The 72089-nt window shown below is 44.3% G+C and overlaps 1 protein-coding gene across 7 annotated transcripts; it reads right to left on the bottom strand.

The window, feature by feature from the left end:
* Positions 1-17250: 17250 nt before the first annotated feature.
* ARID3A (AT-rich interaction domain 3A) lies at positions 17251-58528 on the bottom strand. 7 transcript variants are annotated; one of them, XM_073546978.1, is made up of 10 exons: positions 55647-56544; positions 54858-54961; positions 52527-53131; positions 51250-51493; positions 30618-30690; positions 29440-29623; positions 28911-29161; positions 28523-28783; positions 26763-26855; positions 17251-22928 (listed from the first exon to the last, which is right to left on the bottom strand). In XM_073546978.1, exons 3-10 carry the CDS (start codon positions 52874-52876, stop codon positions 22777-22779), a joined length of 1608 nt encoding a protein of 535 aa, XP_073403079.1. In that variant the 5' UTR covers positions 52877-53131; positions 54858-54961; positions 55647-56544; the 3' UTR covers positions 17251-22776. The 7 variants fall into 7 exon arrangements, with proteins under 7 accessions (XP_073403079.1, XP_073403086.1, XP_073403091.1 ...); XM_073546985.1 differs by lacking the exon at positions 55647-56544 and adding an exon at positions 55605-55621; XM_073546990.1 differs by lacking the exon at positions 55647-56544 and adding an exon at positions 55178-55599.
* Positions 58529-72089: the final 13561 nt, after the last annotated feature.

The following is a 72089-nucleotide window of genomic DNA, read 5'->3' as shown; positions in this document are numbered from 1 at the left end:
GATGCCTTCAGAGTGAATCTACAATTTTCATAGTCATGAAAATAAAGAAAACTCTTTGAATGAGGTGTGTCCAAACTTTTGGTCTGGTACTGTATATGGTAACAAGTGTCCTTCATTCAGTATTGACAAAGGGCAAGGAATGGAGAGGAGATCAAGTAGCATTACTTGATTTAATCTATTTGCATAGTTTCTCCTCCTTTGTTTTCGAAGTCAAAGTATCTAGCCTACATAATGCATAATTAGCATATCAGTAAACATCACTAGTTATCAAGGATAAGAGTACAAGTTATATGAAATGTCAATATTACAGGCTTAAGGCCCCTTCACAGTGAGATCGCTTAAGCGTCACCGATTTGGTGACGCAAGTGACATCGTCAGTTATGTCGCTATGTGTGACATGCAGCGGAGATGGGGCCCCCGCTGCGATGTCGCTGATCGTGCTCGAACGTCCTGGGCCATGTTTTGATTGTTGGTGTCCCGCTGCTCCACCTGAATCGCTGCGTTTGACACCCTTTATAAACGACGAGCGACCTCGTTGGCGACTCATATCTCTGCGGCGCAGGCGGGACTTGGGCGTTGCAAAAGAAAACCTCTCAGCTCCGATTGATGGCCACTACTACACCTCGGCATAAAAGACAACGTAACTACTCTCCCATCCATTGTTCCTGAGCGCTCTGGTGCTAGTCCTTAGTTCGCTGTACGAGGATTCTTTATTGCTTCTGGGATCCTGTCTGAGTCGCTACTGCGCTTTTTCTTGGATTTTGTACCTTCTGGATTTTTGATCTACCTTGCAAGGTAGGCATTGTTTGTGATGCTTCATTTAGCTTTTTTTTTTGCGTTTAACTTTTTTTTTTGTTATGGTTTTTTTTGTTATAGTTTTAAGGCTGCTTGGCTTCAATATATATACACATGCGTTTTGCCATGAACATTTTTTTTTAGCTGCACCCACCCCCGCAATTTTTCGATCTTTGTTGTGTTTACATTTCTAGGTAATCTATTTGTTATATTTGATACCGCATTTATTCAACAAATCCTTTAGGCATTTTTGAGGCATTTAACATAGGATTAGCCAGCAATCTTATTTTGCCTGCCGCACCCACCCCCTGACATTTTAGGCTCTTTGCTGCGCTACCGTTTGTAGGCCAGCCATCTGTTATATGTAATCATAACTCTATTCTACATTTTTTTATGCTATTGCCCTTGAAAGCTAATGGAGGGCTGCTTGGCTTCTATGTGTGTGCATACGGTTTATCTTGGGCAGCCATTTTAGTTTTTCTGCCACGCCCGCCTCCACCATTTTACACTGTTTTTAGTGTTTCCTGTACTAATTACGTCAGCTATCAATTACATACAATCGTAACATAAAACATGTCCAGTTATAACAATTGCGTAATTTTTTTTTTATAAACTTCTCTCATCTTTACCTTTAATTTTCAATTTGCACTTCATGAACATGAGCACCGCGGATCGTGTGGTTGTTGCATTACTGATGGAGGGAGATCGACAAGAAAAGGCACGGATGCAAGAGAGGCGTTCCAAACAAAAGTTTTGCATGTGGACCAGAGAATGGCTGGAGAAGAGGTCCAAATTCTCCCACATGCAACTTGTAAGAGATCTTCAGGAGAAGAATCCTCATGATTTCTGGAAATATCTGCGGATGTCAGAGGAATTCTTCAAGCTCTTACTGGAAAGTGTGAGGCCACTTATTCAACGGAAGGATACAGAAATGCGTACTGCTGTCTCGGCAGACGAAAGATTGGCAATCATGCTGCGATTCCTGGCCACCAGACACTCGCTGCAAGACTTGCAATTTTCTGCTGCTGTTTCTATGTCACGGCTCAGCACTTTAATTCCAGAGACATGCAACGCCATTGTCCGCAGTCTACGGAGCTACATTCAGTTTCCCAAAACAGAGGCGGAATGGAAGAAAAATTGCATCTGATTTTGAGCAGATTTGGCAGTTCCCTAACTGTGGTGGGGCTTTGGACGGGAAACATGTCTATCACTCAACCACCTAACAGCGGATCGTATTACTACAACTACAAAGGCTATTTCGGCGTCATCCTCATGGCCCTTGTTAACGCCAATTATGAGTTTATTAACGTTGATGCTGGCATGAACAGCAAGGTTTCGGATGGTGGAGTTTTGGAGCACACTATTTTTGGGGAACGATTGAAGAACTGTGAACTGCACTTGCCAACCAACATGGACACAACAGGCAACCTTAATTTTGTTTTTGTGGGCAATGAAGCCTTCCCCCTTCATGCGAATCTTTTGAAACCATACCCCCAAAAATGACTGACGGAGGAAAGGCGTATTTTTAATTACAGGCTGTCAAGGGCAAGACAGGTTGTTGAAAATGCCTTTTGCATCATGGCCAACCGCTTCAGAGTTTTCCACACACCAATAAACCTGAAGCTGGAATCTATAGACTCTGTGGTGTTGGCCTGTTGCGTGCTGCACAATTTTCTTTGGCAACGCGATGCTATTGCTTACAGTCCGCCTGGCTTCGTGGACTCGGACAGCCAAAGTAATGGTGACGTGGTGCTTGGAGAATGGCATGAAAATGATCCCGCAATTGCAGGACTTCAACCAGTCAATCAAGGCAGAAGCAAGGACGATGCGAAGGCCAGCCAAGACAAGTACTGCCAATACTTTAACGGGCCTGGTGCTGTGACTTGGCAGCATCAGATATAGTGGGCAGTTATACATTGGTTTTTGAGTGTTATAATTACTGTTAATAAAAGTTAATTTTAACTTTACAAATGCTTTCTTGTTGCTTCACTAATAAGGGCAATAAGGGAGGATAATGATGGGTGTGATGGGGATAGAGGAGTAATGGTGAGAGGGCTAATGATGGGTGTAATGGGGAGAAGGCTAATGATGGGTGTGATGGAGAGAGGAGTAATAGGGATAAGGCTAATGATGGGGAGAGGGGAGTGATGGGGAGAAGGCTAATGATGGGTGTGATGGGGAGAGGAGTAATGGGGAGAAGGCTAATGATGGGTATGATGGGGAGAGAGAAGTAATGGGGAGGCTAATGATGGGTGTGATGGGGAGGAGTAATGGGGAGATGGCTAATGATGGGTGTGATGGGGAGAGGAGTGATGGGGATAAGGCTAAAGTTGGGTGTGATGGAGGGGAGTGATGGGGATAAGGCTAATGATGGGGAGAGAGGAGTGATGCGTATGACGGAGAATCCATGAGAACATATATAAAGAGAATCTATTGCAGTATCTAGCTGTTGGAATGGCTAGACATACTTGTGAACGCATTTGCGTCTCCGATGATTGTTGTTTTAAATTAAAGGACGCAGCTGCGTCCCCAACGACGTTGTGCGTGCGTCGTGACGCTCTGGTGGGCGGCATTAATGCGGCCTAGAGGACATAGGATCTTTAAAATGGCATCCAGGCCCATGGGGGGAGGCTGAGGTGCGCTTCCTAGTAAGCGAAATCGATGCACAGGACTACGTTTGCGTCAGGCATTACCGTCCCATGCTGCACAAAAAGAAGGCACTCCGAAAAATACGGAGAGGACTTCAACGCAGGTTTGGAGTACAGCGGTCAACCACGCAGATACGCAAAAACTTGCGGACCTGCGTTTTCGATCGAGTGAGCGCCTCGCCATCATCCGTGCTGAAAAAGAAAAAGGGAACGGGTGAGTGTTGTTGACTGGATATGACGAGGTTCTGTTGTGTTTCTTTTGCCAATCAAGAGCTGTAAATTTGTATGTGCATTATTTTATTTTTTTTTCGGCTTGAAATTTTTTATGCACCAAATTTTACATTTTTTTTTGTTTATCATGTTGTCTGTGTATAATGTCAATGGACGTGCAGTCTAACTGGGCAGGAGGTTACTTACCGCACCATAACAGACTGTGCACGTTCTGCCTTTGAACTGTCACAGCGTGAAAACGCGCAGCATGGTGTCAACAGCCTTCAGCATTGGTATAATGCATATCCATGCTGGTGCATTGTAATGTGCTATACAAAAAGTGAAAGTAAAATAAAAGGGACAAGTATAAAATGTTTTCTTTTTTACAAAACATGTAATAAAAAAATAAAAATTTCATAAATGATGCAAAAAAATCCCATACAAATTCCCCTTTAAATTCCATTTCAAATCTTAGAAAAATTAAACAAAAAAAAAAAAAATATAACTACAAAAGTCTGCGTCCGGTAAAAGAACACCTCTCAAAGTGTCCCCAAATAGTCACCCCTTCTGTGAACGTTGAGATACTACAAATTGTCCAAGTGGTATCATCATACCGCTTTTTGTAAATGGCATTAAAGCGTGATCAAAAAGATGGATATAAAAAGACATGGTACCGCTGAAAACGTCATGTTGTGGAGATGCAAAAAAAAAAAAAAAACACATTAAAAATGGGGATGATCAAGCAACTTTAAACCCTTATCACTTCCAAAAAAAAAAAATTTTTCACAAATTGTGCTGATGGAAAGTGAAGTTGTGGGAATTGTAACTTATTATTCAGTTTTTTGTGTGCTATATCAAATTGTTAAAAATCTCAGATAAAGCAAAAAAAAAAAAAAAAAAAAAAAAAAGTTATTCAAAAATATGTAACCTAATGATATGAATACCACCATGGTTACTTACCGGTAGCCGGTTTTTCCGGAACCCATGACCGCACCACCTACACTCAGGTGGTGCTGTCATGGGTGAAGGGAGAATAATGTTTTTCCTATCCCTAGGACCACCATCACCATCTGCTCCACCGTCTGCACCACCATCTCCTGGTGTTCTCGCAGCTCCAAGTTCCCCTGCAGCAACCCCTTCTCCAGCTGCCAGCCTGCCGCCACATGCGGGTTTATCTGCTGTATCACTCCGTGATATTGGGGCAGGCTCTCCTTCCGGTAATTAAAGCACATTTTATAAGCTGAAAACAAGTTGTACTGGATCCTTGTGTTTTGAAAGAATGTAGGGCTGTCGTGTAATATTTATATTTGTTTGTTTCCCCTAGCCGGTGGTGCCATGGGATCTGGGTGGGCTTTGAGCTCATCATCAGAGGGAACATAGCCGCCACTAAATCGCAAGTATTAAAACAAATACCATGTACCTTATTTTGATGTTTCTACAGAATTGACAGATTTACTTTTAACATGTCACCTACAGAAATCCCCACCGCACAGGACCTGCTGGCATCTCACCGGCGGATGAGGGCAGCGATGGCGGCGACTCTGACAGCGATGGACCAACACGGAGTGATGTTGGAGAGATTCGTGGCGGGCCTACAACAGGGTGGCAGGCCAAATTAGTTTTGTTTGAACTCTTGTTTAAAAAAAAAAAAAAAAAAAAATATATAAATATATTTAATAAAAAAAAGATATATATTTAAAGTTTAAAAAGGCAGCTGTGTCATGTTATTTAATAAAAATGACTTACTTGAGCAGCATATAAGTGTAACCATTATTGACGAAGCAGACCACAATTCAGTAGAATAACATTTTTATTAAAATACAAAAAAAAAAAAAAATTTAAAAAAATATACACAACACAACAGAAAACTTTAAAAAATATTTCAACCACTACAACTATTGGTAATGTGTTTCATTGTCATTACCACGTTGCCTTGGTGGGGTATAAAAAAAGGCGGGGGAGCAAGGTTTGTGTTCTGCTGAGGGTCTATCCCCCTCCTCATAGTTGTTTCTAGAGGCTCTTGATTGTGTGGCCAAGAGTACCGCGAGTAGTGATGTTTGTCCATGACACCAGACGTGTCACTAAGTTTTCCTGTTGCCGCTTGACTCAACGCCTCTAGCATTACCCGTTCAGCATGAACACGTTGTGTTGGCTCTAATGTCCGTAGCTTTTCATCTGCATAGTGAGCAAAGCCGCTAATCTGTGGTTGGTTCTGCGGTGTAGTTAGGACTTTTTTTTGCAAGTTCTAAAAATTCAGGAGTAACCGAGGTGAGGGCCTTCCTTTTTCGACCAGAATATGTTAGTCGCCGCGGGACAGACGTGGATGGTGGCTCTATAGTTTCCTCCTCTTGTAACATTGCCCAGCTGTCATCGTCATGTGTGACTAATGGAGTTGTTGAGACAGCATCTTCTGTGTCCTGCGTGAACAGAAAATGCATGTTAAATCTCAAAACAAAACTAATTTTTCATCACACTACAACACCCAAATACAGCAAAGCATTTGCATAGGATATCATGATCATCAGTCACAAGCGTTCATGTTAACTGGAAAATGTGAGGACGGGACTAGTATAAATGGATATTTACTGTCCTTCCACGGTATGAAAAATGGTTAGGCCTAAACAGGTTAAGTTGTATACTTATCAGTACATGAAGGGATAAGTTTTGCAATGTGCTAGATTTAGCATTTAAAATTGAAATTTTCTAGTCAACTATGGCATGTACATTACAATGTTAATTGCAAGAAAATAAGGTACTTACATCTCCGACAGGGGAGTCCGGCTGGATCTCTGGGTCTGGTGCCAACATTGATGTAATTTTTCTGGGTACTTCTTGGTCCCTTGTGAACGCCAGAAGATCGAAGTACCACAATTTGGAGACATACACGTCTTCCGTTCCGGCACCAGACTTGCTCTATTTCTCGACCTTGTTGAGTTCTTTTTAAATACATTGCGGAGGCCCTGTATCCTTTTTTGACTACTGCCTCATCCACCGCCTCATTGGGATAGTGCTTTTTGGACAGCTCAACCAGCTTTTGATACGCCTTATTTTTAATCTTGTTGCTGTAATCTGCAGACTTAATTTTCCACAAGCAAGGCAGGGAGTGGTACAATTCAATGAAATCACGCAAAAATTCTTGCTTATCGGCCATCTAAAATAAAAAAAAAAAAAAAAAAAAAAAAAAAGGAATCAATGAGAACAGCCCAATACATGTAACTTTTTTTTTTACTTTAAAGCTACGATTAAATATAATACATAGATGACATACAAATGTTAACACAGCTAGGTTCTTAAATTGGCGGTGATGGGTGCAGCAGGAAAACAAAAATGGCTGCCCATCCCAAAGCGGCCCTCCAATAACTTGTTGTTTTACGTAGCATAACCTCAATGGAGAATAGAGTTATGGTGGGGGTGGGCGTGTCAGGAAAATTGAAATGACAAAACATGGCTATGTAACCGCATTACAAAAAAGTATAATCGAATTGCGATTAAATACATAGATGACCTACAAATGTTAACGCAGCTAAGATCCTAAAATGGCGGTGGTGGGTGCGGTAGGAAAACAAAAACGGCTACCCATGCCAAAGCGGCCCTCCATTAGCTTGTGGTAGCATAACCTAAATGGACAATACAGTTATGGCGGGGGTGGGCACGGCAGGAAAACTGAAATGGCTAAACCTGCCTATGTAAAACCATAAAATGCCTATGTGAAAGCATAAAATAATTGTACAACATAGTTATAATTACATATAAATCATAGCTGTCCTATAAATTGAAATGCAATACAGAGCGTGTGATGGCGGCGGGTGCAGCTGGAAAAGTACAATGGCTGCTGTATGTAAAAGCATATAAAAATGTTGACTAGTTATGAAAAGTGAAATGCCACAAAGATCATTAAACATCACAAACAATGCCTACCTTGCAAGACAGTATAAAAATCCAGAAGAAATAAATCCAAGGAAAAACGCAATAGCGACTCAGACTGGATCGCAGGAACAGGAAAGCAGAAGGCTCGTAGGACGCAATATGGACTCGCACTGGAACGCTGCAGGAATGCCGTATGATATAACCACAGCGCTTGAGAACAATGGATGGGAGCGCTAATACGTCGTCTTTTATGACACGGTCACCCAATCAAAAAGTGAGAGATTAGCAGTGACCACCAATCTGTGCAGAGGGGCATGGAAAAAGTAACGCTCAATCATGCCTATCGAGGTCTGAATCGTTACACTACATGCTGTGTGACAAGGTCCCAACGACCGCCGAGGTCGTTACAGATCACTGCTGCGTCGTTAAGGAGATCTGCCTGTTTGGCAGCTAACTAGCGACCATGTAGCGACGCACAAACGATCTTTGCCAAGTCGTGTCGTTATCGCTGTTGCGTCGCTATATGTAACGGGGCCTTAACACAAGCAAGTCTGTTTTCTTGACCAAACAAATTCAAAACTCAGACAGATAGTCTATTCTTCTTGGTCTACCAAAAATAGGCATCTGGTTACCGCGAGAATTCCGGAATTCCAGTCCGCGGGAAAATCGCATTTTAAATTCCCGCGGAAAAACTAGCATTTTGCAAGCGTAATTAGCTTGCAGAATGCTAGCGTTTTCCAAGCGATCTGTAGCATTGCTTGGAGAACTGATTGACTGTTTGACGAGTGTGACCAACCTCAGTGTTTGACGAGTGTGACCAACTTTTTACTACTGAGGCCGCCTATGCGGCATCAGTAGTAAAAGATAGAATGTAAAAAAAAAAAATAAAAAATGGTGTTATTCTTACCTTCCGGCGTCCTGCGCAGCCGTTCCCAGTAATCCTTTGCGAAAATGCCCGCGATGGCGTCTGTTCTCGCGGGATCGCGACGTCTCGCGGTCATTCGCGCAAATGACCGCGAGACTTCTCGATCCCACGAGAACGGACGTCATCGCGGGCATCTTCGCAAAGGATTACTGGGAACGGAAGCGTGGAGAGAGGCGGGAAGGCTGCACGGGACGTCGGAAGGTAAGAACAATATTTTTTATTTTAAATTCTATTTTTTACAGGGATATGGTACCCAAAGCCCGGAGGACTGTCTCCTCTCCTCCGGACAGTGGGTACCATCCGCAAATGTTCTGCTTACTTTCCGCATGGTGTGCACAGCCACATGCGGGAAATAAGCGGAACAATGCATTCCTATGGGTGCGGGATCGCCGCGATTCCGCAAATTAATGAGCATGCTGCGGTTTTTACCGCGACGCGATTCCGCCGCGGTAAAAACCGAAGCATTAGCACAGCATTGCGGAATCCCATAGGAATGCATGGGATGCTTATTTTTCGCGGCAAAATCGCACAGTTAAAACTGCCGCGGAAACGCAAAAAAAAACGCCACGTGTGAACTCAGCCTAAGTGTGTGGCAGTAGCCAAACATAAAAACCAGATATAATTTTGGTCTATCTGAAGTCCCACCGGCCTGAAGAATAAAATAGTCTAATCAGTTATACAGCATGAGGAATGGTGTACAAAATAAATAAAACCAATTCTTCACCTGCTGTTTATTCATTCTGCCTTCCAAAGATCGCAGTAACACTCGGCTCACATTTATCCTGCACTCTACACTGTGCGTTTACACTGGGGTCTCCACATAAATCTCTAAAATACGTAAATTCCTTACTAGAACGCAGATGGAGGTACTGTGGATCCTGTCTGGCCTACGATCCGGCAGTGTCTGTCTTTTTAGGTGTGCATAAAAGTTGGCCAGTTTTGTGCACCTCTGAAAAGAATGAAAACGCAGCACAGAGGCCAGACCACTATGCCTCATTATAGTGGATGGATCCCTCGGGAGTTTCATCTGCATCATTCGGAGATTTAGATGGAAACCATGATGTAAGTGCTTAGCAGAGGTGTGACGGATGTGACCCCAAATTTTATGTAAAATGTTCCTAACAAAAGCTTGAAATCAATCCACATAAAAAAAAAATAATCTGTCAATGGAAATGTAGGGGGTTTTCACATTCCTGGCAGTACAAAGGCTCTGTAAAAGCAAAATGGCTCCTCACCCCCAAAAAGAAATTCAGTGAATTCTGCACTCTCAAATTCAAATGCCCCTCTCCTGTCGCACAATGTACTGGTCACTACAACGGCAGTTTTCAATTTTCACTCCGCAACATCCACTGCTGTTTTTTTTCTGGAAAACACCCATTGAGTCAAAACCACCATGGTTACTTACCGGTAGCCGGTTTTTCCGGAACCCATGACAGCACCACATGAGAGAGGGATCCGCCCCGCCAGGACAGGAACCTACTGAGACATAAGGGGCGGCACCTCTCCCCCGCTTCAGTTGGGTTACAGAGCATTGAGAGGACTTCCCGGTTAGTTACATGTTTATCCAACACCACAACACTCAAAACACCCTACTAATTGTGCACACCATACAGTGAAAAAGGGGGGGAATGTACGGGTGCTGTCATGGGTTCCGGAAAAACCGGCTACCGGTAAGTAACCATGGTGGTTTTCCCTTCACCCATGACAGCACCACATGAGAGATTTTTGGAGACTTCGAAACACTTTAGGGAGGGACCACCGCTTGCAGCACCCTTCTACCAAAGGTTAAGTCAGCAGAGGAGGATAGATTTAATCTATAGTGCTTAAAGAAGGTTGAAGGTGAGGCCCAGGTAGCGGCCTTACAAATTTGTTCGATTGATACCTCTGCCTTTTCAGCCCAGGAGGTCGCCACGGCTCTGGTGGAATGAGCCTTGATGCCGTCAGGAATCGGGATACCACTAGCTGAATAGGCTACACTAATGGCTTCCCTGATCCATCTAGCAATAGTCCCTTTTGAAACCCCATAGCCTTTCCTGGCACCCTGAAAAGCTACGAATAGGGGCTGTGACCTCCTCCACTGGCTAGTGGCAGATATATATTCTACAAGAGCTCTTTTAACATCCAGACTATGGAATTTTTCCTCCCCCAGATTTTTTGGATTTTCGCAAAAGGATGGAAGAACAATTTCCTGACCCCGATGGAAATCTGACACTACCTTGGGCAGATAACTGGGGTCTGTTCTTAACACTACCCTATCCTGAAAGACTTGCGTATAAGGAGGATTTACTGAGAGAGCCTGTAAGTCGCTTATCCTGCGGGCTGATGTGAGGGCTACTAACAGGATCGTTTTTAGGGTCAAAAACTTTAGGGGTAGCTGATGTAATGGCTCATACGGTTCTTTTGTAAGGGCTTCTAACACCAGGTTTAAATCCCAGGGGGCTATTCTAGGTATTGGAATAGGTCTAGCTCTATGGCAGGATTTAATAAATCTGGCTATCCACCTATCTGATGCCAGTTTGCAATTGTAGAGCGCCCCTAGTGCCGACACCTGAACCTTAAGTGTGTTTACTGCTAACCCCATCTGCAACCCAGATTGTAAGAACTCTAGGATGTCACTAATCGGAGGTTCTTTCCCTAACGGCTTACCCAAGAACTGTAGGAACTTATCCCATGTTCTGCCGTAGATGTTAGTAGTCACCGGTTTCCTGCTTTTTTGCAGAGTGGCCACCAGCCCAGGGGAGAACCCCCTATCTATTAAAAGCGACCTTTCAAATTCCACGCCGTCAGATGGAATCCTTTGACCTGAGCGTGTAATATTGGACCCTGAACTAGTAGGTCCGGGATTTCTGGCAGAACCCAAGGATCGGAGAGGGACATCTTCCGTAGCAGAGCGAACCAGGGCCTTTTTGGCCAAAATGGAGCTATTAGAATCACCCTGGCTTGATCGTTTCTGATTTTTCTTACCACAGTCGGGATCAGAGCTACTGGGGGGAACGCGTAAGCCAGTCTGAAGTTCCACTGGATGTGCAATGAGTCCACTGCCCATGGGTTTTCCCTTGGGTTTAGAGAGCAGAACCTTTCTGTTTGCCTGTTGTGCTTGTTTGCAAAGAGGTCTATCACCGGTTCCCCCCAAAGCTGAATTAACTTTTGAAAAATGGATCGGTTTAGTGCCCATTCTCCTTGCCTCAGGGTATTGCGACTCAGGAAATCTGCCTCTATGTTTTCTGCCCCTTTTATGTGTAGGGCTGTCACGGAGTGTAGGTGATCCTCTGCCCTGCTCAGAATGTTTGTTGCTGCTTCCATTAAGGAGTGTGATCTTGTCCCTCCTTGGTGGTTGATGTATGCCACTGCTACCTTGTTGTCTGACATGATGCGTACATCTTGACCCTGGAGTAGCGGAATGAAGTGGTTTAGGGCCTTGCCCACTGCCCACAGTTCTCTCAGGTTGGAGGATGCCTTCCTTTCTTGAGGTGTCCAGGAACCCTGACCTATGAGGCCCCTTAGGTGTGCCCCCCACCCCGAGGAGCTTGCATCTGTTAAAATTATATCTGTCGCCTGTCTGTCCCATGGTATTCCTAAGGTCAGATTTGTCTCGTTCAACCACCAGTTGAGAGAGTCTCTGGTTTTTAAGGAAAGCTCCAGCTTTCCTTCCAAACGCCCTCTTAGCGATCTTTGTGCTCTTAGTATCTCCCTCTGGAGTTGCCGGGTGTGAAACTGAGCCCACCTGACCGCCGGAATACAGGATGTTAGGGTACCTAGCAGGGACATTGCTTTTCTTAATGTCATACATGGTTGGTTTCGGCCCGCCAAGGCCAGATTTTGCACCTTCTCTATCTTGGACACTGGGAGTAGACACTCTTGCCTTTCTGAGTCCAGTATAAATCCTAGGAAGGTCTGTTTCTTTAGGGGTTGTAATTTTGATTTTTTGAAATTGACTATCCACCCTAACTCTTGCAAGGTGTTGATCACCTGAGTCAGCTGTGCTGTACAGTGGTCCTCTGAACTGCCCACTATAAGAAAATCGTCCAGGTATGGTATTATGACCGTATCGTGAATCCGGAGAAAGGCTGTCACTTCCGCTATGACCTTGGTGAAGACCCTCGGGGCTATGGATATGCCAAACGGAAGAGCCCTGAACTGAAAGTGCCTTAGTGTGCCCTGAATATAAAGCGCTACCCTCAGGTATTTCTGGTAATCTGGATGGATAGGGATGTGGTAATACGCATCCTTTAAATCGACTACGGCCATGAAGCAATCTTGATGTAGCAGCTTCACTGCCGTAGTTACTGATTCCATCTTGAAGGTCGGGTTCTTTATCCATAGATTGAGGCGTCTGAGATTTATGATTGTCCTGAATGACTGATCCGGTTTTTTTATTAGGAAAAGGGGCGAATAAAACCCCTTTCCTTCCTGTAAGCGTGGCACCTCGGACAGTACCCGCTTGTCTATCAGGCTCAGGATTTCTGTTTCTAAGGCCAGTTGTTCTTCGGTCATCTTCCTGATAGGTGTGATGACGACCACGGATTTTGGCTGACGAATAAAGGGGATTTTCAGGCCTTCTTTTAGGATGCTCAGAATCCAGGTGTTGGAGGAGATCTTTTCCCAGGCCTGGAAAAAGAGTGCCAATCTCGCTCCTACTGGAATACTGGCGTCACTGTGGTGACTTTTTGGAGGTGGAGGTGCCTCCACCAAACATAAACCCTGATTCTTTCTTCTTTTTATCCTCCCATCTTCTCCTGTCAGCGGGAGGACGTCCTCTATTGAATCTTCCCCTCCGAAAGGGCTGTCTCCTCTGATCCATAGGGAATCTGGGGAAGCCTTTTTTCTTATCGCCTGCTTTCTCCAGAATATCGTCCAAGTTTTTGCCGAACAGGAATCGGCCATCGCAGGGGAGAGAGCACAATTTGGCCTTGGACTGAAGGTCACCCGGACAGCCTTTAAGCCATAACGCGCGTCTAGCAGCATTTGATAGTGACGCTGCTCTGGCTGTTAATCGCATAGAGTCCGCCGAGGTATCTGCCAGAAAAGCCGCTGCCCCGTGCAAGAGATACATGTCTGATAAGATCTTCTCTCTTGGGACCCTTGACGCCAGCTTCTCTTCTAACTGCTGCAGCCAGATCATGAGGGAGCGTGCCGTGCAGGTGCCCGCTATCGCCGGCTTAAGACCTCCTGCTGTTGCTTCCCATGCGTGCCTCAAATATGAGTCCGCTTTTTTGTCTAGCGGGTCTCTAAGAACCCCTGCGTCTTCCAAGGGCAGGGCCGACCTTTTGGAAGACCTGGACACCGCTGCATCTATTTTTGGGACTTTGTCCCATATTTCCGTATCCTTGTATTCAAAGGGGTATCGCCTCTTAGAAGCGGATGGAAGGGCCCCCGATTTTTCAGGCTTTTTCCACTCCTTCTCAATAAGCCCCTGGATTTTCGCGTTTACTGGAAAGGTTCGTTTTTTCCTCTCCTGAAGCCCCCCAAACATGACGTCCTCTAGGGTTTTGGCCGCCCTTTCTTCCTGTAGGCCCATTGTGGTTCTAATGGCCTTTAGGAGGGCATCTGTATCTTCTACAGGGAAACATGGCTTACCCCCTGTGTCACTATCTGAGGAGTCTGAGGAGGATGATTTTTCCGCCTGAGATGATACTGATGCGGAATCTGAGGGGGAACTAGGGAAATCCTTCCTGCTTTTTTTCCCTTTTTTCAATAAGGACTTAATTGAGCCTTCCATTTCTAACCTGAGGGCAGATATTAGATTGGCTGCGAAACTAGGCGCTTCCTCCGCCATAGTTCGCTGAATGCACGAAGCACAGAGATCTTTTTGCCAGTCTCTTGCTAGGGGAGATTTACATATAGCACAATCCCTATTGTTCTTCTTGCTTCCTGCTTTTCTGGGCCTTTCCTACAGGGTGAAGCATACAATAGAAAAACCCCCTATTAATATACTGCTGACATTCACGAAGATCACTCACCACCCGTAATCAAGGGTACCGGATTTGGAGGCTGCGTCGGAGCACCTGACCCGCGCTCTTTGGACCTTGAGGAGTGCCCCGACCTGCGGCTGGGGCGACTGCTGCTTGAATGGCTTCCATGCTTTCTGCCAGAGGGCTGTGAGGGAGGCAGGGACGCTGAACGTTCCTGCTCGGACTCCATCTTGCACCGCCGATCTACCGCTGTCTTCCCCTTTTAATTTGCATGCCTCCGCCTGGTGAGCGTCTTCCTCCCCTCCCCCCTGCGACCGCCGGCCCAGCGCTTCAGAAAGCCGGCCGGCGTCGCACCCGGCGCCATTACACCGTCGCCTTCTGCTGACGTCAGCCGGCGCACCCAGCATTCCAAGCGCCGCTGACGTCAGCGGCCGGAAGACGCCAGCGTCTCTCCCCTGCCACGGGGATCGAGATGCGGCGTGCGCGAGGGGAGGGCGGCGCGGTGGGGGCTTCCCGGAGCCACCGGGATCCCATCCACGCCCGCACGAACCCGGAGCCCCAGGGACCCCGGGGACTGCGCTTCCAGGACCCGACGGCCGGCGCTACAGGTAAGCTACCTGTTCTTCCCGCGCCGGGACGGGCCTGGGTCTTCTTTCTCTTCGCCCATGACAGGCACCGCCACAGTGGGATTCCTTCCAGGACAGGAACCCAACTGAAGCGGGGGAGAGGTGCCGCCCCTTATGTCTCAGTAGGTTCCTGTCCTGGCGGGGCGGATCCCTCTCTCATGTGGTGCTGTCATGGGTGAAGGGAAAATACTCACTGTACCTGTAGATAATTTCCAAAATGTGGTCATTTGAGGGGGGATTCTGCTTTTCTGGCACTTACGGGCTGTGTATATGGAGTCCACAAACTATTCTAGGAAAATCTGCACTCCAGGAAGTAAATGGCACGCCATCACACAAGTCTCGCTGTATGGCTAAGCAGCACTGTACAGCCACCAGAAGTTATAGTGCACTTTTTGGTGCCATGTTTGCCCATTTACCCTTGTGAATATGTAAACTCTAGGGCTAAAACTGAATTCTGGTGGTAAAAACGCAATTATTTTTGTTCACTGTCCAATGGTATAAATTTCTGTGACACCTGTCGTGTCAATGTTATTACTGTACCCTTAGATGAATTCATTGAGAACACTGAGAAGTGTAGTTTGTAAATTGGGGTCACTTATGGGGTGGAGGGTGTTCTGCTGTTCTGGAACCTCAGGGGCTCTGCCAATGTAACATGGCACCCTCAAACCAGTCAAAAAAAATTTGAACTACAATATGGCACTTCATCCCTTCTGACCTTTGCACTGTACCTCAAAAGTAGTTTTTGAACACATGGGACATCTGGGGACAAGAGAAATTGCACAATTTTTTGGGGTCCATATTGTCCTGTTACTCTTGAAATCCACCTGGGTGTACAAGGTGTTCACCACACATCTAGATACATTCCTTGAGGGGTCTAGTTTCCAAGATGGGGACACTTGTTGGGGGTTTCCACTGATTAGGGAAATCAGAGGCACTTCAAACATGAAATACGCAGCCCATTTCATCAAAGTTTGCGCTCCAAAACGTCACTTCTTCCTTTCAGAGGCCTGCCGTGTGCCCAGTTTTACTCCTAATATGGTGTATCCGCATACACAGGAGAAATTGCACAATAAAAATTTTGGTGTTCACTTTCTCCTGCTACTCTTGTGAAAATGCAAAATTTGGTGCCAAAAGACATTTTTGTGGGAAAAATGACTTCTTTTCACAACTCAACAATATAAATGTCTGATCACCTGGTGGCTCAAGGGGCTCACCACACATCTAGGAAAGTTCCTTGAGGGGTCTAGTTTCTAAAAAGGGCTCACTAGTGGGGGGTTCCACTGTTTAAGCACATCAGGGGCTCTCCAAATGCAACATGGCATCGAGTAATTATTCCAGCAAATCTTGGATTCAAAAAGTCAAATGGCACCATTTATCGTCAAAGCCCTGCCATGATCTCAAATAGTAGTTTTCCTCCACATATTGGGTATCTGCATACCCTTGCGTAAATAAATTTTTTTTGGGTCCAAGTGTAAAATTGTGACAAGTTTACAATTTCTTCCTTCCACATTCCAAAAATTCCTGTGAACCATCTGAACGGTTAATAAAACTTATTGAATGTGTTTATGAGCACCTTGAGGGGTGCAGTTTTGAGAATGGTGTTACTTTTGGTTATTTTCAGACATACAGACCCCTCAAAGTCACTTCAAATGTAATGTGGTCACTAAAATGTCAAATTTATTTTTTTCACAAATAAACGCAAGCCATATAGAATACATTTTACCACTATCATGAAGTACGGTATGTCGCAAAAAAAAAAAAAATCTCAGAATCAGTAGGATCTGTTGAAGCGTCGCAGAGTTATTACCACAAAGGGAAACTGGTCGGAATTATGAAATTTGGCCTGGTCGTGAAGGTGCAAACAGGCTGGGGGGGGCATGGCGGTAAAGTTGGTAAAAGTTCTGAAATTATTCCTGGTATGATTTTTTTTGGACATGGGTGGGGAAAAAAAAAAACTAGCATGTTAACAGGGTTGTGTATACCATTTTTTGCCCACTGTAGAGGTTAAGTTGCCAAGTCAAAAGAATAAATGTGGAGTGGCAGAGTGTATAGTTAGAAGGCTGGTACGGTGAAGATGACAAACTGCTGTCCATCCATTAGCTGTAATGAGTCTGAGCGGTTATCAAAACCATGCCTCTTGTATTCTAAAATTCCTGCCTTTGGCACCCTGAGATCCTGTCATCTCCATTGTTAACAATAAGGGTTAGTAGAAGCTGATCAGAACTTACATCAAATATAGAAAAAAAATATATAACACCAAGCAAATGAAAATTTTAAAAGATATTTTTAATATGTCATCAAGCTCAGAGATACAACTGTTTGTTTTCTTTAAATATTCTGGAGTTAAATACAATCTGCATAATGTTATAAAATGTAAACTTTCAGTTTTTTTTTTTTTTTTAATTTTTTTATACATTAGACTATTTATAATCACAAGGCTTTAATACCTGAAGGATTTGAGGAAAATAAAAATAAAAAAAGTAAAACCTGTGAAATATATATTCCAGCAATGCGAGTATTTAAACCCACAGACTTTTGAGGTAGAGATGTGACATTCCTGAGTTTAACCCCATTTACACCAGAAAGGCATCAACAAGCTGTTGGGACCAGTTGCCATCTGCTCTGATATAGGAGGGTTTACATGATGTATCTGCATTTTATTGTTTTATTTTTCACCACTAAATTCTATAGCCCTGTCTTACACAAAACAAAGGAATACTGCCAACCCACGCCATAAAACACCAACTACTTCCATTTAACTGGGCATATAATTCACAGGACTACAGGATAAGGTGGTGAAATGATATTGACCAAAAACAGGAAGAAAAAAAAAGAAAATTCTGCATAAAAGCAAGAAAACATAAAAGATATTTCACAAATATTGCTAAAATAATCTACTAACCCTTAAAATAAAAAAAAAATTAAAATATATATGTAGAGAGAGCGAGAAAGAAAAGTCCCAAATTACAGGATAGGTATGGGGTGTCCCACCGACCCCAGACAATATTTAGCCATTGGGCATTACCTCGGTAGTTCAGCAAGCTGTAAAGAGAAGGCTTTTAGTGCATCAAAAATGAGGAGAGCAATTATGGAGAAAGGCTTACAATGCAGAAGGGCGATAAGGGTCCCTGAGGAGGAGAAGGTAACCAGTGGAAGTGTCAGTAAACCAAAGCTGTCAGACATAGAGTTTGAGTTTATTTTACCACTATGACACCGGAAATTAAGCGATCATGCTACATGATCATTCCTACCATGTCATTCAGGGCAGTTACAATTATGTGGTGTACATACGAAAAATAGGTGTTGCCAGCCTGTCCTTGAATTTTTGAGGTATCTAAATATTGTGGGGTTCCAACTGAAGTTGTTGAAAGGGTAGAAAATAAAATACGTCAACAATTTGTTAAGTTGAAGTGAAGCCCCACGTCCTGCAGACATAAGGCAAACAACTCTTCTTCCCTGAGGGCAAGGGCCAGTGTTTCTGAAGAACAAACACTACCTCTAGAAAATCACATGATGACAAAAGGAGAATTACACAAAAAATTATATCACCAAAACAACCCACATGTCCCCAGGCATAGGAGGCAGAGCCAGAAAAAAACAAAAAACAATCTATCCCCTGAGTTATAATCCAGCTCTGCCAAAGTTCACGTGGTGCATTTCATGTATATACAAACAATATATATATTAGAGATTTGTTTCTAAATTCGATCTATCCCCACCCAATCAGGGCACGATGGGAAAAGCAGCGAGAGGAGAAGGAACAATATCCGGCCCAGCAAACTGTGCCCTACAAGATTGCGCTTAAGAAATTCATGTTCTTTAGACTGGTCCATCTTATCCTATTGGCATCTGCCATGTAGGAGGTGACCGCAGGCTTATCCTGAGTCAACAATTCTTTGGGCCACAGATATTTTGGCTTTGCACAACAGACAAATTATTATTATTGATATATGGCGGTAAGTGGCTGCCAGACATTCATGGGACCACTTGGGAACATCCACGGCAAAAATCAGCCAGATCTGCCAAAAAATGTAGAAGTATACGACCAGCTTAACTTTGGGCTATAAAGCTATTTGAGAGGAGGTATTTGCATCAGCTTAATCTGATCACTACCAAGACCAGGAGCATTATTGCCAAAGATGGTGATCTAACATTAAATGTATGTCAAATGGGTTAATAAGAAGTGACAATTAACCTCCAAAGTTGCAATACTATTGCTCTACAGGCAATGGTCATAGTACTTTTAAAAAAAAAAAAAAAAAGTTACACACTTTACCAGTCATTACCTTAAAAAGACAATTGGTATGATACACTAATCGACTTAAAATAGAGGCTACAAATTGTCCCACTTACAGGAAATATATCAGCAGGTTTTAGTCATGTAATCTGAGGGCAGCATGATGTAGGGGCTGAAACACTGAATTCAGGGATATTATCACTGCTCTGACTATAACTCACACGCCTGTTAGCCCAACACCCTCTCCTCTGATAAGTAGCTCACTGCCAATAGACAATGTACATAGAAAGCTACGGTGTGGGTTGGGTTACCTTTCTAAGCTCAGCTTCATGCTACATCTAAGAACTGTGTTACAACTGCTGCACATGACACCACCATTAATTAGGATAGGTTCACATCTGCGGTTGAGTATGCAGCATATCGTCCGCAACCACATGCAAAAACGCATGCATGCGTTTGCGGACGATTGGCAAGTGCCATTTTCCCGGCGAATTTCTTAATGTACACAAGCCACGCTGAATGGACGTGCCGCCTTATTTGAATTCTGGCGTATGCAAAGGCAAAGCGTACGCATATGCTTGCATACGCATGCGTTCCCATAGACTAAGGCCTGTTTCACACTTCCGTTTTTTCAAATCCGTCAAAATCCGTTGGTTTCCGTAAAAAAACGGATCCGCCATTTTTTTGCAGGATCCGTTTTTTTGTCCCATAGACTTCCATTAGTGGTTACCGCGGATCCGTCAAAAAAACGGATCCGTTTTTTTTAAAAACGGATCCGTTTGCATCAGTTTCCGTCAAAAAAACGGAAACGGATCCGTTTGGCGGACACAAAAACGGAAGTGTGAAACAGGCCTAATGGGTTGTTTAGACGCATTCCTTCCGCAAGCTTCCGCATATGTGTTTGGAGGCGGCAAATTGCAACATGTTGCATTAGCCGCACAACCCAAATCGACGCATGCGTAAGAAAACGCGGTCGAACGCATACAAACGCATGTACCTGCGTCCACAACGTTAAAGATAGGAAAACACGACGCATGCGGATGTATGCTTCAGAAACGCTGCAGACACAACCGCAAATGTGAACCCAGCCTTACCTACGCAATCCCCCACTACTCCAACACTGCCAACTGCAGTAGTGTCCACCAGTTATACAGCTATGATGTCCTTCATTTACATGATTGTTGCTGTCAATCACCTACCTCACTGGTTGTGTTTGCATGCAAAAGTGAACACTGAAGTTAGTGATTGACTGCAGCAATCTTAAAATGATGGCAGTGACTTAAACCACTTCGTGACTTTTCTCGTATATGCAAATCAAAAGTCGTATCCCTGACTTTGATGCAGGCTCGCACACCAAGCTCGCCTCTTCCCTCGCAGCGGCATTTAACACATGCCAGCAGGGGTGGCGTGGCGTTCCATGCTTCCATCTGTGTGCAGATTGCCTGTCGTAAAAACCCGGGGTCATTACAATCTGCCATAAACAAAAAAAAAAAAAAAAAAAAAATCAAAAAACGCCAGAATTATGTCCTAAAGCCACTGCAACAAAAGGAGATCAAAACCTTGTATCTGCCTCAAAATGGTATCAATAAAAACGTTGGATTAGGCTGCATATCCTGAGAAAAATTAAACACATTACAGGTCTCAAAAAACGTCAAAAATTTTTTTACAAAATTTTTAATTTTTTTCCCCCCACCACGTAAACAAAACAAAAAAACTACACGTTTGCTATCCAAGGAAAGACCAAAAATGAGACAACGGAAAAGTGCCTGGGGGCAAAGGCGTTAATTGCTGCACGATCAGCGAGGACCACCATAGAGGCAGGTGTTGGAACTAGTAATTTTATTTTATCCAACTAGCCGCTGTTGGCCAAAAAGACAAACCCACAAGGTCTTTTTAGCTGATCAGCAACCCTGGGAGATAAGAGGCATCACTTTCATAAAAACCATTATTTCGGAATACATCGCAAAATGTCAATGCAGTGTAATCAACACAGAGGGTTAACCCCAAAGTGTACAGGACATCCATCTACAGGCCTACTGTAGGAAAAGGGGGCATAGGTATAAAATCAATATATTAAGTAGAGAGACTAATGCCCTAAATCAGCAATGGTATGTGGGGCCATTGTAAGGGCACTTTTTGATACAAACGGCGCTATAGGGGGCCATCATTTATGGTTTTGTCTGTTATATATTAGCATTTATATATTAAAAAAAAAAAAAAAAAAAAATTAAGCTGGTCTGAGCAAGCTAAGAAAACAAGGTTTGCTTCCTGACATGAAAAAGTCTTCATATATTCTGTAACCTTCACTACTACTGCTCCGTCTCTTGAATAAAACTATTTGAGCCCATTTAAAGAGAAGGTAAATAAGGAAAGAGGGGGAAAAAAGGTAATTATGACAATATAAAATCAAAGTGGGTTAAAAAAAAAAAAAATGGACACAGTATCACACTACAAGAGATTAACACTGCCATCTAAGCGGCAATTAAGACATTGAGGGTGAACTGCAAATGCCATCTTATACGGCGGACACCTAATCTAACAGTCTTGGCAGTAGATGGTCCGGTGGCATAGCATACATTATATCTGTGTAAAAAAAAAAATGTATTCTGTTTATCTATATGTAAGCAAATATATATATATGCTTCTGTTTTCAATCAAATTACCAGAAGCCACAAAAGAGTAACATACTGGCACAGCATGTACCCAGATAAGAGAGCAAACACAGGAAAGGTTCTAGAAGAAAGTTCAGGAAAACATTTCAATCGTATGCCTTTTGATTTTTTTTTTTTTTTTGCCAATTGATATGACCCGTATAAAAACATTGAGTTGGTGAGGGCGGCAATGGAATGGTGGAGTTTACGTGAAGTACAGATGTAGCCTGAACTCTGATACATCAGGCAGCCAAGGGGACAAAGGGGAAAGAAACAAAAAACATTCAGCAATCTGCATTCCCTTGCTCCTGTCCATTACATTCCAGATTGTGAAGGGTGAGACTAAACACAAGCCTATGAAGGGAGCAGCGGGCACATCCCGGCCCATCGTGCTGATATCCTGTGCCCCATAGAAGTCCAGCACCAGGAATACAGCAATATTTATATATTTATATAGATTTCTTTAGAAGTTTACGTTTTCGTCCTTCCTTGGATAAAAGGCATGTACACAAAACCCTCTTTACATTTCGTAGATCTTCATTGTTTGTAGCCATTAAAAAAATAAAAAATGTATGTGGGCTTCTCTGGAGAGCAAAGTTGAGATTGAGGGGTTATTTGTATTTGGAGGTATTTGAATAAAAAAAAAAAAATATTATATTTCTATTTATATTTGCAGTGCAATAAATGAGGTATATGGATTTTTTTCACAGAGGGTAAAGGGTAAGCTAATTCTATACCCTATACTGGCTCAACCAGAACCCCATCTGCACCCAGCAATGCATTCCAGAGGTTCTCACAGACAAGGAGTAATAAACCTGAGTGTGTGAAACATTAAGTGATTTTTTTTTTCTTTTTTTCCCTCTTTTCTTTTTTTGGCTCCAGCTGTACTGAATTTGGCGGAAACGTCAGGGTGAAGAACTGTTTGAAACGGGAGCCTGCGTTGCAGACGATGGGGCCAGCGATGTGCTACTACTGGTCCCTCCCACACTTGCAGTCCTGGTGACATTTCCTTTGACGATTCCAGATGTTGAGGTAGGAGGTTGAGCAAATAAGACACCTAGAACAAAATATAAAGAGATGACATTTTAAAACAAAATCCCTCCCATCAGTTCTATCCTACACCACCACATAATCCTCCCCTTTTGCATCCTCTCCTGCCCAGGAGATGTGATATGATCAGCCCATGTCCTTGCACGGTGAGACACGGCCTTTACACAGTACACAGCAGGGGCACATTTATAACATTATTTCATCACAGGAACATTTTATTTAAAACACATCTAATTGTGGAAATTATTATTATTCCAATAGCTATTGATTAACCACTTAACGACCTCGGATACACCTTTTAACGGCCCAGATAAGGGTACTTATTCCTCAGCGTCACTTTTTAATGGCGTCAGAAAATTTCCAGGGTCTCGGCTACCTGATTTGGGTGGGTTTTTACCGTCCCCAGTGTTGCGATCACTGTTATTCACTTTATAACAGCGACCACAAAAGTCAGATTGCCCATTTATTTCTCTCTCCTCTGATATGATCTAGCACAAAAGATGAGAGAAATGGGGTCCTCCGAGCCCTCCGGCACTCCCCGGTGTCTTCTTCCGGAAAGTAAATGGCAGCCGAGATCTGTCGGCTGGCACCAATAAGAAAAAAACACCCCTTTACATAAACCCACCCCCTTAGGCTGGTTTCACATTCGCGCTTTTTAAGCGCACGCACGGCCGGGGGTAGCTCCGCCCCCGAGCCGGCTCTCTGCCCGGCGTGCCCGCCCCTTCCTTGTAGCGCCGCCTCCTAGCGCACAGCGGCGCCTGCGATCGGCGCACCCTATCTTTAGCATAGGGTGCGCAGATCGTGCGCAGGCCGTGCGCTAGTTGCGCTTTAACCTGCGCTGCGCACTTTTGACGGTGCGCCGTGCGCGCCAAAATCAAACTTTTCGGATTTTGGCGCGCACGGCGCACCGTCAAAAGTGCGCAGCGCAGGTCAAAGCGCAACTAGCGCACGGCCTGCGCACCCTATGCCAAAGATAGGGTGCGCCGATCGCAGGCGCCGCTGTGCGCTAGGAGGCGGCGCTACAAGGAAGGGGCGGGCACGCCGGGCAGAGAGCCGGCTCGGGGGCGGAGCTATCCCCGGCCGTGTGTGCGCTTAAAAAGCGCGAATGTGAAACCAGCCTTAGTTATGTAAAAATAAAGTTAAAAATGTATTTTTTTTTTCCATTGGATTAGGGCTGTGCTAGGGTTACAATTGGAGCCGTGTTACGGTTAGATTTGGGGGGTTTCCACTGTTTAGGTACATCAAGGGGTCTCCAAACGCAATATGGCGCCCACCTTTGATTCCAGCAAATTTTGCTTTCAAAAAGTCAAACAGTGCTCCCTTCTGAGCCCTGCCATGCACGCAAACAGTGGCTTTCCCCCACAAACAGGGTATTGGCGTACTCAGGAGAAATTACACAACAAATTTTGTGGTCCATTTTCTCCTGATAACCTTGTGAAAACAAAAAAATTTGGTTCCAAAATAAAATGTTCATTTCTTCCTTCCACATTGCTTTAGTTCTCGTGAAGCATCTGAAACGTCTTGAATGTGGTTATGTGCACCTTGAGGGGTGCAGTTTTTAGAATGGTGTCAAGTTTGGGTATTCTCTGTTATGCTGCGGGGTCTCCGATCCAAAGGCAGATGGGCTGTCAGAGCTCACAGCCCCTCTGCCGGCTCCGGGAACGCAGCAATCATGTTTGATCGCTGTGTTCCAGGTGTTAAAAGTGCTGCCACTTAGTGCCGGGTGTCAGCTGTGAGAATCAGCTGACACCCGGCCGCTATCAGCTGCGCTCCCCCTCCCCCCCGTGAGGGCGGCTGATCGCTCATGACGTACTCTTCCGTCCATGGTCCTAGAGGCCCAGGGTACATGGACAGAATAGTACGTGAAAGGTCAGAAAGGGGTTAAGGGCACAAAAATTAAGATTCTCAAAGTGACACTGGTCACAATTGTAAAAATTGGCTTGGTCAGTAAGTACAAAATTGTCTGTCACTAAGGGGTTAAAATTGTCATTTTGAAAAATCCCTTTAAGGAAGCAGCTCACTTGTAAATATATGGTCTACCAAAAGGGATTTTTCCTGCTTATGTAATAAGCTAAACTGAGTTAATGCAATTATCTTTTTAACATTTAAAATATAATTTTTGTTTCACTTCCTTTCAGTTTTCCAAAACAGTTTTGGTATTGACTAGATTTTTGTTTACAGTGACGCTGAAGGGGTAAAAACACAAAAATGAAAAATTACCAAGTTCTTAAGGTGTTAAAGTGCAAGGACAGTCTGCAAGATATTGGTCTTAAAGGGGCTGTCCACTACTAGGACAATCCCCTTCTTAAACTAAATGTTCGGCCCCGATCAAATAAAACCTATACTCATTTCCCGCGCTGTTCCTGCAGGGTTTGTACTCGCTCTCCCCGGGGCTGTGATGTAGTGCTGTGACACGTGACGCCGGCACCCAATCAGCGATGGCGCCACTCTCTCCGCCTTCTGACAAACTGAACAAGAAGAGGAAGCACCGGCTACACCTGACTCCGGACTTCATTTTCAGATCGTCTGAAGGTTTGGGCGCCGGCGTCACGTGTCACAACACCGCATCACGGCCCAGGGATCACAACTGCTGACACCGCTGGAACAGAGCCGGCACGGGAGGAGAGTACAGACTATATTTTATCGGGGCCAAACATTTCGTTTAAGAAGGAGTTGTCCTAGTAGTGGATAACCCCTTTAAAAGGTAACACATGATCAGTTATGCCAATGCTTCCATTACATCAGGGTCGCATTTGCGAAGTCAGTCACATGCATATACTGACAGAATATAAAACATGAGTGTTAAAAAGGTCACTTATGTAATAGAATATATAATGGCAGGATAACATAACAGGCAGAAAAGCTTAAGTGCAGTCGCTTAGGAAAGAACGGCTGCCAGGCAATAAAAGTATACTTCCTGCTTTCCCAAATCACATGACTTGGGGAGGTCCACATCAACACTGTTCACCCCCTCAATTCACCACGGCAACACTATAGTAACCGCCTAAAATGTAAACAAATTGAGCATTTTTCTCGAAAAGATTGATCGACATCCCAACATATTTAGTGTCAGCAGAGCATACAAATAAACCAAGCCTTATTAAGAGCTTATCATGTTACAAAGGGCTGACATACAGAGTCAACATATATTAATGAAAATTTTAGAAGTGGTGCACATTATTTACACTTTCAGTATTTGGTCAGTTTTTTTTACCTCAGTATTTGTAAGCCAAAACCAGGAGAGGAACAATAATATAAATAGGTTACCACTTCTGTATTTATCACCCACTCCTGGTTTTGGCTTACACATACTGAGGTAAAATACTGACCGTGTGCAAGTGTTCACAAAGGCCACTAGTGCATACACACACACACATTCAAACCCTCCCAAGTAGTTTATATCCATAAATAATGGACAGACAACTATATGATGAGACCAAGTCACCAAACATGATTGTTTTCGTCACAGGGCATTTTGGGAGGTAGAACAGTGGGGTACAAAATGGCCCTCCGCCCAAGACCATATAAAGACTGCACAACACATGCTCATTTAAACCTGTACCGAGGCCCATGTTATACAACCGATTAAAAAAAAAACGCCCAAGTATATCAAAAGAGGGCCCCCCAATTTAAAACTCATAATTTATACCATTCAGGGGTCAAAATGTCAAGTCTGGAAATCCATTTCAATTCTAGTCTCATGAGCTACACTATTCTTAGCCCTCTGAGACCGATAAAGCATTCCTCAATTGAGAGGATATGGCCAATAGAAGCAAAATGTTCAGGAATAGGAAACACCTACATGCATCAAAAAAAACAAACAAAACCACACACCACTTACCAGTATATACGATTCCATTCAGCTCCACAGACATGCTAATACTGTTAGTGCCATTGGTAGTAAGGTTAACAGCAGACTCCTGTCTACCTTCAGCTGAAAAAAAGAAGATGGAAACATGTACAAGAAGATATTTAGTCCCACCTCCAGAAACAATTCATATATACTGCATGCAGATTTCAGTGTGTGTGTGTGTGTGTGTGTGTGTGTGTGTGTGGATGTCTGCACACTTTCACTGTCTGTTTTCCCTCAAACACGTGATTTATGTATGTCACTTTTTCGGCTTCTTCAACTAGCCTTGCCATGCAACTTTGGATAAACGCCAAATTTGACAGGTGTTTCAGAAGGTTTGCCACTCATCAGTGCATATTCAGCTTCCCAGATGAAAACTGCACTCTACGACGAGAGACATTCCCCCTTAAACATAGGTGCTACAAAACAAAAAAAAGCTTAAACCAGCCCCCCAGATTAATAAAGGGATCTTTGGGTCAAGTAAATAAAAGGTTTGTAAAAACAAGCAACTTTGCAGTTTACCCGTTATTGAAAATCCTCTCCGTTCTCAAGAAAGGGGGGCGATTTTTTTATTCTATTGTGTACATCTTGCTGCCTAGCGTACTGGCACCCTGTGGGCATAGCCTGGCTGACTGCCATGGTAAGGAGCATGCAAGCTCTGCTTTACAGCCTGTGGGCATAGCCTGGCTGACTGCCATGGTAAGGAGCATGCAAGCTCTGCTTTACAGCCTGTGGGCATAGCCTGGCTGACTGCCATGGTAAGGAGCATGCAAGCTCTGCTTTACAGCCTGTGGGCATAGCCTGGCTGACTGCCATGGTAAGGAGCATGCAAGCTCTGCTTTACAGCCTGTGGGCATAGCCTGGCTGACTGCCATGGTAAGGAGCATGCAAGCTCTGCTTTACAGCCTGTGGGCATAGCCTGGCTGACTGCCATGGTAAGGAGCATGCAAGCTCTGCTTTACAGCCTGTCGGCCAGCTTCAGGGTGGCTGTGGAGGCAAAGCTTCCTCTGCTAGCAGAATGAAAGCGCACCAAGCTGGAAAAAGCGGCAAGAACATGCTGCTCGACTGAACTGATAATCTGCAGGAAACCAAAGTCTCCAGAAAAGAAGGAAGCTGGGGACTAGAAGCAGTGCGTGCCTGAAGAAAAAAAACCTTTAAGATGGCATGTAAAAACAGGTTTTTTACTAAAAAAAAAACAAAAAACAAAAGACTACTTACACGCTTTGACTCCCTCCATGTTTATGCTATTATCCACGCATGCAGCACTTCACAACAGCTATAATCACTCCCATTAATAGTTTTTAAATGAGGCCCAATGCAATGATGCACTGGGCAAGTATTCTAAACAGATGATTAACACCAAAACGTACGCTGTAAATTATGGGACAAAACACAAGTACTTAGAATAGGACTAACACAAAACCAACTCCAGATAGAGACAGGTGACATGAGGGACATGTATACCAGGATGGGTGCCTGGAGGGGAACATACATATCAGGATGGAGGAAATTAGTACAGTATTGTGGGACATTACCTGTATAGCAGTCAGCACCCCCCCTCATTAACATTACATCATGACATTTTATGCTTCGATTTCTTTCAAATTTCATCTTCTGAAACCTATGTGCGTCTTAATAGTCCGAAAAATACGGTACTTTAGAATTGATCGCCATTGTACACAATCATAGTTGTCAAGTCTTATGTCAAAGCCCATTTAAATTTCAGTCTCCTAATCTACATAGTAAACTACCTTGGCTGTTAATGCGGATATTCATGGGAAACTGTGTGGTCATTGCCAAAAGGTTTTGCTGGATAGCTCGCTGCACCAAGCGTTGTTGCTCTTCAGTTCCTAGCGCCAACTTTTTCTCAGGGGGCTCTCCTGACTCCAGTTTTTCTCGTAGCTGTTCCAGAGCAGCAGCTTGTGCAGCCACCTGAGCTGCCACCACAGAGTGCCCAGCCAATGTGACTGGAATCCGTGGTGGCACAGTCAAAGACAGTGGAGAGTCCTCTTCTGGAAAGAAAAAAAAAAATAAAAAGGAAAAGAATTCTAAGCACAATCCTGTTTTATAAAAAAGTCATCATGCCAATTGTTACAGATTTATCACTTGACGGGGTCAAACATTCCTATGCACACTCACCCTTCTTTATCTTCTGTATGGAGGTTAGGGGGCTGCCATTGGTAGCAGCTCCTGCTAACACCATGGCAGGCATCTGAATCTTTGGTGGAGAAAGCATATTTGGAGCTCCACTTGGAGAATATGTGAAGAGGGAGCCCCCAAAGCTCTGTCTGCGCCCCTCTCGTCGGTTACTGTCAATAGCAGCCTGAAGTTCATTAGGATTGCTAAGGCATCTCTTCTCACATTCATAGGGGTATAAATACTTCATGTATCTGCAAAGATGAATAATATAGTTGCAGCCTACTTTTGCAGAGACAGGAAGACATTTTTAATTTAAAAATGGCTTAACTATAACCAATTAGCTAACTCAGAGGATTTTTAGGTCTTAAATTTGGCCCATATGGTTTATGATCAGTGGTGATCCTCCTATCAGAACTCTCGCAAATCAGCACAATGAAGGACTCATGGCACTAGAGCAAGTTCCACAGCATACACCATTTGCCAGTGTAAAAATGGCCATTCATCATTGTTTTGAACACATACTACTTACTGAGTGCGCAGAGTAAAGGCTGCACTGGTGATCGATGTTGGCAGATTCAGGCCTTTGGTGATCTCTCGCCACAGCTTCTTATTGATGACTTCCACCAGTCCTCCCTTCTCAGTCACCAAGACATACAACATGTACAAGTCTAAAACCTGCTTGGCCATTATTGGAATTCTGTTCACGGGTGTTCCTAATAAACAAACCACACTTAGCAGTTCTATAAAAACTGGTGGAATTATAACTTTTAAGGGTGAAGTCAAATGTAGATTTTGCTGTGTAACACTCAAACGTTTCATCTTAAAAACAACCCCGTTCAGATGAATGGAACCAAAATTTATATAGTTTACTTGGAGAAACAGAATCGTACCAGAGAGTAAGAACAATGAACTGCAGATGACCATACATATTAAGCTTTATTCTAGGCCTCTGCCACAGAACCAGCAAGACGCTCCAGGCAAAATGCCACAATATTCTGTGCCAGTGTCCAGTGAAAGGGCAGACCCATTATAGTCGAAGATAGATCACAAGACCTCTCCCCTTTCGCTACAGAAACTCATGCATACAGTTGTATTAAAATCACTCTTTTTTACTATTAGAAAAAAAAAAAAAAGTGATAATATAGGAGATTTTGATACAGGACGATATTGTATAATTCAGATAAAAAAAAGTGCGTGCACTATTCGTATATAAAAACTGTTTCCTCTGATATGTACAAAAACGTATGAAATCAGAATCTCAAGTATGGGAAAATTCAAGGAAAATGGATAATGATATATTCCCTACATACTTGGCCATTCATCTGTCTATGTTCACGCACACACTGATTTTGTCTGGGACGTATATTTAAAGTAAATTACATACAACAAAAAACAGAACACAAATATAAGTTAAAACAAAGCCATGGAAAAAACTGGGAGAAAAAAATAAATAAAAAAAAAGGAAAAATACATTTCTCACTTGCCAGTAGCTCTGCATATTCCACTAATTGCTTTGTTGATAAAGCCAAATCCCCCTCAGGGCTGAAAGCGGGTGGGGGAGCGGGTGGGGGGTTGGAAAGCCACATTCCCAGGTGGGTGAGGCCATTTGATCAAACACCAGACCCCAGCTGGAATTTCTGCACCTCCCCACCACCACCTCTGAATTGCACCCATTTACTACACCTTTAACATGGGCACAGCACTTACCTCGCTTTTGCATGAAACTGAACAAATCATCCAAAAACTCTTTCCTTTTTGGGTCACCATCCAGCTCATAAAGCTATTAAAGAAATATGGAGAGTGAAAACTGAGCCACATAAGGTTGAAGTGAAGAAAACAGGTTTCATGACATAAAACAGCTAGAGAGGGCTTCAGAATTCTATGTTTCTGTCGACAGACCGATCTGAAGAAGCAGCACTAAACTGTCTACATTAACAGAAAGCCTAGACGATTACTAAATACATAGGAAACAAACTTGCACATTAAAACCATTTGTGGTCAAACACGCCAGCTTACTGCAGCCAACATCCCAATTTTCTAGGGTGCAGGGATAAAACCAGTGAATATAGCCTGGAGGGTTCCCAAATATTAAAACATAACCTTTAATCAATTAAAATGACATATCACAAACAAACCAGATAAAGTGCTCATGCAAACCAGTGCTCATTACAAAATGGTTTGGTCTCACCACTGTTGATGAACAAAAGATCCCGGCCTCCTTCCGGAGGTACCTTGCCGGGAGATGGATCCAAACAAGGGAAAAGGGGAATATATATATGGGGAGAGAGGCATAAGTGGTATGTATTAGTTTCCTAGACTTCCCCTGTCGTGCCCCAGTATTGCTCCTGTCCTAACAAGGACAGGCCACAAGTAGACCCTATAGTGATACCTCCAATGATATGGGGCTGAATACGGACTGGATTAGTTTTTTCTTACTTCCCAAATCTTTATATAAACTCCCCTGATGAATCCCCACCATTGGGGAAGAAACACAGAGGGAGTACATACCACTTACATCTCTCTCCCCATATATATTCCCCCTTTCCCTTGTTTGGATCCATCTCCCGGCAAGGTACTTCCGGAAGGAGGCCGGGATCTTTTGTCCGTCAGTGGTGAGACCAAACCATTTTTTAATGAACACTGGTTTGCACAAGCACTTTATTTGGTTTGTTTGTGATATTTGTCTCTTTAATAATTAATGGTTATGCTTTAATATTTGGGGACCCCTCCAGGCTATATTCACTAGTTAACCCCTGAGGGTACTCTGAATGATAGTGAGAACCACACACCATAGCTGACAGAGGGATAAAACCAGTTCACCTATTACACAGGCTTAGTTTGATCCATGGCATGGACAACCTTTTCCTTATAAATGTGAATCGTCCAACCGATACAGATAAAAACTTCACTGATTTTAATTATGGTTCATGGATGTAACATGAATAAGAAAAAAAAGCAGGTGTTCAAAACATGTTCCTTAAAAGGGAACCGGTCATCGGATTCATGTTGTCCAAACCACATGACTCAGACCCTGACTTCACAATTGCAGCATGGTACATTTTAGTGTGAAACACTCCAGTGTTTCAGAGAAAATATATTTTAAAAGCAGTGGTCCTTAACCTTTCTTACCAGGAGAGCCACATTTCGGCTCTGACTGAAGGCCACTTCCAGAGTGCTCTTCATAGTGACACAAAGGTCCTGCTTCCCCCCAGTTGTGATACACATAGCCCCCATTGTCAGTATAATGACAAACAAAGCCTATTGAAAACACACTGAGGCAATACAATTACATCTAGAGAGTTCACACATTAAGATATCATACCTCAATATCACATCCAACTTCAAGTACCTTCTTGGACTGGTGGTATCCTCCTATACCAAGGCCAGAAGTGCTCTCCTGTGCAGAACTACTCACAAAAGTCACCATCTGGAAACTTGGTCATAACCGTTTTGACAGCTTGGTGCATTAACACCTGGTCTAGCAGACAGCCGTACAACACAGATTATGGGTTCCTGGTTATGGTCCATGCTTTAAAGATACAGCCAGAGATTAGATGAATTCAGCTCTGCCCCAGTCTGGAAGATCCAGCGCTGCTGAAGGTGATTGCCAGGTTTCTTGCTAGGGGAAGAGACTTGTCAGACCTTTAGCAGTGTTGGGAAGAGCCATACGGGAACGGTGCTGGGCCAGGCTAGTTTCCAGATACGGTCGCCATCTGTACCTTTGAAGCCTATGCTCTGAAACACAGTAGCGTTACACAGAAAAATATGCCTGGCTGCAATTGAACCACGGTGTGGAGCACAATGAATGTGATATTTGCTGCATTTAAGTAAACCCATCATCCAATTCAGGATGCCTAAATCGTGGTTCTGCAAGCACAATTGCAGCCAGGTAGGTTTTTCCGTGTAACGCTGTAGTGTTTGGGCAGCATGAATCAGATAGGTTCACTTTAATGCAGCAATCTGATTTATGCTGCCCAAACACTACAGCTTTACACAGAAAAACCTACCTAGCTGCAATTGTGCTTGCAGAACCACGATTTAGGCATCCTGAATTGGATGATGGGTTTACTTAAATGCAGCAAATATCACATTCATTGTGCTCCACACCGTGGTTCGATTGCGGCCAGGCATATTTTTCTGTGTAACGCTGTAGTGTTTGGCCAGCGTGAATCAGATAGGTTCACTTTAATCCAGCAATCTTACTACAAAACTTTATATGGGTTTTTAATTTTTTTTTTTTTTTAAATGTTGCTAAAATATAAAAGCAGTTAAGCCATTTCTAATTGCCATCAAAAAGGACCATCTGCATTCACATGTGCACCAAAATTTAATTTTTCTATATGTAGTTACCAGGCAAAGAGAGGAACACTGGTGATTGGTGAAATCTATGGGATGACTGAGTTTTAAGAAGTATCTTAACTCCAATTTGTACAGTCTCACCCTCAGTAATGGAACAGAAACTTGCACACATACTAGTAGGAATGGATTGTTGGTTTTGGAGCAGTAATGTATCAGATTTCGGAGAAATAAGTTCCTGTCAATGTTGTACAACAGACTCACAAAGCAAATCTTCAGGGTGAAAGGTTTATTAAGACTGAAGGTGCCCATACACTTTAGATAACCAGTCTTGGGACACTTGCAACTAGCAGTAATGTTTCATATGATTACAGCCTATCTAAGGGTGCTTTCACATTGCATTCGGGTATCCATTCTTTTACTCAGTGCTAATGTCTGGCTCCCCCACATAACGGGATTCAGATGCAGGTGTCGATGGGCTACCTAACGATGCCAGCAGAGAGAACGTGCGCAATGCAGTCAATCGTTTTTGGGCGTACAAGTCTACTGGACGCGAACATTGAGACGTAGTCTACCAAGTCAGAGTGTCCGCCTCCAGTAGGCATACACACTCAAAAGTTATGCATGGCGTTGCACACATGCGCTTTGACGGAACCATTATAGTCTATGGCACAGTCGGCGCAAACGTCTATATTCCGTTATGTGGGGGACTAGGACAGAAGCCTGAATGCAATGTGAAAGCACCCCAAGGCTACGTTGCCACGATGAGTTTTGAGCGTGTGACGCTGAGTATCTTTTCTGTGTCAAAAATGCGGCGCAGCATCTTGCGGTTTTAGTGGATAGAATTTATAGAAGTCTCCTGGCCACTGGGCTTATTGGTAACTCTTGTGTAAACTCACCCAACATAAGTTTTTCAGATTCGCAGCATGTCAATTTCTCTTGCTGGTAGGCCGAGTCTTCTGTGCAGATTTTCTCCATAGATTTACATTAGATGTGGAAAATCTGTCTAAAACCACCCCCAAAACACAAACATGCATTTTTAGTGCATTTCCGCAGTGGAAATGCATCAAAAATGCATATAATCCACTCCAAAATTTAGCAAAAAGTATTGTCAAAGCAAAAAACAAGAAAAAAAAAAAAAAAAGCAAAAACAAAGTAGATTCATTTAAAGCATGACTAGAAAAAACGCTGCATCAAAAACGAATGTTAAAACAAAAAAAACAAAAAAAAAAAAAAACAAATCAAAACTTACATAATTTAAATTATAGGTGCAGAAATTCTGCATCAAAAACGCACCAAATGCTCATCGTGGGAATGTAGCCCAAGACTGTGGTTTCCTTTCGTCTGTAGAAAGACAAATTGAAGTCCTGTATGAGAAGGAACTTAGAAGATTTCATTTTCTCTATGATGCTGGATGGAAACAGTTTTGTACAGATGGCACCATAAATCTGCTTAACAAATTGGAAAAAACCCTCACCGAAAAATCTCTCAGGAAAAGAACAGGGATTCCGTAGCTAAAAGCGTACGGCTCCTAACACCTGCTGCTAGGAGGAAATTAAAGCGTCAGGCTGCATGAATGAGTCAGACGTTTTTTGGACCAGTTCCAGCATTTGTCAGCCGGGATAATAAACCCGCAGGGCGTACAACTCTCGTGAGGTCCCAATTCTAAGAGAATGGAAGATCTTCGTCACAAAGATTCTCTAGACATGCGGCATGACGGCATACAGATGTGTAAGCAGTGTTTACCTCTAGCCGGGACACGTGGTAGCGGAGAATTGGCATGCAGCCACTCTAACTGTGCAAATCTGCCAGAATCAGTGTACTCATTTACATGACAAGCTTGCCAACAACGATTATGCGGTGTGTTTAACTCCAGCTCAACATCTGCTCCTATAAGCCGGGGAGTAGGCTCAGGCAGCCGCACAATGGACACAGGGTGCAGAACAAGACCGCCTAATTGCTGGCTAACAAAGGGACATCCCTCCAACACCAACCACTGCAGCCACAGCCCCTCACAGCAGGGCATTTATTATCCCAAAACTTTCCAACAACACAATTAGCAAATTTGCAGATACACCACACCAGGCCCTTCTTCCCACGTGCGGAAAAAGCTGCGCTTTTCTTCAAGTTACAAGGTATGCAACAGCAATCGGCACATACAAACTTATATAGTGATCGTTTTTCTTTTGATGTGCTCTGCTGTAGAAAATGAAAGCAATGTGTGCATGCCCTAAAGTCCTTTTAATATGGTGTAGCATGTTGTTCCCTTTCCAAATACAAGCAGCAAGCATCCTTAACATTCAGGCAAGAACTATGAACTGCAATGGAAAAAACACCCATTTTTGGCACTTCCAAAAATTAAGTAAACCTATGAAGAAAGGAAGCCGAAGCCACTTCAAAATCAAACAAATCTTTTATTAATATATAAAAATACAATACGCAAGACTTGAGAAAAAAGGGAATCACATGCAGAGAATGCTATACTCACAAGCTATGCCAAAACAACCTTTCCTGAAGAGGACTGAGCTAGTAAGAAAAAACAAAACGCTTAGAACCTTAAAGTTTGTATAGATCCAAATCAGAGAGGCACTAATTTAAGACAGTATAAATATTCATTACTCAGATGGCTGGAAAGTACCGTACTTATAACAGCCATTTGACAGTAAAGGGCCTAATTAAATATAGTCATACTACATATTTCAACAATGAGTACATTTTATATGCCACATAGCTAAAGTGCATGCAGTATGGGGGTTAAGCAGTACGGCAGTGGTAGAGTCACTAAATATATAATATAAAATATATAATACCATTAAGCAAGGTGCAACACAATGAATAATTGACAAATTACCTCAAATCCAAGAGTAAAAGTGGTGAGCAAAAAAAAAAAAAAAAAATGGAATAAAATAGTGCAATGGGAGTACGGCATACGCACAGCTGACATGTTCAACTACACTGACACAGCGCAAATACGACCTGAGCGACATTAGTGACACTAATCCCCCGAGAAAAAGCTAGACGCAAAACGCACGTTGGGGCCTTTTGCTATGCTCTCAGGTTGCATTTGCTCCTTCTCTTTATGTATACATTCATTGTGGCTTGATTCATTAGCATGTCAGTGTAATTGACCATTATGGCAATGTTGCACGCAGTATTCTCAGTGAACTATTTTATGCACTTTTTTTGCACAGCCCTGTTACTCTTGGATTTGAGCTAATTATGGTAATTACTCATTGGGTTGTACCTTGATTAATGGAGATATTTTGTGAATTTTACCACTGCCTTACTGCTTAACCCCCAATACTGCACGCACTCTAGCCATGTGGCATATAAAATGTACTAGAAGTGTTCAAATATGTAGTATGACTATAATTAGGCCCTTTACTTATTGTGCCTCATGGAAAATTATATATATATATATATATATATATATATATATGATAATATATACAGTATAGTCTAGGATTAGGTTCTCTGATTTGGATGCATATAAACTTCATAGTCTAAGCATTATCTAACCAGTTCAGTCCCCTTTGGGAAAGATTGTTTAGCATAGCATTCTCTGCATGTGCGTCCCCTTTATTTCAAGGTTTTTTGTATATTAATAAAAGATTTGTTTGAAGTGGCTTTAGCTTCCTTTCTGAACTGGAATGTAAGTTGGTGTGCCTGCAGCATGTAAGTGCATGTCCTCACTGGCCACTAAAATAGACAAAGCCCAACTCTTCGGTTTTGTTTGTTTAGTGGTCAGAGTGAACATGTCCACCAACTTACATTTCAGTTTCTGCATGCTGTGCAGATAGGGGTATGGTCTCCATTTTCTTTGAGCTGGACATCACGTTTAGGCCCGTTTCACACTTCCGTTTTTGACCATCAGTCAAAATCTGCAGTTTTTGCAAAAAAACGGATCCGCCATTTTTGGCGGATCCATTTTTTTCCCCCCATTGATTTGCATTACCGGCGGATCTTGACGGATGGCCATCCGTTGGATCTGTTTTTTTGCGGATCCGTCAATTTTTTGCATCCGCCGAGAAGCCTGGACGGACCATGTAACGTTTTTTGTGCTGCAGGATCCGCATTTTTCTAGTGCGCATGCCCGGAGGAATGAAGTCAGGCGGAAATTTAACCATGAAATATCTCTCTCTCTCTCTCTCTCCTTCCCAGGCAGCGGTTCCTTTAAAATTCTTCATTTGACAAAACCGTCAAAAAAAAACAAAAAAAACGGTCCGGTGGCATCCGTTCACATCAGTTAACAACGGATCCGCTTTCCGCCATTTTGGCGGATTTTAACTGACAAAAAAAAACTGATGTGTGAAACAGGCCTTAGAAAGCCCCTTACTGCTCAGAGTCCATTAGTTGGGGGTGTCTCGTACTTCGCAGCCCTTACATTACGGTAAGTCAGACACATGGTAAAGTTTTACTATTAACCGATAGGGTCACTGTGACATGGTGGGATGGCTTTTACATTTTTTTAATCATCAAAAATATATCAACTAAGTACCCTTCATATTATTTTCATGCACCATTGCTGTTTATTTACTGCAGGGTATTTGATCATTTAGCTTTGTTCTTGGGTTTTGAACGTTTCCACTAATGTAAGAGCTGTGTTTCCCCCACCACCCCGGATATAATGAAGTCACATTTATTTTACTTGTACAATTAAATGCAGATTTCTTTTAAACTCTTACAGACTGTGCATGCAGCCTTAAAAAAAAAAAAAAAAAAAAAAGGGCACATGATCCCACTCGGATCAGATTAGCATTATCAGACCGATTTTCTAGGATATATGAAATGGTTGTCTGCACCTGGCTTAATGCAGATTAATTTGGTACCTTGTTTTTTTCTCTCCAACTCCATTCCTGAGTAATTGCTTTCCCAATTTCTATGCATACGAGCCATAAGTGCAGGTAGCTTGGCCTCCCTCAGGTCACCGAATGACAGGTTAATTGTCTGAGCCACCGGCCTCCCTTGCCAGAGATCTTGCGCAGAAACTGTCTGACCCCGAGGAAGGCGCATGCACGGTTAAATGACTTATTATAGGCGTTATAAATAGGCTGCTATCCAGACACTGTGCATCGCACTTTCCTGTGTGACTTATGTCTTAAGCAAGTCCTAACTGTGTGCTTTTTTCCACTAGGCAGCTAAAACCTTGATCATCGCTATTTTAGTGATAAGGTGGCTGTTTTCATCAGTGGAGGGCACCTGTGCTGCCTCTGCCTTTATTGGTGGGAGCCTGCTGCATCCTGCTAGTGCATTGGTCATTTGATAAGGTTTGGTGAGGCTACTTTTCATGATGTGATTTTGGGTGTTCACCAGCATGTTACACAGGCAAATAAATATGAAACTAGAGTTCCTACAAATGCTCAATGGCCAGTTGTCTGCTCACCTAAATGGATCATAAGAATATCAGTATTCATGCATATACACAAAGTTCATTGTAACAAAACGCAAATCATAACACTTAGTAGAACAGTTTAATGTCCGCCAGACATATCTAGTTTGTCTTTAATCCAGGATGACCCTGCTTGTAGGACTTTAATCCCTCTGTACAAGGCTGCAGAATATTTTGGATAGGTAGTACCCAAAGCAACAGCAAGTAAGGTGCAAGATTGTGAACAAGAGTCCATAGGACTGCTCGGTTCATGACTGTTGTGCAATCTTAGGCTAGGGTATTGTCTGAGAGAATCGGGATGATTGTGTGATCAGTGTGTCTTGGACAAGAAGATGGAGACGTTTTATCGGATCACATGCGACCAAATATAAGGTCAAGAGCCCTGAGCAGGATGCCTACTTGTTGATAGCGTAAAATTTTTTTTTTTTGCTTTCCTCAAAAGAGAGCTGTCCTCTGCAACACATGATCCTGCATAATCAAGACCTTCATTGGCAACCACAACGGCGGCCTAGGCGTATTGAATGGTCATTGAACGCTGCCCATTGCTTACTTGCTTAGAAAAGACAGTGCCATAGCAGGTTGGATTTTGGTATATATCTAGGGTCAATTACAAAATGAGATCTTGGTTGCACAAATGCAGAGAAAGAAAAGTCACTTTTGGCAACTCACAAATTGTTATGATCAAAACATGCTAAACAACTTGTGAAGCGAATACTCCGAAAAAAGGGAAAACACACAAAATTAACAATTAGATTTTCTTCTGCATGCTCTTACGTATACACACACACACACACACAGCAGACTAACGTTACATTCTTTATTCCCAAGTCTGTACACATATACCGAAACCCATAACCTACACATACACACCTTCATGCAGACGCTAAAAATCATTTTATTCCGATAACTACAGACCACCATTTCCATGCAGCTAGATTTGCCATGAAACCGCTTCATTGCCTGACAACACATATAGAGGTGTTTAGTGACTACAGTGTGTGGAGCCCGTCCCTTCTGAAAAGCCAGGATAAATAAAAGATGAGACCTGCTATACACCACTTCCCAAGATTAATTATTTAATGAGTTGCTGCAGCATCAGCTAAAACGAGAGGGTGGGGGTTAGAGATCAAAATAAAGATATGGCGGGGGAGGGGGACGTAAAGCGAATTTAAAGGCTCTGGAAAGACACGTTGAGAGGAAATTGAAATGAAACTCCACACACCTGAAAGCAGCCAGTTACCCAAGAAAGTATGGTAGGCCTCTATATGAAAAGTAGTTATGTTTTAGGGTGAAGTGGAGAAAGAAGAGATCCAGAAATGGGGAGATCCTTCACAGTTTCTTGATGTATACAGCACAAGAGTAGACACATTTCGGAACACGTATTTGCACCATAACAGCTATGGACATACTAGGCTTCCATTTTTACCTATAAGCCCCTATTAATCAAGACTGTTCTAAGGCCTGTTTCACACTTCCGTTATTGACCATCAGTCAAAATCCACCGTTTTTTTGCAAAAAAACGGATCAGCCATTTTTTTTGGCGGATCCGGTTTTTTCCCCATTGATTTGCATTACCAGCGGATCTTGACAGATGGCCATCCGTTGGATCCGTTTTTTTTGCGGATCCGTCAATTTTTTTGCGTCCGCCGAGATGCCTGGACGGACCATGTAACGTTTTTTGTGCTGAAGGATCCGCATTTTTATAGTGCGCATGCCCGGAGGAATGACGTCAGGCGGAAATTTAACCCTGAAATCATTTCTGGCGAACAGAAAAAATTCACTCTCTCTTTTTTTTTTTTCCCCTGGGCAGCGGTTCCTTTAAAATTCTTCATTCGGCGGATCCGTAAAAAAAAAAAAAAAAAAATGATACGGTGGCATCCGTTCACATCAGTTAGGAACAGATCCGCTTTCCGCCTTTTTGGCGGATTTTAACTGATACAAATAACTGAAGTGTGAAACAGGCCTAAGCCAGTCTTGTGGTGAAGTGATGGAGTCAGATGCTCCCAATTCATTTAGAGGCATTCAAAGTATGTGGACGTGAATTGTTACCATCTCATCTGCCTACTACAGTATTCCACTGCACAAATACGCAGCCATTCTGTCTTCCACCGACCCACGCCTACCGTATATACTCGAGTATAAGCTTTTCTGCACAGTGAGTGGCCCCAGCTTTTCTGCACAGTGAGTGGCCCCATCATGTTGCTGCTGCCGCTGCCTCCCTTACAAAAAAACAAAACAAAAACCTGCATACTCACCTCAGTCGCTGCCCCCTGCTCATCAGCGTTGCACTCTGCAGTGACTGTGCAGGCAGAGAGCGCGATAGCGCCCTCTGACCTGAATGTCACTGCAGAGGACGCAAGACAGCAGAGCGCAGGGACAGGTGACTATGCCTTCTCCCCCCCCCCGTTCATACTCACCGGGTCCTGGCGCTTGTCTCTGCAGCTCCCCTGCTTCTTGTTCCATGTTGCGCTGCTCTCTTCCTGGTTCAGCAGTCATGTGGTACCCGCTCATTAAATATGCGCATATTTAATGAGCGGGTACCACTTGACAGCTGAAGCAGGAAGAGAGCAGCGCCGACAACATGGAACAAGCAGGGGAGCTGCAGAGAAGGGAGAGTATGATCTGACACCCCCGCTCCCCCCCCCCGGTATAGGACTCGTGTATAAGCCGAGAGGGGGACTTTCAGCCCAAAAAAAGGGGCTGAAAATCTCGGCTTATACACGAGTATATACGGTACATATCCTTTTGAATAAACTTCTGCCCAAAAAAAAAAGCCAAACTGTATGAAACGTGTTGGTGTAATTCAGCCCCAAATGCTTTTTTTAGGCTGGGTGCCCACAATCCAGAAGCAGCTCTTCCTATCTTTCTGACTGCTCTTTCAGTGTTTTGTTAGCTGGCTCCACTTGATCCCCTCTTCCTCTCACTGTTGGGGTACCTCAGTCCTTGGCCCCCTTCTCTTCTCTCTCTACATGGCCCCAATAGGACAGACCATCAGCAGGTTTGGGTTTCAGTATCATCTTTATGCTGATGACACAACTATACACGTCATCCCCTTACCCTCCAAGGGTGGCACCATAATTACACCCCGGGAGCAGGCGCGCTGTCTGGGTGTTATATTTGACACCAATCTATCCTTCACATCCCATATACAATCTCTTGCCGCTTACACCTAAAGAACATCTCTACAATCAGCCCTTTTCTCACCATGGAGACAACAAAAACCCTCAGTCGCCCTGATCCACTCCCGCCTGGACTACTGTAACACTATTAATTGGCCTCCCCCTCACTCAACTCTCCTCTCTCCAGTCCATCCTTAATGCAGCAGCCAGAGTCGTCCATCTAGCTAATTGGTATTCAGACACATCCGCTCTTATCCAGACGTTACACTGGCTGCCCATTCATTATAGGATCCAATTCAAAGTACTTGTTTTCACCCACAAAGCTCTCCACAGTGCAGCACCCCCTTACATCTCCTCCCTCATTTCTGTCTATTGACTTTTGACTAACCTCTGCAGTAATCTGTACCACCCACTCCTGACTCCGGGACTTCTCCCGTGTTGCGCCAATCGTCTAAAATGCTCTACCCCAAGAAATTAGGACCAGCCACAACTTGAACAGTTTTAGGCGCTCCCTCAAAACCAGGGGTGGATAATTTTCCCGAGGGGCCAAATGAAAGACCGTGACCGTTGTGGAGGGCCGAACCAATAGACCAAAATTAATGCTGCTCAATATTAATAGATATTTTATTATTATTAATTTTATTAATAGTATCAGAATTGTACATTGAGCAGAAGTATGCTGACATCCCCCTATATATCGTTTGAACCCGAGCACAGCCCCTTCTGTATATCGTATGAGCCTCCCCCCACCCCAACAGCCTCCTCCATATGCGACATGAGCCCCATTGTTAACGTTGTTACTTACGACCGTTGTGTTTGCAGCTGTGAAACTGTAAAGCACTGCGGAATATGTTGGCACTATATAAAGATATTATTAAGTAGCAGCGCTTTGGATGAAGCCCATGTTTGAACACAGGTAAAACCTCATGCAGTCACTGAACCGTACGGATTCACCGCATCCAATACATTGTATAAGTGAAATTTTTCTTTTCTAGAAATCCCAAAAACTATGCTATAACATCTTGCTGCTGCAGGTTTGACACTGCATACAGTAAGTACGCAGCATGAAACCCGCAGCAGTTTTTGACCGTGGGCCCATACCCTTAGGGTTCCAAGGACAGGAAATTGGCCCTATCCCACAGACGTTACTGGGAAGTAGCTGCACACCATAAAAGTCTGCCGTTGTAACTACAGACTACAAGCAAAATACCATCACAATATGTACTTCTAAACTTTAGCACTTGTGCTTTCAACACAGATTGGACAGACTGGATAGGCCTGTTTGTTACATTACCCTGCGTACATAAACCCAGGCCTGGAAATTTCCATTAAGACTCCACAGACTTGTTTCCCCACTTGGCTAGTAAGGTTTGCTTCAGCAGGTTTAAAAGCCTATACATTTGTAAAGGAGAACAAAAGAATATGGAAACAGGGATCCAAACAAAGCCCAGCTAACAACTATCAGGATCCCAACGTTGGTGTGGCGGCTATATGCTATACATACAGCTGAAGGTCAACACTATTGTCAAGACAGGAAACGACATAACATGGCAGAAGACTATGCAGAAAACTGAACGTTGTGGAGGTGATGGTTTACAACATAGTCCTACCAATAGTGTCTCCCGGATAATTCATGGGTCAAAGTGTGTCCGTTCCCCAACAGCTATAATCGGACTAGTCAAAAATTTATATGCAAGACCAAACCTACAGGCAAAGACTACCTGACATTTGTTTTCCCCAGATCTTGCTGCTTTTTAGATCAGCTTTATTGGGGCAAAGTAGTCATCTGGGACTACCGGAAGTCCAGGATAGTCTGAGTCACACCTCCTGTCTCCTGATTGTTAACCGGGTGGGATGGGAGGGAGCTGCAGCCTGAACCACACTAGATTATGAAGTCCTACATGGGAGACATTTCCAGTACAGAATGATGACAAAGTACAGACCACAAGGTTATCAGGTGTTGCCATACATGTACTATATACAGATGAGGTATTGTTAAAGGGCACTCAAAGGGAAACACAAAGCAAATTAATCAGATGGCCTCATCAGCAAGGTGGTGTAGTTTTCAGCACCAATGCCTTGCAGCACTGGTGATCTGGGGCTAACACCAACCAATGTCTACATATGCATAGAATTGGGCACATTCCCTCTGTATTGTGTGGCCTTCTTAAGTTCTCACAACAGATATAACGATAGGAAGCTTAGATTGTGAGCCCCACTGAAAACAGTGATGACAGTGTCTGCAAAGCGCTGCAGAACACAAAGTCACTATTTAGGGAGGTCCTGTCACCAGGTTCAAAGAGGCTTGTGTTTGCTCTAATTTTCTACCCACTGCTCCCCAGAGTAATCTGTTTTTTGTTTTAATAAAACTGCCATAAGGTTCCAGAGATATGGGTCTTTATTCTTATTTTTACTGATTATACAAGGTCATTGCTCAACAAATAATGCAGAGCAGCCTAAAGCCATGTCCCCTTAGTAAAGACCACAAATAGCATCTCTGGAAGCACGTAGCAGAATGGAATTAAAACAAGAGCAAAAACTCGACTTTTGATCTGGTGACACAGGCTCTTGAACGTTAATATGAATGCTTTAATATGATTGCCCTAGTTTTTAGAATCACAGAAAAAAAAAATAAAATCCATATATGCAAAAAAGTGTTTTCTTTCAAGATTTGATGACGTGCTTGACTCACTTTCTGCACTGGTGCATGAGCAGCCATGATATGAATATCCAAGGGCATGTGACAGTAATAATCTGAATTCCGCAGCTCACTCATCAGAAGCTGGGGAGGGGCGACAGACGACGATAATATAATCAGGAAGCAACTCCAAACTGTATTCTGGCAGATCTGGGAAATAAAAGTATACAACACTTTCCCCACAGATGATCTGTGAACACTAATAAATACAGGCTCAATGTATCAAAATCTAGAAGAACAAGTGTTTTGTAGCTGTTAAGGCTTCCTGTGGTGGACCATAAGAGAGGGAACATGATTTTATGTATATGTGGCTTTAATAATCAGGTGAAATGTACCGTAATCTCCCAAATTTGAAAATTGACACCCTCTCTAACATAACAATGCAAAAAGTGGACACATTTAACTGCAACATTCCTACCATAGTCAAAAAAGAGGACAAATGAAATGGGCTCCTCAACCTCCATCTTTAGTCACCGATGCATTAAATATGCCCAGAGAAGACCCTTTGTACATCATGGACATTCTATGTCAAGGTCACGCCCTTTCCACGTGTCCTTTGTTTGAAAGAGTTAAGACCAAGCATGGATTCCCACCTCCCATTCATCTGGAGGTTTCCAATTTGTTATGGCTCTAAATGGTCTGCACCCTTCCATAACCAACAGTAGTTCTTGACTGGCAACGCATTCAGTGCCTCAAACTGAAGGAGTTATTCTGAAAAGTGGAATGTGTGTCACAAACCCATTCCACACAGCCACATATGCCTAGCTTTATACACATCACCATGAAGCAGTCAGACAACACTAAGGATGTCTCTGACCGGTGAGAGGGTTGTGTTATGACAGCCAATTACAGGGAGGCCTCCGATCAATAAGAGTGTAAGTTACCGTTTAACCTCCGTAGCGTTACACCCACAGAATCATTCTTCCAATATCCAGTGGAGGGACAATGCAATCATCATTAGGTAGGAAAACTTAAGTTGCAAGAGTTAAATGGTAAAATTATATCATGCTTACAAAGTTATATTGTAAAACACCACAAATCTGCATGCAGGGTTTTATATTGTGGCTGGGCAGCCCACAGAGGAAGTTTGCACAAGCTTAATACTTCTCACGCGATATTGCATTATGGCATGAACATTAACCATAAACCAAAGATTTAGCAAAATCCAGAAAATTGCCAGATAATCTGAGGGTCCACAGCCACGTTAGAGCTGAAGCTGCAACTGTAATATATATACTGTATGCTTAAACACACAATTATGAGTCTAGTATATTACTACTTCACATTTAATCAGCCAGACTTCTATAATTATAGGGTGGCAAGCCACAGATTTGGAGTGAACCTTAACTTGGATTTTTATTACTCTGCTATGCACCAAAACACAACACATTGAGCTTTCAGTTCTGATTTTTGATTGATATGCATTATTATGCATTGCTTATATAGAGCTCTCTTATTCAGCAGCGCTTTACAGAAACTGTCCCCATTAGGGCTCAATCTAGATTCCCGATCAGTATGTCTTTGGAGTGTGGGAGGAAACAGGAGAACCGGAGGAAACCCACGCAAACACGGGGAGAACATACACACTCCTTGCACAAGTCCTTGGTGGGAATTGAACCCAGAACCCAGGCTCTTCAGTGCTAACCACTGAGCCACTATACTGCTCTAATCTCTGGACCCTTGTTACAAAATCTAGCACAAAGCTTTCAAAATGAAATGGATGACATATTCCCCCCTGGCTGTAATGCTTAGGCAGCCACATACTTTGGACCATGTAGTGTGCACACGTAAAAGGTATCCCCAGTATAGAAAACAGACATGTCCAATGACTACATTCTAAATTGATTTCTTTACATGCAATGTAATAAATGTAAATTTCCGAGAGACAATACACATACATCTGCTGTCAGCACCAAAACGCACAAAAGCTATCTGCTCTGATTTTCATGCAATTTGCCATTTTTGATGTTTCTAGTGCAGATTTGAGGCAGCGCTTTTTAGTACTGAACAGTTGGAAAAAGTCTATATGGAAAAAAACAAACCAACCACAGTTCAGCAGCAACTTTAAACTCGCATTGGGCACCTTTACATTAACAGGATCTGACAGGTGATCCGAGCCAAATAATGCGGAGGCACTGTAGCTACTAACGTCTTCCTAACTGTTGCAGTGTCATGCTTTGAAATGCTGGCCAAAAACCTGACTCAACAACAGACTTTGCTAACCTGTGACTCTTGCAATCAGAGCTAGCGGTCGCGCAACAGAAGGAGTTAGTTCAAGTGATTAAGGTTTATAGAACATGGCTCATACCCAAACCAAAGACGGGAAACAATCAACAGACGGGCAGGCAAGCAGCCAAACCATGATTCCTGGAGAGAACCTGTGAGTTATCGTTCAACCGTGATGCTGAGCCATGAGAAATTACAGCCATTATATAACTGCAGTCCCTCATACGCACACATACGATAGAGATCATATATACACACACATGGATACAGCAAGTCAGTTTGTCCTCCCCCTCACCATTACAACCTCACCATTCAGGTTCTGTTTTTTTTTTGTTTTTTTTTTTACATAGCATATAAACAGGTTACAGACCCCAGACGTGCTGCTTTTAACAAATATTACCTGGCCCAGAGACAAAAGAACAACCCCCCACATGTACAGTGACACCTCTGTGCAACTCTGCTACACAAAAAGTCAGACAGGTGCAGCCGGCTGATCTCCTCCCTCCACAGAGATGAAAGAGTGGGGTAAAAAGAACCTCTCTGGGAAGGTGGGAACATGCGTGCACCTGTACCTGACAAAGCGCCCATGTGTTCTCCTAACCCCTTCACTGCTCAATTAGTAAACTAAACGAATGGAATAAACTTCATAAATTCAGCAAATATTAATTACAGGTAAGAAAGGCTTACACATGTATTAGAAAGTTAACCCATTCCACAAACTGTAATACATCAGGATTATGTGACAAAGCAATCAGAAATTGTGCTAGGAGTTTGTGGGTACTAAGGGGTTTTCTGAGGCCAGAACTAAAAAAATTATTTATATATATATATATATATATATATATATATATATATATATATATATATATATATATATATATATATATATATATATATAGCCGGTCACCCGTTGGCATCCCCAGTTCCTACTTTTATTAGCCGTGCTGGTGCGACAGTTGTGGCATGGCGCGTATGTTAGGTCACATCGGGCCAGTAAGGGTATGTGCACGCATTGCGGATTCATGTGTGGATCTGCAGCGGATTTGGCCCTGCGGATCTGCTCCAGATTCGCTAGTGATGTCCAGCACTATGTTATCTGATGAAAAAACAAAACAAAAAAAAAAAATGCACATGCTGCGGAAAAATCCACGCGGAAACAGCGATTTTCAGAAGCATGTCAATTCTTTGTGCGCATTCCGCAGCGTTTTTATACTATTACTTCATTATAGGAATCCGCAGGTGTAAAAATGTAGGGGAAAATCGGCACAAAATCCGCAATAAGTCCACACAAAATACGCAGGAAATCCACAGTAAGGGTATGTGCACATGTAAGCTTTTTTTTTTTTTTTCCGCGTTTTTACCAAATAAAATGCTTAAAAGAAGCAACCCATTCATTTTAATGAATTCTGCACTTTGTGCATATTGATGCTTTTTTTTCCCCCCGTGGAAAAAAAACGCATCGCGGTAAAAAAAAAAAATGCCGCATGCTCATTTCACGGAAAATTCCGCATTTCTAACTATTTTCTATAAGACTGGGGCCGTGCTGGAAAAAAAAACGCATAAAAAACGCGTGTTTTCTGGGAAGGAGTCTGGTTTTCAGTCAGGAATTTTCTGCATACGTGTGCACATAGCCTTAAAACGCGGGTATTTTGACCTGCGGATTCCTCGCGGAAGAAAAAAAAAAATCAGTTGACGGATCTTATAACTATGTGCCATGTAACATGGGCCGAAAAATTCTCCATGCTTTATAATACAGTCTTATGCCTCAAAGTGGGTTAAATTTTTTATCAGCTGGTCCGTAGGAACCACATTTTCTATAATGCAATCAGAACACTTTCCATACTGCACATACAATCAGCACTAAAATGCTATGAATTTGCATACCAAAGAGAAAATCCACAGAAAAATCAGTAGTGGAGCTTAATCAAGGGTAAATGCACATGGGGCTGCAACAAAAGCAGTATGTCATTGTAAAGACGGAGCAGGACACTTCATCCTTTGTAATGCCCGTGGTAACATACGAATGAAGATATATAAAGACATTCTCCCAAATTCTGCTGTAATAAACTGCGGATTCTGCCTGGATAATATGCTACGTACGGTCCCGATGAGCACTTACCACCAAACTGAGATTTCTTGTGCAGAGCATGGACAAGATTTGGTACAATCTCGCCACCTATGCTGCCATTATTATGCACGGCACACTTCCCAGTAACGTACAAGTATAAAGTCTCTACTACATGCTGGACAGAAAACTACATGGTGCTGCACATTTCACATCTGACATTTTATTTCACTTGGACTTCACCCTTCGCAATGCAAAATGTGAAATTTGGAGCAATTGCTTAATCTAGGCGAATGTCGCCACAGAGCCATGTCCTAACGGAGCGGATACAGTTATGTTAATGGAGTCCAAACCATCTAATATCAATTAGTCTCCAGAAAAATCACACGATTTCAAGATGCCACAAGTAAGGCAGAAACATGCACCTCCAGCTGCCCCTTATGTGCCCACCCTGCGGCGTCACACCCGGCTTTCTCCCTCCCCCGCTACAGGAAGTGAGAGAGAAAACCCACACACAGAAGCATTATCAGGGGAGGAGAGGGGAAGCTCAGAGATATAAACAAGGATCTAGTCACGCAATACCTGCTGCTAGGCAGAACGACAGCAGTTACAATGAGAGACAGAAAGCATTCCCTCCACAACACATGGCTTCACCACAGCTTGCTGACATTTGTCTACACGCTGCATGGAAACCAGTTGTCCACAACATCCAGTCAGCTTCTAGCTTTTCATTTTTCTTCAGCTACAGCCCGATTGGTTGCTATAGGCAATTGCTTCATTTAGACTTTGCCCTAGTTTTAGTAAATCCTCCTTAAACATGTTTATGGTGCTGCCCAAGAGCAATGTCTCACGAGGATGTACCCTGTTAATATCATACTAGTAGAGAACATGGGACGCAAAAGAAGCGCTTGCAGGATCTGTCTACTCTGGGCTCTCCTATGTTAGTCAGAGAGAAAAGCCACTAACGAATATACTGATGGCCTCTGCCCAACTAGAAAATATTGCAATGTCCCCTGTCAGGAATGTGGATACATAGCTAGGCCCATTTATCTCTCAGTAAGCCAAGGTGCATGGATAACTTGTACATGACTGAACCTGCAGATAGGTGCGTTGATGCCATCGCTTGATGATCTGGCATGGAAACCAGAGTCTGATGACCTGCTTATGTGCCAAGTGGATAAGATTACCACAAAATGATGGACTTGCCACACCCCAAGGATGGTCCTAGTACGTATCGGCCATGGGTATCCCAACCCGAACAGAAGAGCCTCATAGGCATATGTAAAGCTGTTGAATTTGGGTCAAGAAATCCGTAATCGGACCATGAATGTCTGATGCGTATAACACACTTGTAGATTTTACGTCAAGCATTAAAACACATTATCAGAGTGTAAAGACCACCAATTCCTAAACTGAAAGGGACACAGACTGCCTGGTCCCATTCACTTCCCTGCCCAGCCTGGTTATATGGGAGAAACGAAGAACATTACTTCTCTATATAACACTGCTAATATACCCTTAGTCACGGGTAGCTAACCTGAAACATGTAAGCTTATGGATCCTTAATCTTTCTTTTTTTTGCTTTTTCTCACCATAACTTTTACTGTCCATTTAAAAGTTGTCTCAACATTTTCCCACTGGTGCTAAAACCCAGTCATCATGGACCCTTCTATTTCTGCTCTAGTATGTTACACTATATACTGTTAGGTTCATTATATTGCTATAGACAGATATATTATATGGCAGCAGGACATACAGTATATTCCATAAACAGACTGCTGCTTGGTCCCAGTAATTTACATAGACTCTCTGCAGAAGTGTCTATACACTCACACAGATACTACATCATAGACCACCAGGACACCAGTGCCATTTCGCATGCACATTTCCACCAAGCAATCGTCAGCTTTGCAAGCGACACAACAATGTGCTGCCAAGAGAAGCCAACCGCAAATGCATTGTATTTTTTTTTTTTTTTTTTAATAGGAAGAACTTTAATTTCTGTAGCTACCTGAGGTGTAGAGGTCTGACCCCAGTGAAACAGAACATGGATGGATGCCTTGTAGAAGTGTTTTCTACACATTTGTGGTCACTCTACAGTGAGATATAGGAGATACTGAAACAGTCGAGTTGAGTAACAACTGAAGTGGCAAATAGTCGCTTTAAAAATTTGAAAGCCCCCAGTTCTGTTAGAGAGGTGCAATCCCAGTGAGCTAAACACTATATGGAATACACAATTTCAGTTAAAATTTCTAAAAAAAAAAAATATGAAGCAAACACAGCAATGAGCAGAGCATGAGAGTCCAGCATCTGCATACATTCACCCTCCAGTGTAACCAGTAGCATTACATGTCTGTCCATTTAACAAAGGGACGCACTGGATCTACCAGAATGTGTGCCACTAAAGCACAACACATCAGAGAGGCGTTCCAGTGGGCCGCACCTAGGCTATCCCAATGCCCTAACAAGATGGTAATTTACAAGCTGACTGAATCACTGAAATTCCATGTTAACAATTCACATACCACGTTCATTGATGTACACACCTGTTTGAATTGTTCTTCATATGTCCAATCCCCATGATCCTGAATTGGAGGATGTGCATTTTGTGGAAGTCCTGGACGTTCTGCACCACCCGCTGGACGTGACGGTAAGGTCTGTTGGGTAGGATGCTTAGGTTGCAAGCCTGCCCCCTTACCCGGCCTGACAGTTTCACCCACATCAAGTCCTTCCTCCATATCATCATAGTCCTCTTCTTCTTCAAAATCATCTTCATCCCATTTTCCCTTCCTGAGTTAGCAAAAAAAAAAAAAAAAAAAAAAGAATTTGAGGCATTTCAACAATTGTCCAATTATATCATTCCCAGATGAGGAGTAGACAGATCTACTAGAGATGAAAATGTATGTACATATTAGCAAACGATAGTCAAAGTGGGTAACATTAGCCAGTCAGAGTTGCTCCAAACCATTCTACAACTTGGCACAGATCGTGCAAACAAAAGATCCTGCCACTTCAAACCCGATGTCTGAGGTTTCTAACCGCATCTGACTGACTGCCAACACATGCGGGCCTGCTGCCAGCTTCTGGCACACACTGTATCGCTAGGTCATCCAAGGGGCACCACACATTACTGCTTCTCTTTATGAAGCAGGACGCCACAATTAAAGTTGTTAATTAGATCAGTATGTTAATGATTTCCTCCACTGTTAGCGTTAATCTTGTAGGATACAATAACAAGTACATTCTACTTTCTCTTTAGAATATTAGTTAACAAGACTGTAAGATTATGGCACAATTTCAGGGGGCTGTCCGTCTATCCAATATGTATGTGGCTGTTCTGACTCTTCACCAATTGCCGACTACATGGAAAACAAGGATCCGGCATGTTAGTGGTTTTATCATCATGGGAGATGAGCAGCTGCCAGGAGTCTGGGAAAGGTTAATTCAACATTGAGAGCACATGCATGCTCAGTGTTTGGGGAAGAGAGAAGAACTGCTTAACAGATTCTAGATATTGAAAATAAAGCAATATATCTATATTTTAATCAATACAAAACCTGCGGTCATCTACCACTACTTTCAACTCATCTGAAAAATGACAGCAAATAGACCTCAAACACTTTTCTACCTGCAATTACTTACTGCATTTACATTTATGCCTGCTTAACATGGATAACCCTGACCCTTAGACAGGACATAAAGTGTGCAAACAAAGTTAGGAACTGCAGGAAAACACACAGAGTACAAGTAAGGTGCATGGCCTCCCACACACAGTAACACACACAATGGTTACAAATGGTAGAGAGAAACACTAATCACTCACAGTTCATCCTCCTCCGAACCCATGTCCTGGAAGTGCTCACTATCCACATCCCTTTCTCTTTCATCCTCCGATGGCATGCTCTCCTCATCATCGTCGTCTTCTTCTGAAGCAGCTGGACTTGGTTGTTGACTTAAGCCAGCAGCTACAGCCCTCATGGCGGCAAGAGCTGCTGCCTGCGCACGCTGCATTTTTAAGGACTCTGGCTCAGCATCTTCCGTACCATTGGTAGGATAACCCCCTTCGGGGTGAGCGCGTGCCGAATCCTGCTGAAGCTGCTTAGCTTCATGTTCCTGCTGCAGACGCGCCTGCTGCTGGCGCTGAAGCGTCTCCATCACCGCTTGCAGCTTCATTGCGCGGTGAGGCGGGCGAGGGGGGCCACGTGCTGCCTCCTCCACCTTCTGAATGTACTAAAGCTAAACAACGAAGACTTGTGGGGGGCCTGCAGCGCTGAAGTCCCAGCAGTCAGCTGCGTTAAAGACTCAGCTAGGGTAAACTGATGTTCTTTGCATGGCAAGGTTTCAATTACTTCTTTATAAAATGCCAGGTCGAAGATATCCTTGCTCCAAACTAGACTGGTGGCAAACCATGTGATTGCAGCATCAAATCTAACAGGAGAAAAAGAGGGGTGGGAGAGGGACAAAATGACACCAAAAAGTCAGGACAACTGTCTGATATTATGTGCAGTGAGCCAAGCATTGCATTACTATAACATGATCACTAACCATAGTTACCACATATTAACGATCAAACAGTTGCACAATGGACACAGAGGACTTTAGGAAGACAGCACAAACAACCGAGATCACTTACAAATTAACAACAGGGCACTGGACTACACAATCTTTACATTTTTTGACTGAAGCCATAGTACCATGGCTCAATAAAACGTTCAAGCTGTAAAACTACCCCTATAGAAGTCTATGAGGCCCTAGAGCAAGTCATCAAATAAAAGGCATGCAGTAGAGATTATGTATGCTTCTGACACACACACACACAAAAAAAAAAAACAAGACTGCAAAGAGGTGGTGTACAGGGTTCAGTGTCTACGGCTCCATAATACAGAACTTTATGGACTCCATGTTCCTTCATACATGGCTCTGCTGCGTGCATGAGGAAATAGGCAAAGCATAAAATATAAACAGTACTGTAAAAATGTTTTAGGTAGGTGTGCAAAAATGCTGCCAAGTAAGAATGCTTTCAAGAAGGGAAGTGTCAGTAGTTTAGGTTTAGCGAGCAGACAAAACAAATCTAAATCAGATGAGTAGTTGGTGCGACCACCCGATGGGCCTTCACCAGCATCTATTCTAAGTACATTTGTGCACAGATTATGAAGAAACTCGGCATGGAGGCTGCTCCAGACACCGTAATATTGGTTTGATTTAGATTTTTCTTATGTTCCTTCACTTTATTTTTATCAATTAGCAAACTGTAAACTATTAAAGGGAACGTTAGCTCGGAAAACACCATTTAGCTGCAGATAGAGGGCAAGTCTGTAAGTGGCTAGTGTTACAATGCTGTTGAAAGCACCCCAAGAGAAAGTGAACTAGTTTCCTTCCGGAGCAGCCAGCTTTCAGACCAAGGCGTGATGGAGCAGCAGGTCACCCCGCTCATAGCGGCTGTGAGCACCACAGCACTTTAAATGACAGCCAGCTCTGCAGCGTGCATGGGCAGAGCGAGTTATCAATCATGTGTGTGCTCACAGTGCTATAGATATGTAATCAAGCCATTCCAGAAAATGTATACACTGTACAGAAAACTAGTTTGGTCCAACTCAACTCTTAGCGAAATTTCACATTACAAAACAGATTTAAAGTAGGCTTCCTTGAAGAATGACAAAAATGGTTAACAGGATTTGGTCTCCGGGTAAATTCTTCCCTCCAAGGACAGACGGACATTATTGAGGTGGAACACGGTAGTACCAGGTAGGACCCTCACTGTGTGTAACAGGCAGACCATGCATGCACTACATGTAGAACCATTTAGATAAATGGCCATTAGAAATGTGGTTCCCCGGTTACAATAGCTGGAGGCTCAGTGATAAGCTGACTGTGGCTCCACTTTGATTTCAAGAAGGAGGACAACCCCTTTAATAAGAACAAACTTTCAAGTTATAAAGATTTACTGTAGTTTAAGAAATTTTCAAATGGGGATTAAAAAAACAAAAAAAAACAAAAAAAAACAAAAAAACAGATAAAAACCTGTTCTACCACACAGCATACGATAATGGTGACCACACATCCTGCAGTCTGACAGATCATGACTGCTGAATGACTAGATAGATAAGCAACCTGATACCCCACACAACTGGATGTTCAGCTACCTGCAACTCACCGACAACGCAAGCCAGGTGGCAATGCAAGGGGCCCACCTAGTTCTTCTGGCCAGCGTCTAGAAAAAGGGTCTTTAGTTTCTTTTTTTTTAAAAATACAGTAATCCTAATAAGTTAAAAAAAAAAAAAAAAATTATGCAAATGAAAAAAAAAAATTATATATTAGTGCAGTTTTACTGCATATTCATTCAGACAAGAAAAAAGTAAAATTGTGCCATGTAATATTATTGTACAAGACGTGCATAGATGACCCCACACAATGGTCAAACAAAAAAAAAAAAAAAAATAAAAAATGCTTTTGTAGACCAGTTTGCACAAGTACCTAGCGCTTGCCAGAGATCATATCATCTGGAAAATACATAACACTTCATTTACAAGGGGGCAACTTCTGTAAAACTAGAGGAAATTAAAAGGGAAAACCTCCCCTCCCCCATCCTGTTGGGAGTGGGCTTCATGCATTTCCTACAAAAAAAAAAAATATATATATGGCCAGAAGAGCTGACATAACCCAGTGTAAAAGGCCTGCAGTAGACGTGCTCTATTAATGTCACCGCTACCTCAACTATCCTGCGCCAACTAAAGGTTAAATATTAGTCACTATCACAGCACAAGGTCTATCTGGCCAGACAGAAAAAAGACCCATGTCTGTAACAAGTCCCCATCCTCCCCACCTTTCCCAAAATAGTGCAGCAAGCAATGTACATCAAGTCAGATTTCAACACCCCCTCCCCAAAAAAGGACACAGCTACCCATATACATCAGGCTCCTTGTACCCCCAATGCTCCACTGACCAGCACAGGAGATCCAGGCACTAAGTGAATGCACAGAAGAGGGATCACACACTGGGTGTTCACAGATTAAACAAATACACCAACTGGAGACTGGGTGGGAGATTAATGGAGGGAGGGGCTGCGTACCCCCTCCCCCATGGACATTAGCTCTTAATTATCTAAGCAGATAGACTGGATTAACTGACTATGTGCCACAGTAGTCAGCATGATCGAGCAGGGCTGTGGAGTAGGCCATGCACAGGCCCCTCGCCACACATGACCCCTACCAGAACATAGTTATCAATGGGCCCAGTACAGAACAGGCCACACACTGCACGGTCTCCTTCCAGCAGTTCTCACTCCACTTTTTCCTACTTAATATTTGGATAGAAAATATTTAACCAGAGAACTGTAAGCAATAGAGAAACCTCCCCCACCCCCATGAAGTTCTGGTTTCACAAATACGTGTAAACAGCCAGCATGGTGTATCTTGCCTGAGGCCAGACTTGTGCTCCAGCATTGTCCTGTGGAACAAATGGATCCAGACCAGACATGCAAAGGGTTAATACAGCAGCCGGACCCCCCCCTCTTTTTTACTATAGCTACTGGATGTTTCCAAGGAGGAGGGGAGGGGACACTCCCCAAAGTGTGCCTGTACACAGGGTCAGTGCTCCTTTCTGGCACAAAGGGAGGTTTGTTTTGGACATGGTGCACAATAATGAAGACATTCAAGTCTCAGCCGACACTACTAAAGTAGCACTTTGAGAGCAGTGCCACGCAGGCCCCGTCAATGCATGCCCACGCAGGCCCCGTCAATGCATGCCCACGCAGGCCCCGTCAATGCGAGCCACAGGGCCACGCAGGCCCCATCAATGCATGCCCACGCAGGCCCCGTCAATGCGAGCCACAGGGACACGCAGGCCCCGTCAATGCGAGCCACAGGGACACGCAGGCCCCGTCAATGCATGCCCACGCAGGCCCCGTCAATGCGAGCCGCAGGGCCACGCAGGCCCCGTCAATGCGAGCCGCAAGGCCCGTCAATGCGAGCCGCAGGGCCACGCAGGCCCCGTCAATGCGAGCCGCAGGGCCACGCAGGCCCCGTCAATGCGAGCCGCAGGGCCACGCAGGCCCCGTCAATGCGAGCCGCAGGGCCACGCAGGCCCCGTCAATGCATGCCCACGCAGGCCCCGTCAATGCGAGCCGCAGGGCCACGCAGGCCCCGTCAATGCGAGCCGCAGGGCCACGCAGGCCCCGTCAATGCGAGCCGCAGGGCCACGCAGGCCCCGTCAATGCATGCCCACGCAGGCCCCGTCAATGCGAGCCGCAGGGCCACGCAGGCCCCGTCAATGCGAGCCGCAGGGCCACGCAGGCCCCGTCAATGCGAGCCGCAGGGCCACGCAGGCCCCGTCAATGCGAGCCGCAGGGCCACGCAGGCCCCGTCAATGCGAGCCGCAGGGCCACGCAGGCCCCGTCAATGCGAGCCGCAGGGCCACGCAGGCCCCGTCAATGCGAGCCGCAGGGCCACGCAGGCCCCGTCAATGCGAGCCGCAGGCCCCGTCAATGCATGCCGCAGGGCCACGCAGGCCCCGTCAATGCGAGCCGCAGGGCCACGCAGGCCCCGTCAATGCGAGCCGCAGGGCCACGCAGGCCCCGTCAATGCGAGCCGCAGGGCCACGCAGGCCCCGTCAATGCGAGCCGCAGGGCCACGCAGGCCCCGTCAATGCGAGCCGCAGGGCCACGCAGGCCCCGTCAATGCGAGCCGCAGGGCCACGCAGGCCCCGTCAATGCGAGCCGCAGGGCCACGCAGGCCCCGTCAATGCGAGCCGCAGGGCCACCCAAGGCCCATTCATCCAAGCCGCAGTTCTACAATGATAACATCCAATCTCCCCAAGCCCATGCAGACTGTGAGGTCCGGTCTCCTCCTGTACCAGTCTGTGACTTTCATTGTTGTAACAGTTTTTGTTGCATATACCCCTCTTCACATGTGAAGCGCCATGGAATAGATGGCGCTATATAATATCTAGATTAGCCATTGATAACAGCCCCCCAGGATGATCAGTTTTCCATATATCTATACCATAAATCTGAGCGCTCCCATGTTTAGTTCACTACTATCTGGATGAAAAGTGAAACTGCCTGGCACTTCCCCTCCAAGTGTGCCAGCCAGCTGTACAAATGCCAAGCGCCCCCTTAGAGAGGCTTCCATGGAGACACTGAACAGGTTAAGGTGTACAGTACTGTAACCTGGTGAAGCTGGCTTCTTTATTATTATTCGATAATCTTACGAGCTCCACCATTGTGGTGGGAAGTCCAGACATGAGAGAGGCCTGCTACATGAACCTCTGGGCAATGCCGTGTATGCAGCTGGCAGCAATGATGCCCGCACTGGGCACAGGTCAGGCCTAGGCTGGGGTGCCACATGCCCGTCCCTGCCCCAACCCCACCCTATGCGCGGGGTCACTGCTCGCCAAAGCCCTGGCACCCCGCCCACCCTCCATGGCACCCCTAGTTAACACCTGTACCCACCACCATGGCCTCCCAGGCACCCCAGCCTGCACCCCACCCACGTCACCCTTACCACCACCTCCCCTCCCCCACCAGGCGCATAATAATGCCCCTGGAATAATCCAAGCGACCAGTGGCTGACTTTCCCGCCCCCCACCGGCTGGAGCTGGGTGCCCCCCGCCGTACCCCACTCTTACCCCCACTGTCTCCGCTGCTTTTTCTCGGAGGAGAAACTTGGGATCTGAGCGAAAGGCGGAGCCACCACGAGAGGGGGTACCTGATTGGCCACAATCCAGGGAGAGTCGGCAAACTTCCAACCTCGTTACGCTGCCGAGTACTGGAGGACTAACCTAAAGGGAGCGTCTGCAAACAAGTGCGAGTAGGCACAGTGTGTAATGATCATCTACAGTAGTCAGCGGGGAAGTTTAAAAATGGCCAGCGAATTAAGGGGCGGTCTGCAAATTCCCCGCCGCGCAGCGCTCAGTGCGCAGTGTACATAAAGCCACGTAAGGGGTCGTGTGACAACTGCTGCGCCGAGGGAAACCTCTGCTTATAAGCCAAGTGTCTGTATGTAGTGTGCGGCTCTAGTAATGGATATACATAGCCATTATATATATATATACATAGACACACACTGCTCACAAAATACAGGGAACACAATGTCACTGCTGTGACCTCACCTGTCCAGTTAGGAAGCAAGTTATTATTATTTAAATATAAAAGCTTTGTCTCTAGACCTCCTCATCATGGCAACCATGCCAGTGCCCCATCCAAAGGCGTAGCTAGGGTTTTGGTTCGGGGGGAACAAAACGTCTGAGTGGGCCCCTAATCAGGTAACCTTGATTACAACTCGGTGACGCACCCTAATAGTGGATGTCGGAGACGACTGCGCTGTTACTGAAAATAATCTCTCTATATAAAATTGTATGTGTGTATGTATGTGTGTATCACCAACCAATCACGAAGCATCTTTCATTTCACCAGAGCTGTTTAAAAGAAGCTGAGCTGTGATTGGTTGCTATGAGCAACAGTTTTCCCACTCGACAACACCTCAGCAGACACTGGCTGGGTGGGAGAAATCTAGCATCCCTGAAACATAAGCGCCCAGCCATTGTCTGCCCCCACTGAAAGGAGCAAAGAGCACATGACAGAAATGAATCCCCCGCTCCTGTGCCTATATACACATCACACATCCTCCATCATATAGGCACATCTTCCCTCTTAAAGGGATCTCCTGTATGGAAGTTAGGGCAAATCTCTCAGCGCTCTGATTCTGACCCCAGGCTTCTATTAAAGGGATCATTGGTATGCAAGTCAGGGCAAATCCATCCAGCACTTTGATTTTGACCCCAAGCATCTTTTAAAGGGATCCCCAGTATGCAAGTTAGGACCGTTCCACTCAGCGCTGTGGTTCTGACCCCAGGGTCTCTTAAAGGGATCAGTGGTATGGAAGTTAGGGCAATTCCACTCAGCGTTTTGTTTCTGACCCCAGGCCCTTCTTAAAGGGATCCTCGGTACGGAAGTGAGGGCAAATCCACTCTGCGCTTTGGTACTCACCCCAGGCCTCTCTTAAAGGGATCTCCGGTATGGAAGTTAGGGCAGATCCCTCAGCGCTCTGATTCTGACCCCAGGCTTCTATTAAAGGGATCATTGGTATGGAAGTCAGGGCAAATCCACTCTGCGCTTTGGTTCTGACCCCAGGCCTCTCTTAAAGGGATCCCCGGTATGGAAGTTAGGGCAATTCCACTTAGCGTTCTGGTTCTGACCCCAGGCTCTCTTAAAGGGACCCCTGGTATGGAAGTCAGAGCAATTGCCTTCAATTGCTCTGGTACTGACCCCAGGCTCTCTTAAAGGGATCTCCTGTATGGAAGTTAGGACAAATCCCTCAGAGTTCTGATTCTGACCCCAGGATTCTATTAAAGGGATCATTGGTATAAAAGTTAGGACAATTCCACTCAGCAGTCTGGTTCTGGCCCCAGGCCCCTCTTAAAGGGATCCCCGGTATGGAAGTGAGGGCAAATCCACTCAGCGCTCTGGTTCTGACCCCAGTCTCTCTTAAGCTGGTTTCACATTGGCGTTTCACAGACCTGCGTCGGTCAGCGCAAGGCCGCCACTAAGCTCCGCCCCCTGCCGCACATCCTCCGGTTAGCTCCGCCTATGGGCGCAGGATGCTGCATGCGACCTGCGTCCCCTATCTTTACCATTGGGGACGCAGGCCGTGCGCAGGTAGGCGTTTGGCGGCGCATGCGTCCTTTTGACGGTGCGCCGAGCGCACCAAAATGCAACAGGTTGCGTTTGGCGCACCGTTAAAAGGACTCATGCACCGCCAAACGCATACCTGCGCACGGCAGAGCTAACCAGAGGAGGCGCTGCAGGGGGCGGAGCTTAGCGGCGGCCGTGCGCAGACCGACGCAGGTCTGTGAAATGCCAATGTGAAACCAGCCTTAAAAGGATCATTGGTATGGAAGTTAGGGCAATTCCACTAAGCGCTCTGGTTCTGACCCCAGGCCCCTCTTAAGGCCGGGCTCACACTGGCGAGGAATATGGACGAGTGAGAGGCGTTAAAAGCACGCATTACACACGGACCAATGATTCTCTATGGGGCAGCTGCCATCAGCCGTATATTTCTCGTCTGTATTCTACGATCCGTGCCAATCGCAGCATGCTGCGATTGTCAGCGTACTACGCCCGTAGTACGCCAATGCAAGTCTATGGGTGCGCAAAAAATACGCATTACACACGGACCACACATGTGACTTGCGAGAAATACGCACCAGGTGTCTTTTAGCAAAGCCGGCAATTCAGTGCGCTATACAGTAAACTCACACTGACAGGTTTAACAAAGAAACGAAAGAATAGATATAGACACATAGAATACATATATATATATATACATACATGTCATTGTGACAAACATATATATATATTTGTATTTCACAGAGTTCTTCATAGCAGAATAGCCGCTAATTCAATTGCCGGCTTCTATGATATCATTCCCCAACCCGACATGAACTGACACATGGTTTACATTCAGTAAGCTGTTTCATTTCATGTTTTTTAATATGTCCCAGACTAATAATTAGATGCGGGTTTGTGTACAAAATTTGGAAGTTGTAGTTGTTATTTTAAGGGGTTAATTCGTTGTTACAAAATGCGTGGGCTTCCCATTGCCCTATAGTGGTGGCGAGTGGGTTACTCTAACAAAGGGTTAATGTCACCATTCGATTGTAAGGTGACATTAACCCTTTGTTAGATTAACCCATTCGCCAACGCTACATCGCAATGGGAAGCCCACACATTTTTTAACAACGAATTAACCCCTTAAAATAACAACTACAACTCCCAAATTTTGCACACAAACCCTCATCTAATTATTAGTCAGGGACATATAAAAAAACATGAAATGAAATGCTTTACTAAATGTAAACCATGTGTCACTTCATGTCGGGTTGGGGAATGATTTGATAGAAGCCGGCAATTTAATTAGCGGCTATTCTGCTATGAAGAAATATAAATATATATATATGTGTCTCAATGAGTTGTGTGTATATATATATATATATATATATACACTCACTGGCCACTTTATTAGGTACACCTGTCCAACTGTGTGTTAAGACTTAATTTCTAATCAGCCAATCACATGGCGGCAACTCAGTGCATTTAGGCATGTAGACATGGTCAAGACAATCTCCTGCAGTTCAAACCGAGCATCAGTATGGGGAAGAAAGGTGATTTGAGTGCCTTTGAACGTGGCATGATTGTTGGTGCCAGAAGGGCTGGTCTGAGTATTTCAGAAACTGCTGATCTACTGGGATTTTCACGCACAACCATCTCTAGGGTTTACAGAGAATGGTCCGAAAAAGAAAAAAAATCCAGTGAGCGGCAGTTCTGTGGCCGGAAATGCCTTGTTGATGCCAGAGGTCAGAGGAGAATGGGCAGACTGGTTCGAGCTGATAGAAAGGCAACAGTGACTCAAATTGCCACCCGTTACAACCAAGGTAGGCAGAAGAGCATCTCTGAACGCACAGTGCGTCGAACTTTGAGGCAGATGGGCTACAGCAGCAGAAGACCACACTGGGTACCACTCCTCTCAGCTAAGAACAGGAAACTGAGGCTACAATTTGCACAAGCTCATCGAAATTGGACAGTAGAAGATTGGAAAAACGTTGCCTGGTCTGATGAGTCTCGATTTCTGCTGCGACATTCGGATGGTAGGGTCAGAATTTGGCGTAAACAACATGAAAGCATGGATCCATCCTGCCTTGTATCAACGGTTCAGGCTGGTGGTGGTGGTGTCATGGTGTGGGGAATTTTTTCTTGACACTCTTTGGGCCCCTTGGTACCAATTGAGCATCGTTGCAACGCCACAGCCTACCTGAGTATTGTTGCTGACCATGTCCATCCCTTTATGACCACAATGTACCCAACATCTGATGGCTACTTTCAGCAGGATAATGCGCCATGTCATAAAGCTCGAATCATCTCAGATTGGTTTCTTGAACATGACAATGAGTTCACTGTACTCAAATGGCCTCCTCAGTCACCAGATCTCAATCCAATAGAGCATCTTTGGGATGTGGTGGAACGGGAGATTCGCATCAGGGATGTGCAGCCGACAAATCTGCGCCAACTGTGTGATGCCATCATGTCAATATGGTCCAAAATCTCTGAGGAATGCTTCCAGCACCTTGTTGAATCTCTGCCACGAAGAATTGAGGCAGTTCTGAAGGCAAAAGGGGGTCCAACCCCTTACTAGCATGGTGTACCTAATAAAGTGGCCAGTGAGTGTATATATATATGCCATTCTATGTGTCTATATCTATACTTTCGTTTCTGTTAGAAACCCTGTCATAGGGCTCCATTATATGTCCATTTTGCAAGGCCGCGAGAAAATCTCGCCATACGGATGCCATACGGATGCTGACATGCGCAAAATACGCGACCACACCTTGCTTACGGATGACATACGGAGCACTATTTAGGGGTCATTCTTCCGTATTACGCATGTAAACTACGGACCGTATTTTGCGTCAGTTAGTGTGACCCCGGCCTTAAGGGATTCCCGGTATGGAAGTGAGGGAAAATCCAAACTGTGCTTTGGTACTGACCCCAGGCCTCTCTTAAAGGGATCTCCGGTATGGAAGTTAGGGCAAATCCCTCAGCGCTCTGATTCTGACCCCAGGATTCTATTAACCCCTTACTCCCATGTGATGTACTATCCCGTCCATGTGTCCTGGGACTTAATTCCCAGGGACGGGATAGTACGTCACAGCGATCAGCGGCGCCCACGTGGTGAGCGCCGCTGATCGCGGCCGGGTGTCAGCTGATTATCACAGCTGACACCCGGCACAATGTGTCGGGCGGTCACGGACCGGCCCAGACACGTTAACCCCTTGCACACCGCGATCAAACACGATCGGGGTGTACCGGGGGTTAAAGGGAAGCATCGGCAGGGAGGGGGCTCCCTCTGTGCTTCCCTGAGCCCCCCACAGCAGCGCAATGTGCAGCGCTGCTGCGGGGGGCTCTATCCCTGCAGGTCCCCGAATTCAAGATGGGGACGGGGGCCGGCAAGGAGCTGGCTTCCTCATGCCTGCAAAGCGCAGGCATGAGGAAGCCATGTGTAGTGCCTGTGACAGATCGCTTATCTGTCACAGTGATCTGTGATGTGACAGATCAGTGATCTGTCAGAGGACAGTGATGTCCCACCTGGGACAATGTAATAAAGTTAAAAAAAAAAATAAATAATGATTTATTATCATACCGCCGAACAAAAAGTGCAATAACGCACGATCAAAAAGACGCATATAAATATCCATGGTATCGCTGAAAACATCATCTTGTCCCGCAAAAAACGAGCCACCACACAGCATCATCAAAAAAAAAAAAGTTATAGCTCGCAGAATAAAGCGATGCAAAAATAATTATTTTTATATAAAATTGTTTTCATTGCATAAAAGTGCCAAAGCATAAAAAAAGACATAAATGAGGTATCGCTGTAACCATACTGACCCGAAGAATAAAAGGGCTTTATCAATTTTACCACAGGCGGAACGGTGTAAACGCACCCCCCAAAAGAAATTCATGAAACGCTGGTTTTTATTCATTCTGCGTCCCAAAAATCGGAATAAAAAGCGATCAAAAAAGTCATGTGCCCGAAAATTATACCAATAAAAACGTCAGCTCGTCCCGCAAAAAATAAGACCTCACATGACTCGGTGGGTCAAAATATGGAAGAATTATAGGTCTCAATATGTGGTGATGCAAAAACTATTTTTACAATAAAAAGCGTCTTTTAGCGTGTGACCGCTGCCAAAAATAAAAACCTCCATAAATAGTAAATCAAACCCCCCGTTATCACCCCCTTAGTTAGGGAAAAATAATAAAATTAAAAGAAAATGTATTTATTTCCATTTTTCCATTAGGGTTAGGATTAGGGCTAGGGCTGAGGTTAGGGGTGTGTTGGGGTTAGGGTTGGAGTTAGAATTGGGGGGTTTCCACTGTTTGGGCACATCAGGTGCTCTCCAAATGCAACATGGCGTCTGATCTCAATTCCAGGCAATTCTGCGTTGAAAAAGTCAAATTGTGCTCCTTCCCTTCCAAGCTCTGCCATGCGCCCAAACAGTGTTTTACCCCCACATATAGGGTATCAGCCTGCTCAGGACAAATTGCACAATAAGTTTTACCCTTGGAAAAATAAAGATTGGGGGTGAAAAGATCATTTTTGTGGAAAAAATATGATTTTTTAATTGTACCGCTGTACTTTATAAACTTCTGTGAAGCCCTTGTGGGTTCAAAGTTCTCACCACATATCTAGATAAGTTCCTTGGGGGGTCTAGTTTCCAAAATGGGGTCACTCGTGGGGGGTTTCCACTGTTTAGGTACATCAGGGGCTCTCCAAACGTGACATGGCGTCCGATCTGAATTCCAGCCAATTTTGCATTGAAAAAGTCAAACAATGTTCCTTCCCTTCTGAGCTCTGCCATGCGCCGAAACAGTGGTTTCCCCCCACATATCAGGTATCAGCGTACTCAGGACAAACTGCACAATAACTTTTGCAGTCCAATTTCTCCTGTTACCCTTGGTAAAATAAAAAAAATTGAACCTGAAGTATTTTTTTGTGAAAAAAAGTTAAATGTTAATTTTTTTTAAATATTCAAAAAATTCCTGTGACGCACCTGAAGGGTTAATAAACTTCTTGAATATGGTTTTGAGCACCTTAAGGGGTGCAGTTTTTAGAATGGTGTCACTTTTGGGTATTTTCTATCATATAGACCCCTCAAAGTGGCTTTAAATGTGATGTGGTCCGTAAAAATAAAATGGTGTTGCAAAAATGAGAAATCGCTGGTCAACTTTTAACCCTTATAACTTCCTAATAAAAAAAATTTCGGTTCCAAAATTGTGCTGATGTAAAGTAAACATGTGGGAAATGTTACTTATTAAGTTTTTTGTGTGCCGTATCTCTGTGATTTAAGGGCATAAAAATTCAAAGTTGGAAAATTGCGAAATTTTAAAAATTTTCGCCAAATTTTCGCTTTTTTCACAAATAAACGCAAGTTATTTGAATGAAATTTTACCACTAACATGAAGTACAATATGTCACGAGAAAACAATGTCAGGCGGGATGATGTGGGATATTAGGGGTAGTAGTCTGGTGGCTCTGACGAGATGATGTGGAATATTAGTGGTAGTAGTCCGGTGGCTCTGGCTGAGGGGATGATGTGGAATATTAGGGGTAGTAGTCCGGTGGCTCTGGCTGATGGGATGATGTGGGATATTATGGGTAGTAGTCCGGTGGCTCTGGCTGATGGGATGATGTGGGATATTAGGAGTAGTAGTCCGGTGGCTCTGGGACATTAGCGTAAATGTGACTATGCGGAGTGGGAGGGCCTCTACACTCAGCTTTATATATATAGATATAATCATTATAATTTGTTATAACTAACCGTAGTTAGTACTATGCCCGGGCAACGCTTGGCTCTTCAGCTAGTCTCTATATAAACACCAACATGGATATTACCGCCATATGGTCAGTGGTAAATAACAGTTCTACAAAACATATAAGTGATTACTGCACAGTTATAGTTGGTGACTTACCACTGACGTTCTTTCTGATGGAATCGTTCACTTTTCACATCTTTTCCATCTGGCCCAGACCGACATGACAACTTCTTCCAGCCAGGACTCGTCTGCAGAGATTACAACAAAGACACATTTCACTTCTAATGTTTTCAGCACTGTCCCCAATGGGACTATTCCCAACCTGCACAAACCCCTTATCCTGCTGGTACCCCAATGCTGCTGCCCTATGTGTCCCTATTACTGTACTTGCTGTGTGGTTCTCTGTGGCCTCTAAATTCTAAAGCAACCCTCTACAATATAGTAATGCCGGGTGCTCGTGCCCTAGAAAACAGTGCCCACATTTTGTCCCCCTAGAGTTCCCCTATAAAAATAAGTGTCCACTTTACATTTAATAATGTGCCAAGTCTGCCCCTGTACTCTCCTCAGCCCCCTCGTAATCTCCAGAAGCCTCATCACTAGCGCCGGCGCCGAGGCCACTCTCCTCTTCTCCTAACTCTCCCATCAGACAGCGGCTGAGGAGAGTGGCAGCGGCGCTATTGCCGAGATGGCGAGCGTGCCCACAGGTAGGACTGATAGGTGAAGAGACCAGATCAGCGTTGGAACGGGCAGAGGTGAATAGTTTTTTTTTTTTTTTTAATGCAAGGCCATTATACAGTATGCATAATTATGTGGGGCCATTATACAGTATGCAGCATCCTGTGGGGCTATTATACTGTATGCAGCATCATGAGGAGCCATTATACTGTATGCATCATGTGGGGCCATTAAACTGTATGCAGCATCATGTGGAGCCTTTATATTGTATGCAGCATCATGTTGGGCCATTATACTGTATGCAGCATCATGTAGGGCCAGTATACTGTGTGCAGCATCATGTGGGGCCATTATACTGTGCGCATCATCATGTGGGGCCATTATACTATATGCAGCATCATGTGGGGCCATTATACTGTATGCATCATTATATGGGGCCTTTAAACAGAATGCATCATCATGTGGGGCCATTATACAGCATGCATCATCATGTGGGCTATTATACAGTATGCAGCATCATGTGGGGCCATTATACAGTATGCAGCATCCTGTGGGACCATTATACTGTATGCATCATCATGTGGGGCCATTATGCAGTATACATCATCATATGGGGCCATTATACTGTATGCAGCATCATGTGTTGGCCATTATACAGTATGCATCATCATGGGGGGCCATTATACAGTATGAATCATGAGGGGCCTGTTGTGAATTCCCTTGCTCGGACTTCTGAGCCGGAGCTCCCTCTGCTCCCTCTGGTGGTTACTGGGAGTAGTGGAGCTGGCCAGGTTGATGGAAGTCTGCCACCTGACGATGATAATTGGGAATCTGGGATTACTGGCTGGGAGCATATAATTGAGCAGGCTTCCCTTGGTGGTTGCTGGAGATTTCCTCCTTGTGCATTTGGAGTTCTTTTGTCTCCTGACTGATCTGCATGGTTCGGTTAAGTGATTCTTTTGCTAATCCTTTGCATCTAATCTGGTTGTGCCTTTTTTTTTTGCTTTCTGCTTTGTTGCTAGGGTTCAGCGTACTCCCTGCTGGGGGCAGCACTGGGCCCCACTCATATGTTACAGCTTGTGTCAGTTTGTTCAGTCCCCTGTTATGTTAGTATCTTTTGCTTTGCTTCCAGTTCATACCAGAGTGCTGATCTAGCGGGGTGAGGTCGTGTGGCCTCAGGTTTTTTGTATATCAGATGTGTTAGATTTTTTTAGGGTTTTGTGCGTGATTGCAGACAATATATTTTCTGTCCTGTCTAGACAGCTTGGGCCTCACCGTTTACTCAGTCTGTTCTCTGCCTGTGTTTGTGTCTCATCTTTGTTTGTCCCCTGTTATATTGGTCTCTTTTTGCTTTGCTTTCAGAATATACCAGAGTGGTGATATAGTGGGGGCGAAGTCGTGCGACTTCAGTGTTTTTTGTGCATAAGACATGTTGGACTTTTTGCAGGGTTTTTTGCATGATTGTAAACAGTGTCTTTCCTTTCCTGTCCTGTCTAGTCAGCGTGGGCCCCATCATGATTTGCTCAGTCTATTTTCCTGCCTGCGTTTGTGTTTTCATTTTGTCTCACCGACAATATATGTTTGGGGGCTATCTATTCCATTGGGGATCTGCTCACCTTTCTGGCTGTAGGCTTAGTTAGTTCTCCAGCTGTGCCGAGGCGTCTAGGGCATCGTAGGAATCGCTCCACGGCTACAGATAGTTGTGATGATATGATCAGGGGTCTACAATCCGCTTAGTTACCAACCTCTCTGGTTTTCTTGTGGCTTAGCCTGTTCCTGCCATCCTCCTCGGTGACCCATTCATAACAGAATCACCAGCCAAACTGTAGACTCTAGGGTACTCAAAAGAAGGAAAGAATTGTAAAAAAAAAAAAAAAAGGGTCAGAATTTTTTAATGTATTTTTTCCTCTTTTTCTCTGGGGCCGTAGGAGGATTTTTTTCCTTAAGACTAAACAATTGTTCAATTGTGTTGAGCAGCTCGCCGCTGAGGTGTGGGGAATTTCTGCCTATCTCGCTCAATCATCTGCTGTAGATCCAAAAATCCCTACTCCTGATGTGCTTTCGAGGGATCAGTCAAAATTTTTGAATTTCAAGAATAACTGTAAACTATTTCTTGCTTTGAAACCTAATTCATCGGGGAGCTCTGTGCAGCAGGTTAAAATTGTCATCTCCCAGCTGCGCAGCGATCCCCAGGATTGGGCTTTTTCTCTGACACCTGGAGATCCTATTCTGGCTAATGTAGATGCATTTTTTCAGGCCCTCAGTTTGTTGTATGATGAACCTAATGCTATTGATCAAGCTGAGAAAACCTTATTAGCTTTGAACCAGGGTCAGGATGCTGCGGAGTTATATTGCCATGCAAATTCAGCTTAGAATGGCTATGGACGGAAGTAGCCAATCTCTGACGGTCTTTTCAAGAAGAATAAACTCAGAAGGGTAAGCTTGGAAAAAAAAGTACAGAATGTCAACAGGACCAGGGATTCACAGCCAGTATCCCAAGCCAGTACTGGCCCGGCCTCAAAATGCTTAGCAGCTTCAATCTGACGAGGGCATGCAAATTCAGCTTAGAATGGCTGTTGACAGAAGTGGCCCACCTCTGACGGTCTTTTCAAGAAGAAAAAACTCGGAAGGGCAAGCTTGGAAAAAAGCATACAAAATGTCAACAGGACCAGGGATTCCCAGCCCGTCTCCCATGCCGGCACGGGGCCGGCATCAAGCTGCTTAGCAGCTGCAATCTGACGAGATAATGCAAATTCAGCTTAGCACGGCTGTTAACAGACTTAACCCACCTCTGACGGTCTTTTCAAGAAGAATAAACTCGGAAACGCAAGCTTGGAAAAAAAGTACAAAATGTAAACAGGACCAAGGATTCCCCGTCAGTCACCCATGCCAGTACTGGCCCATCCTCAAGCTGCTTAGCAGCTTCGATCTGACAAAGGCATGCATATTCAGCTTAGAATAGCTGTTGACGGAAGTAGCCCATCTCTGACGGTCTTTTCAAGAAGAATAAACTCGGAAGGGCAAGCTTGGAAAAAAAAACGTACAAAATGTCAACGGGACCAGGAACTCCCAGCCAGTCTCCCATGTCGGTACTGGCCCAGCCTCAAGCTGCTTAGAGGCTGCGATGTGACGAGGGATTGAAAACTCAGCTTACAATGGCTGTTGACAGAAGTGGCCCATCTCTGACGGTCTTTTCAAGAAGGATATACTCGGAAGGGCAAGCTTGGAAAAAAAACGTACAAAATGTCAACAGGAACAGGGATTCCCAGCCAGTCTCCCATGCCGGTACTGGCCCAGCCTCAAGCTGCTTAGCAGCTGCAATCTGACGAGGGAATGCATATTCAGCTTAGAATGGCTGTTGACGGAAGTAGCCAATCTCTGACGGTCTTTTCAAGAAGGATAAACTCGGAAGGGCAAGCTTGGAAAAAAAAAAACGTACAAAAAGGCAACAGGACTAGGGATTCCCAGCCAGTCTCCCATGTCAGTACTGGCCCAGCCTCAAGCTGCTTAGCGGCTGCGATGTGACGAGGGAATGCAAACCCAGCATAGAATGGCTGTTGACGGAAGTGGCCTATCTCTGACGGTCTTTTCAAGAAGGATATACTCGGAAGGGCAAGCTTGGAAAAAAAACTTACAAAATGTCAATAGGACCAGAGATTACCAGCAGGTCTCCCATGCCGGTACTGGCCTGGCCTCAACCTGCTTAGCGGCTGCGATCTGAAGAGGTCATGCATATTCAGCTTAGAATGGCCGTTGACGGAAGTGTGCCATCTCTGACGTTCTTTTCAAGAAGGATAAATTCGGAAGGGCAAGCTTGGAAAAAAAACCGTACAAAATGTCAACAGGACCAGGGATTCTCAGCCAGTCTCCCATGCCGGTACTGGCCCGGCCTCAAGTTGCTTAGCAGCTGCGATCTGATGAGGGCATGCATATTCAGCTTAGAAAGGCCGTTGACAGAAGTGTGCCATCTCTGTCCTTCTTTTCAAGAAGGATAAACTCGGAAGGGCAAGCTTGGAAATAAAACGTCAATAGGACCAGGGATTCCCAGCCAGTCTCCCATACCGGTACTGGCCCGGCCTCAAGCTGCTGCGATCTGACGAGGGCATGCATATTCAGCTTAGAATGGCCGTTGACGGAAGTGTGCCATCTCTGTCATTCTTTTCAAGAAGGATAAACTCGGAAGGGCAAGCTTGGAAAAAAAACTTATAAAAAGTCAACAGGACCAGGGATTCCCAGCCAGTCTCCCATGCCAGTATTGGCCCAGCCTCAAGTTGCTTAGCAGCTGCGATCTGACGAGGGCATGCAAATTCAGCTTAGAATGGCCGTTGACGGAAGTGTGCCATCTCTGACGTTCTTTTCAAGAAGGATAAACTCGGAAGGGCAAGCTTGGAAAAAAAAACGTACAAAATGTCAACAGGAACAGGGATTCCCAGCCAGTCTCCCATGCCGGTACTGGCCCAGCCTCAAGCTGCTTAGCGGCTGTGATCTGACGAGGGAATGCATATTCAGCTGAGAATGGCCGTTGACAGAAGTGTACCATCTCTGACTTTCTTTTCAAGAAGGATAAACACGGAAGGGCAAGCTTGGAAATAAAACGTACAAAATGTCAACAGGATCGGGGATTCCCAGCCAGTCTCCCATGCCGGTACTAGCCCAGCCTCAAGCTGCTTTGCGACTGCAATCTGACAAGGGAATGCATATTCAGCTTAGAATGGCCGTTGACGGATGTGTGCTATCTCTGACGTTCTTTTCAAGAAGGATAAACTCGGAAGGGCAAGATTGGAAAAAAAAACGTACAAGATGTCAACAGGACCAGGGACTCCCAGCCAGTCTCCCATGCTGGAACAGGCTCGGCCTCAAGCTGCTTAGCGACTGCGATGTGACGAGGGAATGCATATTCAGCTTCGAACAGCCGTTGACGGAAGTGCTCCATCTCTGACGTTCTTTTCAAGAAGGATAAACTCGGAAGGGCAAGCTTGGAAATAAAACGTACAAATTAACAACAGGACCAGCGATTCCCAGCCAGTCTCCCATGCCGGTACTGACCCATCCTCAAGCTGCTTAGCGGCTGAAATCTGACGAGGGAATGCATATTCAGCTTTGAATGGCCATTGACGGAAGTGTGCCATTTCTGACGTTCTTTTCAAGAAGGATAAACTCGGAAGGGCAAGTTGTAAAAAAAACGTACAAAATGTCAACAGGATCAGGGATTCCCAGCCAGTCTCCCATGCCGGTACTGGCCCAGCCTCAAGCTGCTTAGCAGCTGAGATCTGACGAGGGAATGCATATTCAGCTTAGAATGGCCGTTGATGGAAGTGTGCCATCTCTGACGTTCTTTTCAAG

This window comes from Dendrobates tinctorius, unplaced genomic scaffold, assembly GCF_039654945.1.
Source record: "Dendrobates tinctorius isolate UK_male_01 unplaced genomic scaffold, ASM3965494v1 ptg000011l, whole genome shotgun sequence".
In the NCBI taxonomy this organism is placed as follows: Eukaryota; Metazoa; Chordata; class Amphibia; order Anura; family Dendrobatidae; genus Dendrobates; species Dendrobates tinctorius.
This window is presented reverse-complemented; position numbering and strand designations above follow the sequence as displayed.

Coding starts and splice junctions, on each gene's coding strand:
- ARID3A (XM_073546996.1), bottom strand. CDS start 52,876: ATGAAGCTGCAAGCGGTGATGGAGACGCTTCAGCGCCAGCAGCAGGCG. Junction 29,162..29,439: donor GCCTTTACTCTGCGCACTCA/GTAAGTAGTATG, acceptor TCATCTTTGCAG/ATACATGAAGTATTTATACC. Junction 26,856..28,522: donor TATCCGCATTAACAGCCAAG/GTAGTTTACTAT, acceptor TCTTTTTTTCAG/CTGAAGGTAGACAGGAGTCT.